General features: G+C 30.3%; 4 protein-coding genes and 1 non-coding gene across 17 annotated transcripts; 2 read left to right on the top strand and 3 right to left on the bottom strand.

Annotated features, from left to right (window-relative positions):
• Positions 1-12103: 12103 nt before the first annotated feature.
• Positions 12104-35298, bottom strand: LOC114163354 (cytosolic purine 5'-nucleotidase-like). 6 transcript variants are annotated; one of them, XR_003599408.1, is made up of 18 exons: positions 32948-33140; positions 31962-32059; positions 30648-30767; positions 29634-29723; positions 29411-29526; positions 25748-25847; positions 23512-23583; positions 23388-23435; positions 23233-23310; positions 23032-23151; positions 22796-22901; positions 18137-18300; positions 17816-17950; positions 16721-16851; positions 15654-15789; positions 15106-15471; positions 14842-14986; positions 12656-12718 (listed from the first exon to the last, which is right to left on the bottom strand). XR_003599408.1 is itself a non-coding variant. In XM_028047617.1 (17 exons), exons 1-17 carry the CDS (start codon positions 32958-32960, stop codon positions 12322-12324), a joined length of 1608 nt encoding a protein of 535 aa, XP_027903418.1. In that variant the 5' UTR covers positions 32961-33140; the 3' UTR covers positions 12104-12321. The 6 variants fall into 6 exon arrangements, 2 of the variants coding, with proteins under 2 accessions (XP_027903418.1, XP_027903419.1); XR_003599411.1 differs by having other exon boundaries at positions 15654-15774; XM_028047617.1 differs by lacking the exons at positions 14842-14986; positions 15106-15471; positions 15654-15789 and adding exons at positions 12104-12396; positions 12494-12572.
• Positions 35299-38004: 2706 nt separating this feature from the next.
• On the bottom strand, positions 38005-38077 carry TRNAE-CUC. The gene has a single exon. It is a non-coding gene; the product is annotated as a tRNA-Glu (tRNA).
• Positions 38078-51863: 13786 nt separating this feature from the next.
• Positions 51864-58081, top strand: LOC114196222. Of its 3 annotated transcripts, none has more exons than XM_028086787.1 (8): positions 51864-51998; positions 55151-55778; positions 55897-56337; positions 56423-56554; positions 56650-56831; positions 57074-57185; positions 57526-57669; positions 57750-58081. In XM_028086787.1, the coding sequence occupies exons 2-8, from the start codon at positions 55161-55163 to the stop codon at positions 57861-57863; spliced, it is 1743 nt and encodes a 580-aa protein (XP_027942588.1). In that variant the 5' UTR covers positions 51864-51998; positions 55151-55160; the 3' UTR covers positions 57864-58081. The 3 variants fall into 3 exon arrangements, with proteins under 3 accessions (XP_027942588.1, XP_027942589.1, XP_027942587.1); XM_028086788.1 differs by lacking the exon at positions 51864-51998 and adding an exon at positions 54620-54963; XM_028086786.1 differs by lacking the exon at positions 51864-51998 and adding an exon at positions 54620-55067.
• Positions 58082-58871: 790 nt separating this feature from the next.
• On the top strand, positions 58872-63023 carry LOC114196007 (cyprosin-like). 6 transcript variants are annotated; one of them, XM_028086479.1, is made up of 14 exons: positions 58872-59121; positions 59699-60053; positions 60155-60215; positions 60355-60449; positions 60533-60645; positions 60722-60890; positions 60970-61009; positions 61363-61427; positions 61502-61615; positions 61705-61769; positions 61861-62017; positions 62122-62241; positions 62476-62564; positions 62684-63023. In XM_028086479.1, exons 2-14 carry the CDS (start codon positions 59712-59714, stop codon positions 62766-62768), a joined length of 1515 nt encoding a protein of 504 aa, XP_027942280.1. In that variant the 5' UTR covers positions 58872-59121; positions 59699-59711; the 3' UTR covers positions 62769-63023. The 6 variants fall into 6 exon arrangements, with proteins under 6 accessions (XP_027942280.1, XP_027942282.1, XP_027942283.1 ...); XM_028086481.1 differs by having other exon boundaries at positions 59696-60053; XM_028086482.1 differs by having other exon boundaries at positions 58872-59197.
• Positions 63024-64803: 1780 nt separating this feature from the next.
• Positions 64804-70031, bottom strand: LOC114162217 (probable WRKY transcription factor 31). The gene is made up of 6 exons (XM_028046032.1): positions 69801-70031; positions 69474-69530; positions 69197-69367; positions 68316-68552; positions 66124-66237; positions 64804-65714 (listed from the first exon to the last, which is right to left on the bottom strand). Exons 1-6 carry the CDS (start codon positions 69873-69875, stop codon positions 65082-65084), a joined length of 1287 nt encoding a protein of 428 aa, XP_027901833.1. The 5' UTR covers positions 69876-70031; the 3' UTR covers positions 64804-65081.
• Positions 70032-72089: the final 2058 nt, after the last annotated feature.

Below are 72089 nucleotides of genomic sequence, written 5' to 3'. Positions count from 1 at the left end.
TCGGTAAAAAAAATACTTAAATATTGATTCATATTTTATATTTTAATCAGATTTAAATAATGAATATTAGAGAGAGAAATCACCAATACTAAATGCAAATTTCATCAAAAGGTCATCCCAATATGCTTCTAAACAATATATTTTTAGTATTTATTGGACTATTTTAATTTTTACTTGATTAAATTTAAAAAAATGAACATTACAATTTGCAAATAATAGAAGTAACCAATGTTTCATTAGTTAATAATATACAAAAATTGAAAATAATAGAATTTGTAAAAAGAAATTTAATGTAAAAATAGTTTAAATGGATAATAAAAAATTGATTTATAAAAAAAAATAAATAATAATAATTAATACTCATTAAATGAATTACTTTAGATAAAATGACTTACTCAAAACAAAACAAAATAATACACAACTTAAAAAAAAAGAAATACAAACATTAAAATTTATAAATTTAATTACTATTTTAGTCCATACATTTACACCATATATGTAGTTATATTAAAAGATTATAATATAATAATCTTATCGGCATAATTTTTTATGTACTAAAAACTTTCCACAAAGTTATATTGAATATTATAAAAATATAAAATATTTAAAAGGTCAAAATCCTCAACCACTCCTATTTATTACTCATTAAATTGAGACTGAAAGTAATTGTTTAAAGATTGGCATCATCCTAATAAAGTTGCGTCTTATTCCTTCGTTCACTTAAAAAGAACAAAACAAAATATTCGTGAAATATTCTTTCAGCTATAACTAGCGAACACACAGCACGATGTCGCGTTTGTGTATGTACTTTTTAATCTTTATAAAATTAATAATATTTATTTTTAAAAAATATATAATAAATTTTAAAATAGTTGTTAAATAAAATAATTGTTTAAAAAATTTTTTAGAATAACGGTAAAAATAAAAAAGATTTAAAAAAATTGATTACAGAAAAAATAATTATAAAATAATTAATTTTTAAAATAGTAATTAAGGATAAAATTGGAAAATGAAAAGTGGACATAAAAAGAGAAATCCCCTTTATATATTGTTATAGATGATGAGTTTCAGTGAAAAAATAAAATAAAATCAGACAATGACTTGTTGCTGACTATATTTAGGAACAGTGAAAAAAAATTGTATTAAAGGAAAATAAAAATATTATGAATTTCAATTTTATACATGTAATTTTTTTTTAATATATGAATCGTTTTGTAAATCTTAATTCAGTGTAGGAATGACAACGCATGGTAGATTATGCAGGTAGACTCGTAGATCTATAAGATAAAACGCATAATATGTGGTGGATGAGTCCAGATTTTTTATTAATTTTAACTGACTGTTATTTTCTGTTGAACATTGAAAATATATTATGTTAATACTTTAAATATCTTTTTAATATATTTTAAAATATTAAATTAGTGATAATTAGTATATTATAAAAATACGATAAAGAAATAAGACAACACAGATCCAGAAAAAATCCAAATTTGTTGGGATAGATACAAATCTCTCTCCTAACCTCAAAATATACATATTAAAATATATTATAATTTCTTCTCAACTTCGTAATCATATTCCATTAAATGTGTTTAGCCTCTCTAGAGTTTGTGTTTGGTATTTATTGACTTTTCATACCCAAAAAAGAAAGATTGAGCAGCAATCATTTAAAATGTGAGGGTAGAGAGGTCCATTCTATCATTCTATGTAACTATGCACAAACCTACCCATAACAACTTTCCAAAATAACAATCAAAGTTTTGGGAGGAATTTTCCTTTTTCTACAATGGAACAAACATTTCTGTTCAGATTAATCCAATATTCATCATAATTAAATATTAATTTTTAATGCTTTTAAAGCACATCATTTTTGACTTAAAATATAAAAATAAATAGACCACAAATTTATATGTTTTTACGTTTCTTGTTTCTGTAATAGACTTAAAAGAAGTAACAAACTTCAATTTATATCTCCACCAATTACTTTAGTCCCATATGAAATGTAAAAAATCTTTTTTGTGTTACTTCTTAAAATGAATTTCTTTCTAGTATATCTTGAGACTTATGTGAGTTTATTTTTTGTTTATTTAAAAAATATTTATGTTTTTTTATCTTATAGGAAATAAATTAGATAATTAAGAGTGATTATGTGTACTTATTATAAGTCAAAAATGACAATAAAAAATACTTGTAATATTTTTTTATCAATGGAACTTTTTACAAACTCTAAAGAAAAATTGAATGTAACGAATGTTGGGTAAACTAGTATAATAGTAAAGTTGCACCATCTCGTCTATTGCACTTTATCAACTATTTTATGTCTCTTATATGTTGTTTTGAAAAATACTTTTGAAACATGTTTTCACTATCAATTATCATCTCCAAATTGTCTAGCCACTATCATATTATAAAAAATGGTTAAATATGTTTTTGTCCCTCAAGTTTCAGTGAATTTTAGAATTAATTCCTCTTCAAAATTTTATATCAATTTAGTCTTTCATATTTAGAAATGCGTGAATTTAATTATCTTTACCATTTTGTTAAGTTTATTTGACATTTTAAACGCATTTTATGATAATATTTAAGTTAATATTGAAACTAAAATGTGTCAAACGGTGTAAACAATTCAAATACTATCATGAGATGTGTTTAACAAAATTTGGTTAAAAGAATTAAATTCACACATTTTTAAAGATGAATGACCAAATTGGTCAAAAATTTAAAAGAAAAATAATTCTAAATTTTACTAAAACTTGAAAGACCAAAAACATATTTAACTTTAAAAAAAATTTGCAAAGCGTTTTGAAGTTCTAGTCAATCGTACTTTTAAAGCCAACATAGATGATTATTGATTATTGCTTTTGACAATGCCTAGACAATATATTATGTTTATCTTCTGAAACATGTAGAAAAAAAAAGTACAGTCTTTTCCTATAAGTAGACAATACGTTGTTTCTAAACTTTTTTTTTTCCTTCTTTAATTTATTATTTTTATTTCTTTTATGTGTAATTTTTGGTCAATGAAAAATTAATTTTATTTCTAAATTTAAATTAGTTGTAAACAAAAAATAGTCTTTTTGTACATAAGAATATACGATTGAATGAGCATATTTTTTTTTACAATATATTTTAACTAAAATTTAAATAAGTATATTTTCAAATATTTTTATTGTAAAAGTTAATCCACTATAGAAATGACGAAAAACTTCTAACTAAAATTTCATTTTAGCTACTGAGATTTATTTAAAAAATAATAACATTCTAAACAAGTGTTTAAGAATATTAATGACGGGAGTGAGTTCGGTTTAAAATTAAATTAAGCTCGCGGAAACAATATTTAATTTAGTTTATATTTAAAAACATGTAAATCCAAGTTGAATTACTTTATGTAAATATGACAAAAAAAGTTATTATTTTTAAGTTTTATTGCTAATTATTACGAAAACTCATATCAAAATTTAATTTTTTTATATATTTAAATACATATTAATTTTATTTTATATATTGTTTTTAATGGCTGTAGTATAGAATACAATGCTAAATATATGTTGTTTACATTTAAAGAGCATGATAGCACCCATCGTTAAAAGAAGACAAATTTTGAAGGCACTGTGAAGATTTTGTGACTCCAACACCATATCTTAATATTAAATTGCAAAAGCGAAGTTTAAGGTTATAAATATAATAATATATCTTAAAAGCTTTAATCTAAAAGTACCTCCTCAATTTTTCAATTTTTGTGTCCAAAGTCCACACTACTTTTATGCAATGTCTTTTGCCATGTTTTCAAGTTTCATTAATCTCAATCTACTAAAAGATGAAACTTGTTTTTTTTTTTTCTTTTTTCGTAAACTCTTTCAACATATTATGTTTCATACTTAAATTAGAATATATATATATATATATATTATTTTTATATTGTACGAAAAATATGTAAAATATTTTTCTTTGTAAATAATATTTAAGGTTCTTTTTTATGTGATAATTACATGTCGATGAGATATTTTATATAATTTTCATAAAATACAAAGATGAAATACATACGTAACTTAATTTATAAATAAAGTACAATTTTTAAAAATAGTTTAAAGATGAAAAAATATAATTAATTTTAGAAATTAAATATGTTTTTAATTTATAAATTTTGACGTAAAATTAAAATTTTTCATTTTTTGAAATCTTAATATATTTTGTTTTTCAAACTTTAAAAATTAATGTTTATAATTCTCTTAATCCAATTGTGTTAAAAAAAAATTAACATGTCAAATGACATTTTAGTATGGGGTTTGAGTTGTTTATATAGTTTGATACTAAAGATGGCTCAAGAGTTTGAGAAACCTAAGTTTTATTTAAAATTTATTTTTTTAGTTTTTTATGTAAAATTATCTATTAAATTGTCATAATTAATTCATTTAATTTTTACATTGTTCTCCAATTCCAACTCGTGTTCACTGCTTATTTCATTATAGATTTTATCTCCATTATTCACCAAAAGACTAAAACCTAACCTAGATGCAATTCAATTAAAGCAAAAATTCTAGTTTCCTATCAAAATATGTGCAAAAAAACTCTTGAAATATATAAATAATAAAGTGTCAAAAAATAAAACCAAACACAAAAAATACTTTTATAATTCTAATACAAATTCAACAAATAAAATGAAAACATCAGCAACACAAATAAAAAGAAAGACGTACTAATAAGAAACAATGATAAAAAAATTGGTAGGCATAAACAGCATGAGATTCAAGGAATGAAATATGAAGAACCCTAAAAAAAATAACTCTAAAATAGAAAAAATGAGACAATAAATGAAATTAATAGACGAGAAAACCATAAACATAAAAATAGAAAATATAACTCAAAATTGACTACAAAAGAATAAAGATAACTAATTTTTTTTCTAAAAAAAATTAACTCATTAAATATTATTTTTAATACCAATAAAATTTAACAACCATCGATAATAATTTAATTAAATTTTATTTTCAACCATAAAGTTATAATTATTTTAATGAAAATATATTAGTACTAATTATTTTTTGTGAGACTTTTTTTTAAAAGTTTAAAATGAAAGTTTTACCTATTCTATAAGTTTACCTTTTTTAACACAAATTTCAAATGTTAACTTGAAAAATTATTGTTTAACAAGTAAAAGAAATATTATATCTATTACCTTTAAAGTTTTAAAACAAAAATATATTAAAGTTGGAGACATGAACAAATTTAAATTTTGAACCCAAATTTAAATCTTGTAAATGTATTTAACCATTAATTTTACATTAAAAATATACTTTTAATATATTTAAGAATATTAAAATTAATAAGTAGATGACAAGTAAAATAAATGAATAGAAAGTCCATCAAATTCGTGTTTCCGCACCCAATGACAATGCAGGCAAAAAACGTGACGTGAACAGGAGTGAGGAATCTCTCTAACAAATTGTGACCACAATGCAATTTGTAAAGTGGCGTTTTCTTGGGTGGATGAATGGTGTTGATTTATTGACAACTCCAACTACCAAACCTATAACCTTGTGATGAAATTAAAGTTATGGGCCAAGAGAGACAGCATGTGAAGGTTACTTCGATTTGCCACATGTCAAACAAACCTATGCTAATGTCTGTTCCTTTTCATACTCTTTAAATCCTCTTCACCTATTGCTTACCATACATTTGTTTAATCGTAAAAAATCACAGATTTTTTGTTTGGATTTGTTAATATGTGTGAATAATTAGGGTCCCATGTGTCAGTCACTTACTCACGTCATGGTCCACACCACTAATTAACCCTATCTCTTTTTTTCTACATATAATCACAATCATATAAATTCAACAAAGATATTGTATTCTCATATTATTTGCTGAATTTACTATTTTTAGTATTCAGAAAAAATAAATCATAGTTAGTAGTTAAAGTCTGATTCTTTTTTGTTTAAATGTCAATTTGAGTGTGACTTAAATCATATATATTATCAACTCACTCCTAACACCACCATCACACTTCTTTATATGGAAAAATTAATATTTTTAACGAATGTTTAGATATTGATGAGTAATTTAAGAGAAATTTATCAAATATAAAAGAACTTTACCATTAAAATTAGGATGACGACGAGTTGGGTTGGATCGGACATGGATAGTGCTACCCTCAATCCGATCCGTAACAAAAAAATCTACCTGCTACTCGTCCTATCCGTTTAAAAAATATCTGCAAGTATTTTAAAATTCGCAAATATCCGTGGATACATACAAATATTTAAAAAATATATTTTATTAATATCTGAAATTAAATTTAAATAAAATTACAAAAAATGTAAAATAAAATATAAATTAAATAAAATATAAATATAAATATAAATTTAATTTAATTTAATCTAATAAAATATAAATTAAATTTTAATTTTAATTTTAATTTTAATTTTAATTTAATTTAATTTAATAAAACATAATTTTAATTTTAATTTTTTACGGGTAACGAATACCCACGAGTACATATAGTGTCAACTACCCGTTGATACGTTTATATGCAAATATTAAAATACCTGTTATCCACTGCTCGCAGATACCAATTATCCGTTATGAATTTTATCCATAAATATCCACGAGTACATGTATTTTTGTCATCCCTGATTGAAACCATAATAATTGGTTAAAATTAACCATATTCGCTCTATTTTGCTATAATAAATTTTTATGTCAAGTATAAGTAGGGGGTAAGAGGTGATTGGATCGGATTGGATTCGGATTCAACATCATCAATCCAACATAATCCATATTTTACATTTTAAAATCTAACCCAACCAAATAGGATTGTGTGGATGTGCCACAATAAAGTTTTTATATTTACTATATTATGTATTTTCTTTTTTTTTTATATTTACATCGTAAATGTTAATACTTCATCAAATCATCAATAAAATTAATTATAGTTAATTTTTTTTTTACTTTATGAATTTGTATATTTTATTTTTTTTATTATTAAAATAATAAATTGTAAATGTAGGTGGATAATTACAAATAAAAAAGGTTTTAAACTTTCACAAAATAATAGTGACCAATAAAAGAGGTTAAAATCTTCCATAAAACAACTTTCACAATATAACTCAGATACCAAAAAATTGTTTGAAACATATGCAAATAACTTGTGATGACTCTAACTATCGAGGTTTAAAAAACTCGCGCAAATTAATTTGCAGAAGGCCGAAATCTTCGCAAATTGAAAAAGAAAAAAACTTCACCAAATAACAATTTGTTTGTAGTGATTAGTTGGATATGAATAGTTTTAAATACAGTTAAATATGGCCAGGTTATTCAGATTTAATTTATTGTAGAGTTAATTATTCCATATCGAAATTTTTTCATTAAATTTAAGAAAATATCTCATAAAAAATAAAATTAATAAAATAATTATATATATATATATATATATATATATATATATATTTAAAGTATAAAATAAAAAAATAAATATAAACATCAAAATGAAGAATTTCTTATATATAAGTATTGATAATCATAAAATTAAAATAATTTTTGTGGCTTTATTATAAATAATTTTTATTTATTTTGTAATTAAATAATTACGTTTAAAAAAATGATTTTAAAAAATATTATAAAATTAATAAAATAATTATCTTAATTTAAAAAATGAATATTTTAATTTTAAATAATTATTTTAATTGATAAAATACTTTTTATATAATGAATCATAGATATTTAATGATATTATTTTTAATTATATATTTTATCATTTTTATTTATCTATTTAAATTTAATTATGATTTGAAGTTAAGATAAATTTTAATATTTTGGAAGTTAGCATCTGCTCTACCCATGCGGCCTATTGGTGGGCATGTGGCACTCTGCCTCTGCCTGCTTCATTCTGTGAACAAGTCAGACCACAACACCCATTATTAAAATAAACTAATATATATTCAATAAAGTAATTTGGGAAAATTACCATATGGTGTAGAACTAATTAAAGTTTATTATATTTGAAAATAAGGAAAACTATTATTGAAAGGGTTAAATATATTTTTGTCTCTCAAGTTTTAGTGAATTTTGAAGTTAATTTCTCTTCGAAATTTTATACTAATTTACTTATTTATCTTTATAAATATGTGAATTTAATTTTTTTTACCAAATTTTGTTAAGTTTATTTGACATTTCAAACGTATTTTATTATAATATTTGAGTTAACATTGAAGCGAAAATGTGTCAAACGGTTTAAACAATTCAAATACTATCATAAAATGTGCTTGAGACGTCAGATAAACTTAACAAAATTTGGTTAAAAGAACTAAATTTACGTATTTTTATAGATGAATGACTAAATTGGTCAAAATTTCTGAAAAAAGATCAATTTTAAATTTCATTGAAACTTGAAGAATAAAAACATATTTAACCCTAAATAAAAATAGTAAAAGGATTCACGTGGATTAACATCTCTTACATGTTTCTGTTTCTACATCTATGTTACTTCACAATATTTTGATTGAAAGATTGAGAAAATAAAAGAACTATATGCAAAAGGTAAAATCTTTCAAATGAAAATTAAATTAATCTATAATATAAAAGTTAAAGGAATAATTAATTTTATATATTAATAATTATATAATATTTATTTGAAAAAATAGCTAAACATAAAATAAATATAATATTTCAAATTAGTTAAACATATAATGTTTTTTTTTAAGTTAACCGCATTATCCAATTGATTTTACAGACAAAAGTTTATTAGATTAATTTCTATTTACGTAAATAGTATCTTTATGTTAATATTTTTATTTTTGTTTTAATTTACTTTTTTTTATCTATATTGTATGAAGTGAAGGGATTTTTTTATGTATATATTTTTTAACTTTTTAAAATTAAAATAATTATCTTATCAAATTTATTTTTTAAGTGAAAATTTTTAAATTTTATTTTTGACTATTTTTTAAATTAAAATAAGTATTTATAATAACAATATTATTTATAAAATAAATAAAAGTATTTATAATAAAATTATAAAAATTATTTATATTTACTTTTATAATAATAATAATTTTATTATTTCTATTATCATAAAAAGATGATAAATTTGGCATATTTCATTAGTATCATATAATACTTTTGATAAATTTCTATTAACAACAAATAAAAATAAGTGACATATTCTTCCTTTGAAGATATTTTATTTTTGATAATTTTTCAGTCATGTTGTTTGTATAAAATTTTATAAATTAAAAAAGTCACAAAAAGTTGTACAGATAAAAGATATCACAACAAAATTATTTGAAATTTGAAAGAAAATAATTAAAAGATAGACAATATGTAAAAACTTAAAAAATAAATAAATTATAAACTGATATTACCGACAGTCAAAATTCGTCGGTAATAGTCAAAATTTGTCGTTAAACCTAAATTATCTACGAATTATCGATTGTAAAAAATCTGTTGGTAAAACTCTTGTCTGTAAAATTTTACCGACAAAAATCATGTTTCGTCAGTAATTATTGACGAAAAAATTCATTGGTAAAATCTGTCGATAATTACCGACCGAAAGATTCATCGGTAATTACCAAAAAATCAGTGGATAAATAACGCACACTGTTCATTTTCTTCCTCCTCCCCCTTTCATTTTTTTTTCGTCTTCTTCTTCTTCCCCATCGTTGTTCCTGTCTTCATCTTTTTCTTCCTACTCCTCCTCCTTCTCCTTTTGTTATTCTCCTTCTTCTCCGTATTCTTCTCCTCCTCCTCATTCTTCTTCTTATTTTTCTCCTTCTTTTCGTCTTCTTTAAGGTGAGCTTGGGGGGGGGGGGGGGGGGAATATTTTATCGACGGATAAATTTGTCGATAAATTCGTTGATAAATTATTTTTATATTATCGACGAATTTATCAATAGATTTTAAATTACGTAAGTAGACGAATTTTACCAATAGAATAATCTTTCAACAATACAAATTTGAATGAGAAATTTTCTGCTCTTTTTATCGATGGATTTATCTGTTGATAAATTCGTTGATAAAAAAATTTTAAATTATCGATAAATTTTACCGACAAATTTTAAGTTATTATATACCACAAAAGATCACATCACCGGTCATCACTTTTTTCCTTTTTTTTATCTGGTATTTGAAATTTCGATTTGCAAACTTCAAGAATCCAAAACGCCCTAATGACTTGAAACTGAAAGGAATTCAATTATATATGACAAATCAGATTCCACTATCATAGAAATTTATATTTTATAACTTGTTTGGTATGAGTCTCATCAAGTCAGTAATTTTTCTATTAAAGTTTATTCTATTGAAGTTGTCTATTTGTAAAATATGTAACTCTCTCAAAATTCGAGAATAAATACATGATTCATGTTCCTTATGTTAGTACAACGAGGAGTTTGATGTAAGCGATGATGTATACTAGATCAAACCTTATTCAAGTAGTCAAGTGATAGGTTATTAGCTTTTTATTATTTTGTTATGTAATTAGTTATGATTATAGCAAATTTATATAAATAAACTTAACCAAATTATAAGAGTAATTTGTGTTGATCATTAGTTTAACTCGTTCTTTCCTATTTGTGATTGCATATTCCAAAACTCTTAATTTACTATGTCTATCCTTGTATATGTTCATTAAAAATATATAGAGATTTTTTTTTTATGTCATAACCTTATTTTGTTTATAAGTTTCTTGATCTCTAATACTTAACAAAAAGATAATCAGGATGACTTTATGCACTTAAAATAATCATGCGTAGTTTGGTATACTCGATTAAGTCAAATTATAATGTATAATATTTATAATAAAAAAATTAATACCAAAACCCTTTTACATGTATGAAAGAGAATTATATGTAAGCTAAATTAGAGTAAACGAATATAAAAATTGAAAGTGTTACATTCTTGCATTTATTACTTATACAAATACTTTTTATTATTTTAAAACATATCTTCTAAACATATTTGTAAATTTTCAAATTAGATTATCCTTATCAAACGTCAAACCAACAACTTCGTACAATTTTTTTCCTAAATGTTTTATAAGGCTTGTTCAACTTACGATATTTCATAAATGTGTTTCCATAATATAAAACCTTAGTCATTACTCCTTTTAGGACATGTAATCTTATAAATGACAAATTCAACTTATGTCAGGTGCTTTTACAAACTTCCCAAATAAGTTATCGAAAATGGTAGTTTCATGACTTCAAAATTTGATGTTCCTAATTATTGCCTACGGGTGAGTTTTTTTTTCTTCTAAATTATTAATTCTGAAACACTCTACCATGTAATTACATATTGGTAAATCAATAGTAATTTATTTTCTTCCAAAATTGACATTTATAATGGCAAAAAATTATATTTAATACAATTTTGGAATAACCTTTTTAGATAGTAGTCTTGGACGGGGTATTCTAGGAGAAGTTTTAAACACGTTTTCAACAAGAATATGCAATAATGAGAAACATTACAAGCCTGACATTGTACCTTTCAACTTACGCACACAGTAAACTAAACGACATTGCACATGTGCTCCTCGCGACCAGTCGCCAACACATTACCACAACATTTAGCATCATACATGTTTTACCGTTTTAATTTTGTACGCTTTAAACTTCTATATGTTGAAAGAATCAACGGATCTGATTTACGGTTCACTATATATATATATATAAAAGATTATCCTCAGGTTTGATATTATGTTAAAAAGAAAAGAAATATCAAAACCAAATAATAACAATTAGACTTTTGCTTCTGCACCCCCACAATTTATTTTCTTACCCCAATGACCATTTTGCATAGAAGGGATTTCCAGATTACCAGTTTGGAAATTTTCTAGAACAAAATTTAAAAAATATAATCTTTAGAATGAGATTTTTGAACAAACTTTCTAAAATAGAATAAGTTTATGAATGTGCTTTCCAGAACACATAAAATATATTATGAAAAGAGTTTTTTTTTTTCTTCTTCCTCTGCAGCGGTGGTGGCGTCAAGGACGACTATGGCGGCAATGGTAGTGTGATAAAGTGAGAGATTATTTTAGTCTTTTTGTTGTTTGTGAAGGTGCATTTAGTAATGATGGGGTTGCAGAAAGCAAAAGCCTAACAATTGATTGAGAAATGGGGTACGTAGACCCCCAACGACTGTTTAAGGCAATTCCTAACAATGGTGTCGGGAAAGTACCTTAACTCGCCATCCTTATTGTTGACCCAAAATACAAATAATCTCAATTTATTCGGGGACTTTTAAAGAATTGCGAAACACGATATCTAGGGTCTTTCATAGACTTGTTACTAATTTAAATAGACTTATTCTATTGCTCCTCTGTTTTTAGTTCAATTTTCCATTGGAAGGAAACTGATCCAGTTGAGAGCTATAGTGTGTGTATGAATCATGTGCAGGTTTCTGCAGAACAAGAAAGAAAAATATCTTAGTTTACAGCCAAATAATAGCATTCAATAATTTGGATGATGAGGTAAGAAAAAGAAGATTATCTGCATACCTGCTCCTGTGAGCGGAAATACATAAAGGGTGTGTAATATAGAAAGTTCGACACCCTAGAGGTATATATATCTGCATACCTGCAATTGAGATAAATTAAAACAGTTCGTTTTCTATAGTCTGGTACAATAGAGATCTGGGGTGTCTAGAAGAAAGAACATACTTCTCAATTTGTCGCATCAAGTGGCTTTTATCCCAAAAATCACCACGTGATAGATAGCCCCACCTAATGTAGGCAGATACAGCAGGTTAACAAATAGCATCTGGTATAAATAACTGAAATGCAACACAAATAGCATATATGTTGATCGCTAAGAGATGAGCTTGTTTTCCTCTCTTGAAACAACGAAAAATAGAAACAAAAAAAATGTTTTACAACATTTAGAGGGCTTAGAATCAGAATTGCTGAGACGATACAAGTTCACATGCGTTAGACATATACTGTATCAGTTGGATTAGCCCTGTACTGTCAGTAAACTGATGAACGGAACACTAGACTGCTAGTTTTGTTAGCTGTGTTGTGACTTAACTGTATCAGTTAAGATAACTATGTCGTAACAGAGTTATATTAGTTGGAAAAACTTCAACAACAAAATGTTTTGTTGACAGAGTTGAGCAAAACTGTGAAAGGGCCTAAAGTTGGTGGAAAGGAGTTGCTGAAGAAGTCATCATAGGACTCTCACTTTGATGAGTAAAAAAGGTGGAATTACCCATGTTTGAATGTGAAGAAGACCTAGTGGCGTAGAGCCAAATCTGATATTCCTACCGTTGCCCACTTGAGTGGAATTCTCAAAAACCAGATCAATGTGATTCTTTACAACAGACCAATACCCCTTTCAGAATATCGTAGATATGAATGCTGCCAACCTACAAAAACAACCTTTTTTCCAACATCACCTGTCCAAACAAAACTGCACAACTAGCTTTCCAACTGTTTTAGCAAGCTGACAAACCAAACCATAAACCTAACATGATGTAGAAGCATGTTTTGAACCACAGACAGTACTATCATTGTCCTTCCCATATATGACAGCAAAGCTCCCTTCCAACTCTAGTTTACTTTTGATTCTATCAACAATGCCTTGCAGAAAAATTCCACTGGGCTTCTCCTCTAAATAATGGAACACCTTATTATTTGAAAGGCAACTTCAGAATAACCAAGAACTTCAGCAGCACTTCTCTTGTTTACAGTCTAATTATCTACATATAACTTGGATTTCAGTGGATTAACCTTTAGACCAGCAATAACTTTATACTTTTAAATATTTTAAACATTTTTTTTCAAATTCATTAAAAAATGTTGCTTGTTCTTCTTTTCACTATGGAAGTTGTACTCTTGCTAAAAGTAATAGAACTCCTTAGCCCTCTCAACCTTATCATCATACATCTAAAGTTTTTAGTGTAGTCCACAGTGATGTATAGGGTTTGTTAGAAGTGGAGTTTAAGCCTAACTCAACCCCACAAAACCGGCTTGTAAGACGAAGTTTGCACCCCACTTATATACTATGAAATGGCCTTATCTCTAGTTGATGTGGGACTTTCAACACACCCCCTCATCCCGAGGGATATTCATCTCGTGCGTGAGACTAGAAATTAGTGGATGGTCCGTTAGCGGCCCGATATCGGGTGGAACAGAACGTCCAAGAAAGCTCGCTAGGATAGGCTCTAACTTGACTCTGATATCATGTTAGAAGTGGAGTTTAAACCTAACTGAACCCCACAAAACCGGCTTGTAAGGTGAGATTTGTGCCCCATTTATATACTATGAAATGACCCTATCTCTAGTCAATGTGGGACTTCTAACACCCTCACAGGGTTCATCAAAAATTGCAATCCAATTTGGAAAAAAAAATTATTTGTTTATATTTATTGATGTTCACACTTAAAACTGTGTTAGATCTACCTACCTTATGGATGAAAATTTGAGGTTCTTAATATATAAATGACACAATTGCCTCTATTTTTGAGAATGGCAACGACACTTAAATCTTTAATAAGAATATAAATGAATTTCTTCAAAATAAAGGTTTTTGTGGAAAAGATAATATACTTATCTGATAGGTAACTGTTACAATCAGAAGGTATAAACAATAATACGACAATAATTTTGTAAACTAATCTGGCCTATCAGAAAAAAATAATTATTCCTATAGCTGTTGTAGCAAAAAAGAGGGAAAGAAGGAAATGCATCATATTCTAATTACATCAAATCCTAATATTAACAGCCTAAATCACATCTCATTAATTCTGATTGATATCCATATATCGATCCCTTGATCAAGACTTCTTTCCTTAATTATCACCAATATCATAGCAACATTAATTCCATATCAGAATTCAACACTCTACCTCAAGTTGGGTCATAGATGTGAATCATGTGCAACTTGGATCTCAAGTTCAAATAGTTTGCTCTAGGCAGAACCTTGGTCAAAATATCAACAGTTTGATGACTAGGAGTTTGCACAAGGTTAATTATCCCATCATCAATCTTCTCCTTTATGAAATGACAATCAGTTACCGCATGTTTTGTTCTATTATTATGCACAAGAATTTTGCAGTGCTAATGACATCTTTATTATCGCATAACAAACTCATGGTATAATTAGTAGGGACCTTAAGCTCCTCAAGCATTCTTCGTATCCATATTCCTTCACAAATTGCGTGGGCCATGGATCTGAACTGAACTTCTGCACAACTCCTAGCAACCACAAGTTATTTTTCAATTCTCCAAGTAACTAGGTTCCCTCAAATAAATGAGCAGTACCCACTAGTTGGTGTCTATCAATCAATAATTGGCCTGGTCTGCATATTAAATATTTACTTGAGTTCTTCTTGAAATACAACGACCTTCAGGAACCATGGAATGCCACATCGAGGATCAATGAATGTCCATTATCTCAAAATTAGGGTCATTTTCTACCATTGATGTGGTATGATCTTGACCATCCTTTAGAATCCTCCGAATATGTTGGCTCCCCACTGTATAATTTCAGCCATCAAATCAATAGGGACCCACCACATTTGGAAGATAATTAGGACTAAATTTCGCCTCAACCATTGAGAAAAAGAAAACATAAATAGCAAATGTTAAAAGAGCAGTTTGCTAAGAGGACAAGAAAACTAAGATCTACTCAAAATTGAGCCAAACCAGATGACAACACCTTTTGGGATGGCACTAGGGATCTCTGCAAGCCTGTCTTCGGTAGCAGCAGCGACAAGTGGGTGTCTCTGGAACAGGGTGTGGGTCATATGTGCTCATGTTGATGGTGGCACATGGCGTTTCTGGAGGTGATGCGACTACAAGCATTGTCATTGCTGGTCACCACTTACAACCAATTATAATATTAATTGATAAGTACCCAAGCACTTGGGCAACCCACCGAAGAAAACTAGTTTAATTATGAGAAAATAATCAAATACTTATATTTTCTATCAAGCATCTTATATTACTCGATGTGGAATTAAGACATCTCATAATAACTAAGCTCCTATCATACACGGATGCAAATTAGGTTGGAAGTATTAATAGACTGAGTATCAACATCAGGCTATAGCAGTCTTGTTGGAAGAAATCTGGTAGTTGGTGAAGAAAAAAAAAACCTGTAATAGCACGAATCAATGCAGAAGCTGATTTAGACAATGACTCATCGAATTTGTCAGGTGTTATGGGTGGAAAAAGTTCTAGAAGAGTTAAACGCTTTAATACCCCACCAATAAAGTTGTATTTATTTTGTTTCCATGAATAGCTAGTAACTATTTTGTTCCTTTTTAGTTTAGCCTTTATTTTTGCAATTCATTGTTGTGATATTTTCTTGCCTTTGTTTAGGATATAGTTTCCCTATTTTACGATATCATCTGATGTAGTTCCCATTTATAAAAAGGAGGACTGACTGCCTGGTATATTCATTGAAAAGAATTCTCCATATTTTCAACTTACAAATATAAATTATATCCTAAGAATTGAGGCAGGCAATGAACGAGCTTCCATTCCAACAATACCCTTGACCAAGAACAGGACCTGCATATGGCATTTCTAGAAAACAGCAACTACTTTAAGGTTTAAGGAACTCAGGTCCATTATCCAACCAAGGGTACAGCTGAGTATACATAAGCTATATAAGCTATATGTGTGTGTGTGTGTGTGTGTATAGATGATCTGTGGCAGAAATAAAAAATAGCTTAGTATATAAAGAATTTGTATATCAACAGGCCTCTTCTTTGAACTTACCTTTTATTGAAGAGAGCTCCATCTGCCTCTAGCATTGGAGCAATTTTTCCATCTAGTTTTTGCATAACGACAAGTAATTTCTTCATGCTTTGACTAAGATTTTCATTGTCCATGTCAGTTGCAGCAATGGTCTTTAAAACATATGAAAAATCTTAATATCAGTATTAATAGAAATATAACTTTGCAGTCTTGAATAAATATTCATATTAAATTTATCTTTGTTCAATTAAGAAAATATAACAAGTAACACAATGCAAATTCAACAACAAAAAATTCAATATGAATTCTCACAGTAGAATTAGAAAAATCAATATGTATACAAATTCTCAGAGCAGATATTAATGAATTACCTCTGACGCAGAATATAATTTTTTTTGTCCTTGACTGATGCTTATTCAAGGTTCAATTAGATTTTTCCTACATAGTCTAAATTTGAAACACTATTTGTACACTATTTGTCTTTAAAACTTTTAAGCCAATCATTGAATTACAGCTCGACTCAAAAATAAAAAATGTGCACTTTGATTGGAGTGGAGAATATTGGTCATTCATTACCGTTTTATCTAATCATGGTATTTCTCACAGCTCATCTGTTCTCATACGCACCATGAGAATGGTATAGTTGAAAGAAAACATAAACAAATTATTGATTTGAACCTCACCTTGTATCATGCTTCTCTTCCTATTTTGGGATATTATGATTTTATCACAGTTTTTCTCGGTGATGTATTTTTGATAAATGAAAAGATTAGAGAAGTACATAGCAAGGAATAGCTACAATCTAACTCTTAATCCCTAGACTGGGTACACCCCAAAAGTAGCTTTACAAAAGCTGGACAACAATATAATTAACTATTAGTTGTTTGTTAGATAGTTGGCCAGATTTCTCACCCTATATAATGGGTATTTTCGTTATCACTCACTAACATTAATAAAAAAAATTCTTTTAGCAAATCTAGTTTCTCTCTACTTCCTATTTTTAGTAGAATGTAATTAAGGATACATGAAAAGTAAATTAAAAAGCACTCCTACTTTCTAGTTTTACAAGATTCTATAACTGAACAGTGCCTTTGAGAAGTAAAGGACGAAACTTACCTGAGCATTAAGCCTTTTACTTCGCCTCTGTAGAGTTAGTTGTAGTTGGTTAAGGATATCACCAACAACTTCCTTTTGATTTATAAGCTCCAACAGTGATTGTCTATAACCTCGACTATGAATTAAGGCATTATACTGAATTTGTAGCATTTGATAAAGCACAAAGAAATTTTCAGTTTTGGAGAGCATTTGAAGCATTATAATTGCTCAATATAGTAGACATGATTCACAACATAAAAAAAAAAACTGTGTAAGGTAACCAAATTTAATTGATCATAAACTACACTAACAAAAGTTGCTGCGTCAACAGATTGTACTCACTTCTTCTTCTAATTCCCGACATATCAATGCTGTTCGCCATTGCAAATTGACTTTGGATTGGTTAACATCAGTGTAAATGTGGTCTCCAATGTAAAGTATGTTATTGCCATGTATATTCAGGGAACTTTCAACCATCTTTGCACTCCCTCCTGAGTACAAACCACCTGCGGAATATGGTAACAAAGTACAACACAAAGTTAAAACATCCTAAAAATAACTCCAAAGTTGCACATTCAAAGTCATTGCATTCTCCATGATACATTCAAAGTCATTGCCTTTTGGAATAAGCAACCTCTATTATGAAGAGATACTTGAATTTTCCAAGACTTTCCATTTCAAATAGGGCAGTCTTTTTTCCTTAGGAAAATTGTTTCTGATCATAGAGGAGAATTTGCTCTTAAATAGAATACATACAGACATAATAACTGAAAATCCTAATTTATTTTTTAAATAAAACTTATGTTAGGCATCATTATGTACTTTGACATTTCAGCTATGCTGACACCTTAAAGGACATATGTTATTTGCCACCACATACAAATTTATTAAACAACAAAAAACGAAGAAACAAAAGACAAGGGGGACCAAACCAAACCCATGTAAAACAGATGAAACAACTTCCCAAAAAGCCTATACAATTCTGAATATGGGAAGAAAAATGAATAAAAAAACAAACTGCCAAGAAAACCCAAACAAATCTGAACATAGGTAGAAGAATCCTATTATGAAAAAAATCTAAACTTATTGAAGGAGGCAAAACCGAGTACCATTTAAAACTTTCTTTGTTTTATAGGCCTAAAGCTGCCAACTTATTTGCAAAGTGATTACCTTCCCAAAAAATATGAGAAACTTTAAAATCCATGGATTTACACAACTGAATTTACACCATCTTCCTTTAAGTTTCCACCAAACAACAGAAAGGGATGTAAAAGCTAAACAGACAAAAGTTGAATCACATTCAATCCAAAGCTCTCTAAAATCTGCATTCCAAGCATATTCCACCGCATGTATGATTCCCATAATTTCAGCATAACAACATTCTGAACTCCTGAAAAAGATGAGAAACTACCAATATATTCTCCTCTACTATTCCTGAAAATGGCAACACAAGCCGCTAAACCTAGACTCCCCCTAGTAGCTCCATTCGTATTGACTTTAATCCAATAACCATTGGAGGTTTCCAAATAACTTGTGTTGGAAGTCCCATATCAACCACAGATAAGACCAAATCACAATAATATAAGTGGGTGCAATCCTCACCTTATAAGCCGGTTTTGTGGAGTAGACTTAAATCCCATTTATAACCCGCTATCGGGCCGCTAACGGACCACCCACTAATTTCTAGTCCCACACACGAGATGAATTTACCTCGGAATGAGGGGGTGTATTGGAAATCTCACATCGACTAGAGATAAGGCCAATTCACAATATATAAGTGGGTGCAATCCTCATCTTACAAGTCGGTTTTGTGAGGGGGTGTATTGGAAATCTCACATCGACTTGAATAATAGATGTCACTTTACTAGGTCGTGAGTTAACATAAAAACACTTAAGCACCTACAAAATTTGTCATACCATTATGCATAGATTTGTTCAAAGTGTTTCCCACTAATCTAACATATTTTCTAATGATGCGTGTAGAAGAGTCAATATGAATCTGCTTCTTAAACCTTGTGAATTCCTCATATGCCAAATCAGTGATATAGTCAATCAAAAAGACCTAGATGTGGTATAGTCCATGTGTGGCCACAATTGACTCTACTCCTAAGGAATTTAAATTGTCTTCCTTATGCTAAGGTCTTGAAATACATAATAAGAAGAAAAAAGGTTACAGACTAGTTCAAATCTTTTGTATGCTTTTGTTGAAAGATAAGACTAGTGGCCTATTATAGGAAATACAAAACATCCTTCAATACAGAAGAATATTCATATTTTAAAATCGCATACAGGAACACTATCACCATTTGTAATTTTAATGAGTTGTTTCCTAGCTATTAAATGCATCTTCATTGGTTATGCATCTAATAAAAAGGGATATCGTTGTTACCATCCTCCAAGTCGAAAGTTTTTCACCTCCACGGATGTTACTTTTGATGAAACTAAATCTTTTTACACGTGTCCTCAGCTTCAGGGGGAGAGTTCTTTTGAAGTTGGGTCTTTTGAATCTCTTGAGTCATGTTTTGTACCTTCCATAGAGGAACTATCTCATTCTGATAATACTCTTGGTTCTCCTAATACTTCTCCAGAAACATCTTCTATGGATGTCTCTAAAATTGCTCCGAACAATACAGAGTCAGGGTCATCTTCAAACTCTAGTCATCTAGAGAGTTTTTTCGGTATACAATACCAAAGGCGACAAAAGCAACCTAACTCTATCCAAGAACAACTTCAATTGTTTAAACCAAGGGTAAGTAGTCCTTCTATTGATACCCGTAAACCTTTGGAAAATTCTTTGAATAGTAACTGTGAAACTGACCTTGATGACTTGCCCATTGCTTTGAGAAAAGGAACTCGGTCTTGTACCAAGTATCCTATCTCTCATTTTGTGACCACTAAACACCTTTCTATGCAGCACCAAAGTTTTCTCTCTGCCATTGATGCAATTAGAGTCCCTACATCAATTCAAGAAGCATTGAAAGACGAGAATTGGATTCAAGCCATGAATGAAGAGATGAGTGCCTTAGAAAAGAACCAAACATGGAAAATTGTTGACAAGCCACTAGATAAAAAGTCAGAGATGCAAATGGGTTTTTAGTCTAAAGTATAAATCAGATGGCACATTAGACTGTTACAAAGCAAGGTTAGTTGCCAAAGGATATACTCAGACTTATAGTGTTGATTATGAGGAAACATTTGCTCCGGTGGCAAAGATGAATACAGTTAGAATCATTCTCTCATTGGCAGCTTATTTTGGTTGGGAATTGCAACAATTTGATGTGAAAAATGCTTTCCTGATTAGAAATTTAGAGGAAGAAATATACATGAAAATTCCTCTAGGTTTTTGATCTACTAAAGGAAGGAATAAAGTGTGCAGGTTGAAGAAAGCTTTATATGGGCTTAAGCAGTCCCCTCGTGCTTGGTTTGGTAGACTCACACAGGCTATGATCTCCAGGGGGTATCGACAAAGTCAAGGTGACCATACCTTGTTCATCAAACATTCCCAAGAAGGTAAACTTACACTACTCTTGGTCTATGTTGATGATATGATTGTTGCAGAAGATGATGAACATGAGAAACAAATCTTGAAAGAAAAGCTTGTTGCCCAATTTGAAATGAAAGATCTAGGAAAATTGAAGTACTTTCTTGGGATAGAAGTATCTTACTCAAAGAAAGGCATATTTATTTCCCAACGAAAGGATGTTATTGATCTTCTCAAAGAAACGGGTATGATTAATTGCAAGACTACTGGAGTTCCTATAGAACAAACCCATAGAATTGAGAGTGATGAAGGCAGTTCTACAGTAAATAAAGGCCAATATCAAAGCCTAGTTGGGAAACTCATCTACTTAGCTCACACCAGACCAGACATAGCCTACGTTGTGAGTGTTGTAAGTCAGTTCATGCATGATCCAAGGGAGAGACATTTACAGGCTATAAACAAGATCCTTGAATATTTGAAGAAAAGTCCAAGAAGGGGATTACTGTTTAAGAGAAATGAAAAATTAATAATGGAAGTGTATACTGATGCGGATTATGTAGGGTCTATCATAGATAGAAAATCCACTTCAGGATACTGCATGTTCTTGGGTGGAAATTTGGTGACTTGAAAAAGTATGAAACAAAATGTTGTTGCAAGGTCTAGTGCAAAAGTTGAATTCCGAACTATGGCACAAGGGGTGTGTGAATTGCTATGCATGAGAATTATCCTAAATGATCTTAAAGTGGCATGTGAAGAACTTATGACCTTTATTGTGATAATAAGTCAACCATTAGCATTGCTCACAACCTAGTTCAACATGATAGGACTAAACACATAGAGATAGATCGACACTTTATTAAAGAGAAACTGGATAGTGGCCTTATCACTACTTCCTACATCCCACCTGGACTTTAGTTAGTAGATTTGTTCACGAAAGGTCTTTCCACTGAGCGATTTCATAATCTCACATGCAAGCTGGGAATGATAGACATCCATTCACCAACTTGAGGGGGAGTGTTGTTAGTTGAATATTAAATGCAATATTAAAAGTTGTTGGTAGTATATTTAAATGTATTATTAGAAGTTATTAGAAGCTCTTAGAAGATTCTAGAGATCTCTTGTAATTATTACTTTAAGGTTTGAGATCTCTATAAATAGAGAAGTTAATGTACTGTTTTAAGTGAATTAAAAAAAAAAAACAGTAAAATCCTCTTTCTTTCAGATTATTCCTTTCAAGTAAATTCATTCATTACTCAATTTGCTCAATTTGCTATTTACAACACTTTCCATATAAAGATAAGTAAATTCATTCATTACTTTTCCAATTTGTTCTTGTTTTTTATTTTAAACAATAGAAGTAAGGAATTGTGTTCTAGATAAAATTCTTGATTAGATATTTTAAACAACAAAAGAAAAGTTTGAAGTCACATGTGATGTACTGCTCTTTATCCAAAAATAAGAACAATGTACACTTTGTGAAAAGGCAATGAAACATACTATGTGGGACAGGGAGAACCTACCAATTTGAACCTTAAAGCATGGACGCATCAAACCCTCATCTGTCACCAGCTCATACATGGGGTGTGATATTTGGAAGAATTCTGGTTTGTTTGCTGAGACAACAATCTACTCATGACCAAGAGTCATATCAATTTATGCAAGGTTTATTTCAAAAGTTAAAAGAAAATGGTATCTTTCATTCCTCCACAATCAAGAGGGTAACTTCATATAGCATTTATAGTCTCCAAGAACTTACAATGTCAAATAAATCTCGCCAACCCATGTCACTAGGAAGGAATCTATTAAAGGAATAACGCATCATTTTGTCTGTATAATGATAATCTGAATTGGTAATGAGGACAAGCTTTTTTCCGGCCTGTTTCATGAAGATAACAAAGTAAGGAGCAGAAGAAGAATATTACCTGCAACACAAAACAATGATTAACATAAGTAATACCTCCTTTTGATCCAAAAGCGTGACGGGCAATTCTGGATCGAGCTCCACAAATTGTTCAGGGTTGGACATAATCTCATTCTAGATAAATACAGTAAGTTAATAGAGTTCACATAAATACGTCATCCTAGATAATGAAAACATGTGTATGTGTTCACCTTGAGGTGACCTTCTAGATGTGCTGTGACAAGGGCTATTCCCATAGCCTGAAAGTCAAGTCAAAGGTGAGGAGAAAACAATATTTGTATTCAATATAGTTTTATCAAGATATGTGCACACTACCTTATAAAGCCCTTTATAATCAAAGTATCCAAGATTGGCTGGTATAATCCCATCATCCAATATGTCAACCATCTAAAAATAATCACATCATATCAATAAAGTCTCATCCCATCCCAGCAAACTTTGAATTAGATTAAAAGTGGAATGCGTAAAATAGATGCTTACAATATAGATAATGTTAGTCACAAGACAAGAATAAACTAGACTAAACCGGCTTAGGCTTAAAAGAGTTGCTTCATGTTAAAACTCACGCTAATATTTCAAAACTCTCATTTGGACCTATCAACTAATCTAAAATAATCATTTAAAATCCCTAGGTGACCAATAAAAAGTAAAAGAAAAGCACTCTGTTCTGCTAAACTACACGGATTCATAATAGGCAGTGTGGGGACAGTAGAGAGAGAAAAGCATATGAGCAAACAGTAACGGGATAGACTACAATATATTTCTAACCTTCCCCTCAAGTTGAGCATAGATGTTGACAATGTCCAACTTGCTACAAATAAAATTACTATAAAATTGTATATGTTTTGAATGTATTATGTGTCTAATGCAGACCACACAGTATGTATTTATACTTATTTTAGAAAATCAATTATAACAAAAACACCTAATAACTAGGAATCAATCATCCTAATTTTCGAGATTATGTAACGGTTGATTTCTTAAAAATTTTTAATAGTTGATTACATTCTAGCAATTAATAACACCATATTTAAAGCTTTGGTAAACACATTTGCTAGTTGGTCCCTAATCTTGATATATGTTTTGTCCTTTCATAGAAAACCGCGTATAACGTACTAAAGCATGGTTGACACATTGTAGTTTCATAGGACAAGTATTCATCAATCACCCATATGTTTCTCTTATCCAAATGCAAAAGCCAATTCAATAGATTCACCAAACAACGATATAAGTGGTTGCTATTATGACTTTTGATAACGTCCATTTCTACCTATTTTTGTGTGTTTGTTGTCATTAATAAATCAACTCTTTCCTAGCTTTTATCTTGTTTTATCCTCAAGTTTATTGTGTTTTGTATTATTTTGTATTTTAGTTGTTGAATACTTATTTTACCTCTAATATCTTTGTTTAAGTGTGTGAAATAAATGAATAGGGAGCAATTCTAGTGGAAGAAAACAAACAAGAACTCAAGGGAGCATGTTTTGGACAAGAAAATATCAATTTGAAGCAAATACCCACATCAGGCGCCACTAGGACTGTCACGAAATAGGCCTACTCTTTTCATTGCCCTTCACTCCTCTATTCATCTCCTTAAATAATACATAGCATTTACCACTATTAATGATAATTGATCCTAAGTCCTGATTTTTACAACCTAAATTAGGAATCCTAATATTTGCAATTATTATAAACATATAACAGAGCAGCAGATTTTTAGGAAAATAACAATAATGGTCCAACAGACTCATTGCCTAACATTCCCCCTCAAATTGATGTGGATGGTCAAGGAACATCAATTTGTTAATAAGAAACTAGTGTCGAGGACGGGGAACAACCTTGGTAAATATATCGGCAAGCTAAAGTTGCAAGGAAATGTGGGGAAGAGAGACAATACGAGTATCAAAAGCCTCACAAATGGAATGACAATCCACTTCAATATGTTTAGCGCCATCATGGAAGACGGGATTGGCTGCAATTTGAATGGCATTAGTATTATCAACATAGAGAGGTGTAGCCGCGTTTTGAGGGAAGCCAGGCACTAGTCTTGCAAGAACCCCCAACCCTAAAGAAATTATCTCCCTTCAGTAAAATTTGAATAATGTTCAAACCACTAAAAACCTATTCAACACCCCAATAGTCTTGGTTGGCCTCCTTTATGACTATTGGTGGTAGCTTGTTTTTTAGGACAACGGAGAGAAATTGTTGACAATTGCTCTAACCACTACTCAATTCTAGATACCATTTAGATATAGAGAGAGAGAGAGAGAAGAAGAAGATAGAGAAATATATGAGTAAACTGTAATTGGATAGACTACAATGTGTAGTGGCTCATTTTTATTACTAGGGGCATATGGGCCAAGCTTATATGCATACTAAAACCTTTTTCCTCTTAACAAGTAATAGCTGTCAATTTTAAGAAACTAATACATATCACCCTTTGTTAGAATTTGAAAAGAATAAATAAACTAAGATCAAAATGTTACTACACAATTTGTAGTTGAATACAAATACAACAAAAATTAAGTGGTTTTCAATAGCAATTGACTTGTACCTGCATGTAAGCCACAGCTTCCGACACGGAGAAGAATGTGCTCAAAAACACCCATCGACCCTCTATCCGCAAGTCCACCAGCTCACTCCCATATATCTCCCTTCCACACATAAAATAAGGTAAAAATAGAGGGAAAACTTAAACTATTAAATTGATTTCAAATATAAGAACGAATAAGGTTATATAATCTAAATGATCAATAAAAAATAAATAAGATTTGAATTAGTAATAAATATTTAATATGAATAATTATATAGGATATTCTCTGATAAACTAGAGTCTATGATACTTTAACTCAAATAGGAGAATGGATGTCCTATAATAGTAGGCGGGTAGAGACTAAAAGCTCTTAGTTTCTTGAGTGTTTATTCATTTTTCTCTCTTTTACTAGTTGGTTCTATCAAATGGTATCTCTTAGAAAGTGGAATCCAAACCTCACAAAAATGATGTGTAAGGAGAAGTTTGCACTCACGTATATTATATAATTTTGACATATTTCAAGATATCTCGAGTGTGAGACTAGATATTCAAGGGTGGTACAATAGCGGTTTGATAATGGTTGACATCATAGGCCCAACAAGCGCTATTAGGATAGACTCTAATACCATCTTAGAAAGTAAACTTTAACTATAACTCAATCATATAAAATTGACTTGTAAGATGAGGTTTTTACTCATTTATATACTATAATTTGGTCATATTTCAAATCGATGTGAGATTTTCAACAACATCAAAGCTTCAGTCTTAGGAGTTGTGGGGTATTGAAAGTGATTCCATAATTTGATGGAAGCATGATTTCCAACATTTGATGTGGTGGTGAATGCCTATTGGTGGTTGATCAATTTAGATAAGTTCTTTGATGGTTTTAGGAGTATGAGTTGGAAGATTTATCTTTGGTTTGGATGGCATTGACAGGAGGCAATCTCAATTGGTGGTTTTCTTGAAAGAAAAGCAACCAAAATGCCACACTTCTTTTTTTCCTTTGAGAAGGTTTCTTCAAGTTCTTACAACCAAAGGTTGGGGGTATCTTCAAGATTAAATACCGTAGAGCAAGACTGTAAGATGTATTTTCAATATATAGACCTAGGCCAATCTCAATGTAATGTATTGTACAATCAATATATAATATGTTCCTTTGATGTGCTCATGACACACAAGGATTCATTTGTATGAATATCTATCTTATATTTCTACAAAGTTGTTACAACCGAAGTTTGGGGGGTATCTTCAAGATTAAAAACCTAAAGAGCAAGAAACAATGGCAAAGATGAAGCTCAAGAGAAGAGTCAATGTTAAGGTCCCTACACTATTTAACTTCATTAGACCATCTAGTAGAAGATGTATATCTTCTTGTACCAAAGTGGATAGTCTTAGTATAACATCTAGTCTTTTAGCTTCTATTGAGACTAGTATCATCTAGAGCAACTGCCTACACGACACTTCAACTTAGTAGTAAAAGGCACTATTCACGTGTATTCTCTGCTCATTTATGCATGTTTTACGAAAATTAGTTACAGTAGTTATGTTTTATAAATAGAAACCCGCAACAAAAGTTATTGTTAACTAAGTTGTTGTTCAACAGTAAACCAAAAAATTGTGAGTTCATTGAGAGAGAAACTTAAAGTTGTAACACTATTCATAGTGAATTATGTCATGGATGTGGATTGAAGTTCGTTAGCACTTTAATAGAACCAAGGTATTTTCTATGTGTAGTTCTTTCTTGTTCTTCCTTAGTTTACACTATATCAGTTTTGTTTGCGGATTTCTTTCTCTATTATTGGATTATCATTGTGTGGTGAATGCTTCTGCAATGAGCCTGATAGAGCTATTCCACTATAGGCAGAACCAATGGTGCATACAACAAAAACGGATGAAAGGAAGCAAGAAAAAATAACTAGACATAAAGCTGATGACTAAGGACAGCAAGGAGAGAAACATGGCATCAGAGAAGAATTAAAAGTGATGGATGGATCGAGAACAACAGAAGAAGAATAAATGAAAAAAAAGAAAAAGAGACTAAAGATGGAGTATCTTTAGGTTTAGAGACAACCAAAATTTAAAGCTTTTTAGTATGGGAGAAACCTGATACCAAGCACTAAAATAGAATCTCTAAAGAACAAGGATTGGATCCAAGAAAACAAAGAACATTGCAGGAGAAAATGGAGGGGGGAATCAAATAAACCACAAAGAACACAACAAAAAAGGTTCTTTTTTCTAGGGTAGCCTTAGCAAAAGTGGCCATTGTGTTGATGACGGCATCCATACATTGCTGATGTTGAAAAGGGAAGAAATCACCTGCAACTAGGAAAGATACCACCACCTGAACCACCAGACTCAAACTTGGCAACATAGGGAAATGAGACCCCACCATCAAACACAATTAAGTTTACAAAGAAGCTGCAACCGAGCTACGTTGATGAAGAGTTGCAATACTGCTACATTTAGAGCTAATTAATTTTTTTTTTGTATTGTCCCCTGAACTACTTGTGCCCCATCTTGGGTGACTGGATTTAGTTCAAATAAAATCTAAATCTAATTCAAAGTTAATGCAATTAAAAATTTACCTTGTGAGTTGTCAGCCACAACAACACCATTCAATTAAAAATTAATACAATTAAAATTCACCTTTTTTGACAGCTGCAAATACACGTTCTCTTTCCTGATGGATGAGGGTTTCAATTAAAACAAAAAATTCAAACCCAAATAAAAATTAAGGGTGTTTTCTGCTGCACTGTTTACCTTCTTGACTGAACGAGTTTCAATTAAAACAAAACTGAATTAAGGCACTCGCAACTTACAGACATCTCTTCATGCAACTTGCATTGCTTGCGTGAATGTGCATATCTTCACCCAAATTCAATTAAATGTACAATTAAGATATTCATTAGAGGCACTGCTTCACCTCACATGCATCTCTTCTCCTCCTTATGAAGTTCAAAAACTACAGCCACATACCTAAGTCATCAGAGTGGCACTCGCAGACTGAAGACATCAACAGATTTTCTTCCACTTCGTTGTTGGTCGAAAATGTTCACACTCACAGATTGATTTTATTTTAATAATTTATGTCATTTTCACAGATGTGTGTGCATATACATACATATGTATATGTGTGTGTGATATTTTTGTAGAAAGTAAAATCTATAATTTGTGTCACGGACCCAAGATTTACAATTTTGTGAACCCACCACAATTCGAACAATAATCTTGATTTTAACTACCTTGGTGGAAACTGAGTGGAAGAAAGTTAGTTACTTGGCAGAGACAATAAAAGATCTTTGTTTCATTGTGTTTTTCATTATATCTTTACCAGTTGGTTCTATGATTTTCTAGCGGAAAAAGTAGTTGATTCATAGAATTATTTAAGATGCACAAGTAGTGCTTTAATTCAGTTTAAAGAATGAGACACGGAACCAGTAAGCCCGGAGGTATACCTTGACTTCAATAAGACTGAATACATGATAGCATCATAAAAGCTTCCATATTTCATCATTAACTTCCATATATAATAAAAATGAATTACCACAGAATCATTATCTCCTAAAGAGGCATCTACTTTAAGAAGTTGTTACTTGTTGCAGGCTTCGTTCATATAACAAATTGGCGAGAAGACTCTATGAATTTCTATAATAAAAATTCAGAGTCAAGATGCTCAGCACTTACCTCACAGCTTGAGTAGACAACATCTTGGTTCCATGCATGGCTCTTTTTATACAACCAAATCGATCGGCTTTAACCAAATTACCTCTCTCTCTATCTATGACAAGACCTCTAATAACCTGAACAATTTAATGGAATGTAAATGTCACATGGAAAAACCAGAGATAATATTAATTCAATCCAATGAATCACAAAATGCTTAAGCTTGCCAAAGATGACATGTTACCAGGTCTGGATCAAATGTAAGTCCATCCACAGGGAAACCCATTTTCTTGAGGTTTTCCATACAGTAGTCATAGGCCAGCCCTTCCCAAGCCTATTAAGAGACACATTCATATAGTAGAAGTTCAACTAAAAAGATACTTAAACTAAATAACCTATAGTTTCAAAAAACAACACTGAATAACCTCTTGCATACTTATTATTTGATGTACAAAGCAAAATGATATTAACATAAATAAGAAAAAAACAACTTTAAGCCCCATGAGGAGAAAATAATTTGTACCACTACTCATGTGGTAAATTGTCAAAATTAATAATACGTGATATACCCAAAGAGTTCTGCCTTTGGTGACTGGCCCAATATTCAAATGCGTAATGCATTGAGGTGCTTAATCAAAGAGAGCTAATCACTCAATAAAGTAGGATTAACACACACAATGACCTAGAGGTAAGGCCCAAGGACGACCCATGCCCAATAAAACTTGGTTAAGATTTCCAGGTAATTATACTGTTCATTTGGTATTTATTACCGAGAGGCACGCTGCTAACTTGAGCTTTTTGGATAACTCCATCCAAATATCTCATATTCCAAACACCAGACAGAAAGAGCTTGGAGACTTGGGGTATTATAGAGAAAATTACCACAGTACTAATGAACAGGTACATTAACAAATGCCAAAGAGAACATTCATTAAAAACATCGTGATGCCACAGTCAGTCCGTATAACCTAATTCTTAAACTACAGAGTTTACTTGTAATTGTTTTTATTTATATGCATGACATGTAGTACAAGTGAACATTACATTATATGTGTAAGCATAGTAGTTAAAATATAATGGTTCACAAACTTATATAACATAGTGGAGATCTCACATGGTCAATATTCTTTTGGCGCTTAAGGAGTCTTCATCTTACAAATTAGCTTTGTAAAATTAAGTAATGCCTTAAACTCAAATTCTAAAAAACATTAACTTTAAGTACTTTTAGATTATCAAGAAACTATAATTTCATCATTACCTTCACATTATAATGCACCAAGGTATAGTCCATGTCATATCCAATGGCACTAATTGACCTTAGATTGAGGGACCGGGAGCAAAATATTCCACGAGCTGAATTTCTTGACAAAGGAGGACTCTGCATGAGGACAATAAAGAACGTTATTTTACTTTATGTACATTATAGAATGTTCAAGTCAAACCCAAACAGAGTACAGTGTGAGGGTAAAAAATATAGACAGTGTGCCAATCAGCAACAATTAATGAAGAAAATACATGAGGTAAAAGATATATAGTAGCCTAGTAGGCCAATATCTTGAGGTAAAATAAAAATATTAGAAAACTTGTACCCACTACCCAGTTCATTAATTGAAAAGGAAGAAAATAAAAATTTCAAATTGTACAATAACATAAATTAATTTCCTATCAAAAGTCCCACTATATATACTTCCTCAGATTGGCACCCCTTTGGAAAAGGTTACTGTCCCATTAGGAGGTTTTAGTCCCACAGTATTCTTTTGTTCCAATCAAGTCTTTTATTTTTTCTACTTACACAACTAAGTCATTCAATTACAAGATTTTAAAATGCCAAAAATCTTATCATTGGTCATTTGAAAGACCTCTATGATATATAGAACTAAAATTGCTTAACTGGTATAAAAAAACGAAACAAGAAAAATCATTGCATGGTGCTTTTAATCCTACACATCACAGTAGTCTTTTTAAATGTCCAATTAAACAATTTCTTTGGTACATCCAAAAATCATGTGCCATTGTTCTTAAATATCAGATGTCAGACTAACAGAAGGATATTGAAGAACAAACATTACAGGTCATAAAGGAGGAACCAAATAAAAATTAATCCCATAAGTAGGGAGTTTAATTTTGATATCTATCGGTATAAATGTTTTGCACAGTCAACCAATTACAAATCTTCCTAGACGTGATTTTTAAAGTAGTTACAACAGAAGGACTCAATTTTCGATTATTTGGAAATCCATGATTGCACATCAGTGTAACCCTTACACAGTTAATGTACTGCAATTAAATTCTTAGTAAATTACATCAAAGTCTCAAGTTTGTGAACCCTGTGACAACACCTCCTCTGGTTTCATATTACACTAAGCCCTGCATTTAGTTGTTTATTAAGGGTGTCAGAAAAAGTTATGCAATGAGTATTACACGATATGAAAAAAGTTTACACAAATTCCAAAACTAGATAATGTGTTTGCAATTTACATAGGCTTCATAAACTGCCTAAGGGGAGGTGTGTAGCATACTCTATATCTATTTACTTGACTCCAAAAACATAAATCTAGTAGGGATAACCCACCAGAATATCCAATTTTTTCAATAAATCTTCAGCTTCTCTAGTCTCTGTTCTGACCACCTGCTCAATTGGACCTTCACATACAGCATGTCCATCAATTCCTACAAGTTAAATAATGATTGTTTCAACCACAATCAATATAATGAATGGTGTTGGATATTTGAAACAGAACAAAGATAAATATTTGTAATTAAATATTTCAAAATTTTAGGAAGAAAAAGGAAGGAGGAGGCGCTGAAATCCTTCCACTCCAAATTAGACAACAAAATACATTTAACCCCTTAAATTATATCCATTTCTGATCTTACCTTAATGAAATTTAGTTTAAGTGAACACATTACTTTAGTTAAATCTAGTATAACTTAAGCACGAGATACTGAAAATCAAACTAAGCCCTGCATTAAACAAAATTTTAGGACTGTTAACAGATAAAAAAATATGTAGGGTTAACTTAAGAAATAGACAATATATTTACCCTAAATTACATAAGGGAAACAATCAAGGACTCTGTGGCTTCCTCCAGTGGAAATGTTTTCTTCAAGAAAAAATTACTGATTCTAAATGCAATTTTTGCAAGGCTAGGATATTTTGAACTTGGACCCCCAATCAATAGTATTGTTCTCTTTGGTTGGCTGCCTTATCAAAATTGTCTAGCTCTTTCCTTCAAATTATCTCCCGTTAGTTTAACTATAACACTCAAGCATGTGGAAATGACTGCAACATATCCTCCCTTCCTTTCTTCTAAATAAAGATTTTGAGCAATAGCTATACTTGAATAAGGGAAATAATTTCTCTTCAATTCATTTTAACTTTGAAACAAAAGGAAAGAAAACTCGCCATGTTTTCCTTAGTTGAACATTCAAACAAGAGAAAGTGACTTCTTTAGTTCTGTTTTACACTAAATTCCCTTACATTTCACTATAAACTGTCAAACATAGCATATAACTACAACATCAGATACAGAGCAGTTTACTGCAAATCATACATACCTCTTAAAGCCATTACTAGAGATTAAAACCTTCTTGAAGATTCACAAAAATTGTAGAAGACCTAACCAAGGTTTCCTCCACTTAACCATATATCACTTCATTGTTTAGACAAGTTACATATGTAAGGAAGAGGAATTTTTTCCCTTTAAATACTTATTTTGAAGTACTTCATGGGCCTCAATAGAATGGGCCAAACACCAAACCCAGTAACATGCTTTTAATGAAGCCTAAGCTTATAGATAAGACACAAGACCCACATTCAATATGACAAACACACAAATATGGCAATTTCTATAAAACACAAGACATGACTTCTATTATACAATATACAAGATTGGTATCCAACTTCCTATGTATAGGGGTGTTTAACTTCCTTTGAAAGTTGTCTTCTATTTTCTGATCATGGTTTTGGTCTATTCCACTCATGATTCATTATTCCTTTATTTTTTTCTTTTAATAATATTTTTTCATGTGATGGCAAATGATAGATGTACTTTGGGATGTCAGCACAGCTGAGATATCAAAGTGCATAGTCATGTCTAACATGAGTTTCTTTATTAAAAAATAATACAAGATTGGTATACATTAACAAAAGACAAAAATCCTAAACCAATAGAGGACCGACAATTTAGAAGTCATTATACACATAATAATAAATTGCTATTATGCACTTAAGGAAGTTTTTTATTTTATCCTTACTATATTTTTTTTCTTTATTACATATGTATATTGCCATAAATATTAGAATTATGTATTTAAAAATCATCCCATAACTACAGTGATTTGTTTCCTTAGAGAATTAGCTCTCTATATTTCCAAAAACCCTAAACCTTGAATCCTAAACAATCTCAAAGGCTCTTCAATTTTATACCATCTCAAAATACTCCAATGAATAGGTCTTATAAGATCCAAGTCTAAACTTATGACTATGATGACCCCTACAAAGAAGATGCCCTTGAACCCACACTTTAGTTAATGTTTTTTATTTTATTGTTGATGTTTTCAAAACAATTTTTTTTTATTCTTATGACTCAAGGTCTTAAATTTATGTCATATCAACGTTTTAATGGGAAAGACTTATATATCTTAAACTTAAGATCATAGATATGATCCAGCACTGGAAATGCACTTATATATCTTCCTAAAATGTTATAAAGAAAATATTAACTACAATAATAAATGCACTTAGTTTAAGAATCATAAAAATAATAAATGCTTACCATACAAAGCAAGTAGAGTTATGTAAGAGAATTTAAAATTATTCTCAAAGAAAATGCAGCACTAAAAATTGGCAACATACAAAACTTTCGTATTCATTAAATACTTTCCCTTGTTCCCACGGGGCTCATTAGCATTTGCCAAATTCAAAAGTTTCAATTAACTAACCACAAATGTCAAGAAGAAGGAGAAGGAAGACCCATATTTGGTAGCTAGTATCAAGCAAAGAAAAATTGTTAGCGACAACTTCACCATCTCGTGACAAAACAAACGAAATGCAATGCATCTAAGCCAGTTCTATTCAATACATTATTAAAGGAGCAAAGTAAAACAACGGCTCAAACTTGAAATCCCCACAGCATCTTCGGTTCAAATTTCAAAGTCCTCCCTCTTCTTTCATCTTTTTCCCTTTTTAACCAAACATAGCATAAAGAAGAGAAGACGAATCAATCTGTTAAACGCAACACAACACAAACCCATGTATTGACGCAACTCCAACCAACCACTATCAGAAAACAACACAAAACCACACCAAGCAAGCACGAAACTAAAGCACACACAAATCAGAAACAACAAAACAAAACAGTAACAGAAAAAGTTACGAGCATTTACCGAAAGACGAGACGAAGAATCCATCACAGTGCAATACAGCACAAAACCTCTCCACATGAACACAAAACCAAAGCGCGCCCAAAACGGAAACAGCGTAACGGTAACGGACAAAACATATGGGACGGTTCACTTGAATCCTCGAGACATTCCACCTTAACGCTCAAGTTTCCACCAATCTCTCCCCTAGTTATCCACGTCGCAATCGGTGGACTGCGTGATGGAGAAAACGCCACCATCATCATTAACGTGGTTGGCGTCAACGGAACAGAGACACGCAAAGTTAAAGCGCGGGTTCCGCAACTCAGAAGAAGCCGTAACGGAAAGTGACTCCGTTCTATAGCGGCTAATTGGAGGCGCATGAGGGAGACGAGGAAGTTTGCGAATGTCTTCGCCACGACCATCGCCGTCGGATGGCGGTGGTTCCCGCGGCGGAAACGGCAAGATGAGAGGAGGAATCGGTTGAAACTGAATGTGTTTCCCGGGAACTTTTAGTGTGTGACAGCTTGGGAAAAATTTTATTACCAGTTTCGTGTCATAGACGGTGTAATTTTAGCCTACAATTCACATCGGATTATTTTTTTTAAATTATCATTTTACTTAAATTTAGCTGATTTTTTTTTCAAATTTAACTATTTTTTTAAAATAAAATAAAATAAAATTATCTATTAAATAAAAAATAATAATTTATAAAATAAATAAAGTTATTTATAACTGTAAAAAATTATTTACTTTTTATAATTATAGGTTTATTATTTTTTGTTATCACAAAAAATTGTGAAAACACAGGTAATCGTATGTGTTTTCAATAATAATAATAATAATAATAATAATAGATATTTTTGGAATGGTATTTTTGTAAATGAGAGATGGTATATTAAGAGTTTTTATAAATAACATTCTTGTATATCAATAAAAATAGTAAGGGTATTTCAGTCAATTGAATGGTAGTTTGTATGTAAAATAACTAAAAAAAATCAATGAAATAGACATGCGCCAAAATTTTAAGTGAGGATGAGTTAGTACTCTTGCTGACTATTCTTTTTTTTATATTGTTAGTAGATTAGTAGATTTTCTGACTATGGTGTAATTCTAGCGTAATTTAAATAGCTAAAATTCACATGAGATTCTGGAAATGTTAATTTAATTTATATTTATAGGATTTTTTTTTCTTTTGATATCCATTTTTTTTCAGTTTTATCTTTCTATTTATTGTTTTATTTAAATTTAAGTAATTTTTAAATTTAGTCATTTAACAATAATAATTGTAGATATTTTTTAAGTGGCATTTTTGTATATTAGGAACGATAGTATGATTTTTATAAGTGACATTTTCGTATATTAATAAAAATAGTTGAGGTATTTTAGTCAATTGAGTTGTAATTAGTATGCAAAATGACTGAAAAAATCAATGAAATAAACATGTGTTAAAATTTTAAGTGAGGATGAATTAGTATTGGCTATTTGTTTTCTTATATTGTTAGTACATTAGTAGATTTTGGAGATCAATAAAAGTAGTAGTTGTATTTTATGGATTGAATAGTAGTTCGGATGAAAAATGGAATGTGTCAAAATTTTAAATGAGAGTAAATTAATATATTTGTTTTTCTTATATAGTTAGTAGTAGATGATTAAAAACTCAATGGAATTGACATGTGTCAATATTTTAAGCAAGATTAGTACAAATTTTGAGGGAGGGTAAATTAGTACTTTTGTTGAATATTTGGTTTTTATACTCGTAGTATAGATTTTAATTGAGGGTAAATTAGTACCTTTATGTAATATTTGTTTTCTTATATTGTTAGTATGTAGAATTTTCTTAAATCAAATGATTTGGTAATGGAATTAAATAAAATAAAACTTATTATTATTTTTAATTATTGTTCTGTTACACTTAATAGTTTCACACCTTTTATAATTCATGAATCGAGGTTAAATACAGTTTAAATATTTTTTTTTTATATGTCTTAAAAATAACATTTTGACAAAGCTTTATACTGAAAGCAGACAAAATCTCAGGAATATGCAACTACTCTTCTTACTCTCCACTAAGGAGCTTCTTCCTATGCAGTTTAACATATTTCTTCCTTTCTTTACTTTGTGAGACACCTTGATTTATAAACTGTCGAAATATTTATAACTAATGTTTTACTATATTATTTTATTTTAACAATTTAATATTTATATTAATTTTGTATGTCTGATTTTTTATTTTAATAAGTTGAACTTAATAAACAATCTGTTGAGAGAGATTACCATTAAATAGTAAGAAAAGGAAAAAAGTAATTTTGTTACAGACAGTGATGTATATGACCATTTTAAATATAATGGTTATTTTAAGTTGATGAACAGTTTATTTTCACTATTTATTTTTCTTTATTATTTTATAATAATAGAATAATTAATAAACATATATTATTTTATAATTTGCTTGAATTTGTACTTACAATTTATTTATATCAAAACAATATAGCATATTTTTCTAGTAATTTTTATTTTAAGATCATTTAATTTATTTATAAATATGAAATAAAATAAATTTAAAACCATAAATATAATATTTTTCTCTGTTTAATAATTTGTTATAAAAAATTTACAATAAAATTCGTGAAGTTCATTTAAAAAAAACAAGATAGCATCTTTTTCCATTTGTATTATGAGACCATTTAATTTATTTGTAAATATAAAATAAATTAAAATAAATTTTAAACCATAAATATAATATTTTTGTCTGTTTAATAGTTTGTTATAAAAAAATGTACAATAAAATTCGCAAAGTTCATTTAGAAAACAAAAACAAGATAGGCTATTTTTTCAGTAATTTGCATTTTATGACCATTTAATTAATTTATAAATATAAAATCAAGTGAAGTTAAAATTATAAATATAATATTTTTATCTGTTTAATAAATTTTTTATAAAAAAGTTTACAAAAAAAATTTGAACATTTAATTTATTTATAAATATAAAATAAAATAAAGTTAATACCATAAATATAATATTTTTCTCTCCTTAATAATTTGTTATAAAAAAAGTTACAATAAAATTCACGAAGTTCTTTTACAAAACAAGAACAAGATAGCATATTTTTCCAGTAATTTTTATTTTATGACCATTTAATTTATTTATAAATATAAAATAAAGTAAAGTTAAAACCATAAATATAATTTTATTATAAAAAGAACTTACAACAAAATTCGAAAAATTAATTTCCAAAATTGTGAAGATGATTCCGTTGCCGGGACTTGAACCCGGGTCTTTCGGGTGAGAGCCAAATATCCTAACCAACTAGACTACAACGGATTGCTGATTTTTTATTGTTATACGTTTTAATTTGACTTAAGATTTCAGATGCAAAATAATAAATCAATGTATATGTTAATAGTTATCCTCCCAAACTAATCAGCCAAAATAAAATTTTAATATCTACTTTTATTCTATATTTATTTTATTTAATTACATCATTCTCTTCTTCTCAAATATACAATTATTAAGGAATTTGTGAACTGTTCATGTTATCTTCTTTTCTAAATTTAGAATGTAAATTTTGTAAAAACAACTTTATGAACTGAATGACTTATTCTTAAATTGTAGGACTAAAAATAATATTTAAATTTAAGTGGACTAGAATATCACTTTTAAATTTTTGGACGACTAAAATATATCTTAATTTTTTGGGACTAAACATTCTCTTTTTTCAATTATACAGACATAAAATTAATTTTAAATTTAAGAACTAAACTAAAATTTAAACTAAATTAAATAAATTAAAAATGTGTGAACCTAAAATATGGTATTTTAAATATGATAGTAATTTAAAAATAATGAGACTCGATTATTTTAATATTAAAAATATTTATATAAATAAAAAATTTAATAAATAAATTTCATTACTTTAAAATACATCATTTCTTTAAAACTCATCTTTATAGAGATTTATGTCTTTCTTTGGGAGTTCTCACCATTTATTTTTGAAGATATGAGACTCTATCCATGAAAGCTCTTCAATTTGAATCAATCAATTTCTTCGATCAATTAAGTCTTTGTTTTTCCTTTTTGTGTGACTAATATGTTCTTGTTGTGTTAAGAGTTTTTCTTGTTTATATTTTCTCTTTAAATATTAGTATGAGTTTCTTTTTATCGGTGATCATAATGATATGTTTGATTATTTTTGTGATATTTTTATGTGTAAATAGAATATTTTATGGAGTTAGAACTATTGAGAATGTAAAGTCCATTTATTTTCTGTCCTAATAACTAAGGGACTGCCCAATCTGTTGGGCCTAAGGCCAGCCCAAGAGGTGTCCAAAACCACCTAAACCAACCCTAACACCTCATTTCTGCTAATTTTCTAACAGAATATGTGGAAATATCACCTTGTTTATTCATGTATCTCAAATTGGTATATATACAGATGTATGAATATATTTTCATTAATTCCTACCTACAAATCTGCATAAGAATATTGACTCCATAAATAGATTACATGATTCGTGGCCAATCTCATAATCACATAATTGCCTAATATATCAGCAATCAATGATAAGAATAATCAGCCCAAGATATTAGCTAACACCCTCCCTCAAGTTGGTGCATGCAAATTTTGAATGCCCAACTTGGGAAGAAAAAAATCAATCTGTCGTTTTCCAAGAGCTTTGGTGAAAATATCAGCAAGTTGGCTAGATGTGTTAACATAACGAGTGGTAATAGTACCATTCAAAATTGCATCGCGGATGAAATGACAATCAATATCTATGTGTTTGGTACGCTCATGAAAGACTGGATTGGCAGCAATATGCAGTGCGACTTGACTATCACAATAAAGCAACATAGGACGAAGGTGACCAATTCCTAAAGAGTGTAAAAGACCTTTTAACCACTTAAGTTCACACATGGTGGTGGCCATTGAGCGATATTCAGCTTCAGCAGAAGAGCGGGAAACAGTGTGTTGCTTTTTAGTTTTCCAAGAAATGGGGGAATTTCCAAGAAAAACAATCCAACCCGTAAGAGAACGTCGTGTGAGGGGGCATGTAGCCCAATCTGCATCACACCAACCGTAGAGTTGAAGATCACAATCTACGCGGAGTATGATCCCTTGACTGGGAGTACCCTTTAGATAACGAACCACTCGAAGAGCAGCATCCCAATGTTCTTGAACACGAGTTTGTATAAATTGGGCGAGCATATGGACACTGTAAGAAATATCAGGCCGAGTCACAGAAAGATAGATCAAACGCCCAACGAGTCTCTGGTATTGAGTTGAATCAGATAGAGGAATCCCGGTGACCAAAGGAAGATGATGATTTGGATCAAGGGGAGAGCTAGCGGGCTTGGCACCCAAAAGACCAGCTTCTGTAATAATATCAAGAGTGTATTTTCGTTGGCACAAGAAAATACCAGTAGGACTTCGAGCCACTTCAATACCTAAAAAATACTTTAAGGTTCCCAAATCCTTCATGTGAAAACAATGACTCAAGTATTCTTTAAAAGACACAATAGCGTCGTCATTATTACCAGAGATAACAAGATCATTATTACCAAAAATATCTAGCACCACAAAAAGTTGGAGTTCGGTAGGGTCCCCATAAGTCACAATGAATTAACTGGAAAATGTCAAATGTTTTGGTTTTACTAATGGGAAAGCTTTCCCATGGATGTTTTGCACAAAGACAAATATCACACACTTGGTTGTATGATTTATTTATTCTATCAGAATCACTATTAAACATCATATCAATAACTTTATTGGAAAGGTGTCCTAGCCTTTTATGCCACACTTCATGCGAAATTGATGTTGATGATGTCTACATAGCTGTTGCTGTGACCATTTTACCAAGATAATATAACCCCTCTCGCTGTTCACCCATTCCAATCAGCGTCCTCGTAGTGTGGTCCTGAATAACACAGAATTTATCACTAAAGGCAATAACTCGATTTGATTCATTAACCAATTGAGATACTGAAACAAGATTGCAATTTAAGGATGGCACATAAAGAACATTAGTCAATGTTAGAGTGTCACTAAGTAACACATTGTCTTCCTTTGTAGTTGTGGTGTGTTGACCATTAGGAAGACCCACTGAACACCCCATAATATCCTTAATATTAGTAAGGCACGCTAATGTGCCAGTCATATGATGCGAGGCTCCTGTATCAAGAATCCATGGTAAAGAAGTGCACTTACCACTCAGTTTGTCAGTTGCTCCTACTTTGATATTGTTCAAGAGACTCACCAATGTGTCCCATTGCGCAGTAGTTATACCTTTGACATCAGATGGACCATAATCTAGAATCCCAGTAGATGAATTTGCTTGCGCCGCATGAGCCTTGACAATTCCACGTCCTTTGCCAAGTTGTGTGCTTTTTTCGCGTCCAATTCCCTTTCCTATTCCACGAGGGCACTCTCCCCACCAATTCGGATAGCCTATGATCTGGAAACAACTATTTGAGTAATGTCCAGAGCGATGACAATGAGTGGATGAAACATTTTTATCCTTTGTTGAATTTCGAATTCCTGCCTGCACTGCATAAGCCAACACATCTCCACATTCCTCCTTGTTGTGAGAGATAGCACGCACCCGTTCTTCCTGCACTAATATCGAATATTTTATTCAAAGGAGGCAGTGGATCTTGTGCAAGAAGATTGGATCAAACCGTTCCGTAGGCCATATCGTCCAATCCCATGAGAAATTGATGTACCTTTTCTTCTTCACGCTTCTTTTCCATTTCGGAACTGAGATTACATTTGCAAAGCCCACACTTACAAATGGGTATGGTTTCATAGTTACCCAGTTTTTCCCACAACTTTTTCAGTTTGCCATAATAGGAAATAATGGTCATACCTCTCTATTTGCATTCAACAAGTTCAGCTTTGAGTTGTTGGATTCGTGGTCCGTTCACTATAGAGAAACGCTCTCGAATATCCTGCCAAATATCTTGTACCACCTCCATATGCGAAATACTCGTTTGCAACGAAGGTTCAATCGTGTTCATGATCCAAGAGACCAACAAGGAGTTAGTAGTCCACCAATCTTCAAGGTCACCGGACTCTATTGTAGGTTGGCTGATTGTTCCATCAACAAAGCCAAATTTCTTTCGTGCTCGCAACGCTGTTTTGACAAATCGAGCCCATTCATCATAGTTTTCTCCCCTCAGTTGTACCTGAGTTATGAGAATTCCTGGATTGTCATTGGAGGTGATATCGTAAGGAGAAATCGTTCTTCTTACGGAACTTCCAGCGCTTTGGTTGCTGCCTGCTTCTGCCATGATGACAGACAACAAAACCTTTAGGTTTGTTTTGTTATAGCTCTGATACCATAACAGAATATGTGGAAATATCACCTTGTTTATTCATGTATCTCAAACTGGTATATATACAGATGTATGAATATATTTTCATTAATTCCTACCTACAAATCTGCATAAGAATATTGACTCCATAAATAGATTACATGATTCGTGGCCAATCCCATAATCACATAATTGCCTAATATATCAGCAATCAATGATAAGAATAATCAGCCCAAGATATTAGCTAACATTTTCAGAGAAGATTGTTCCCCTACCCCCTTGTAGCTGAATGTAGAGCTCTGCTAGGGCATCCTCTGAGCAACCGCTGTTTCACTCTAAGGTCTCATCCGGGTGAGTTGAACTTAGACCTTGCCCTTCCCTTTCCATTCCAGTGCCTTAGTCTCTATTTAAGTCGAATCTAAAATAGTATGCTTAGTAATACATCTGTTTTCCAGTTTTATTGAACTGGTTCGAGTCGTCGTATTTCCCCTCTTCTCAGTGAACTTCTGTGCTCCCCACTCAAGGTAAGGGAAGCTAGCGTTTTCTGTTCTTTTAGTACTTTGTTGCTTGTCTTACTCCTGTTTCATGAGTTGTATGTTTGTACACTGTTTGGGTTCGCATGGGAATGGATTGAATAATGTATTGGTTGGGTGTGCTACCATGTATGTGTGAACAGGGCGAAAGCTGATATTTTTGCCCAAGCGAGCTCATCTCACCTAGGCGAGAATAGCAGAAACTCACCCAAACTTTTCTGCTCGAACCTTCGCCCAAGCGAGGGGCTGCATTTTGAGCGACGGACTGAATCGCTCAAGCGAGACAGCCTCGCCTAAGCGAGAATCCGCGAAATTGCCCAGAGTCACTGTCGCAGTCTCGCCTAAGCGAGAGTCTGCAGCTTAAGCGAGAGTACTCCTCTCGCCTGAGCGAGGACTCCCAGCTTGAGCGAGACCTAGCTTGGGTTTTGCTATACTTTGTTTCATGAATGTTGTTGGTTGTTTGATTGGCTGGTTCATTGATTTATTATATAAAGGGGATGAATATGCATGTGTTATGTATGTTATAGGTGGGAGCTAATGAATTGGTGATGAGCTTGACATGATATATGATTGATGGTTGGTCATGTATACTAAATGACATGTTAATGGTATGCATAGGAACTTCATGATTGGTTGATAATGTATAAGTAAGGTTTGTGTAGGACGTAATCCCATAACCCTTGTAGTGGGGCTTGTGGTGATGCCTCATCATATGGACATAATTTTGTGGGCCCTTCTAGGGGAGTTCACGGTGGTGCCTCAGCTATTGGACCTAATTTTATGAACCTCAAGGTGAGAGTTCACGGTGCCGTGCCTCGAGATCAGGACGTAATTCCACGAGGGTAACGTGGTGGTGCCTTAGGGCCATGACGTAATTCCACGAAGGCCACGTGGTGGTGCCCCTTGTAAGGGTGTAATTCCGCGAAGGCCTCGTGATGACGCCTCACTGCTAAGACATAATTCCACTGTCTCGTGGTGATGTCTCATTAAGCGTATCCGGATAGTCAAGTCTTGGTGTCTTATATGGTTTGATACCTCATATGTGGATGTTTGTTACTTATGCTTGAATATGAAATCATATGTTGAGTGTATGATATGAGGATTTTTTTCACTAGCTTACCCTTTGCTTGTTTGTATGATTGTGTGTGGTTTCCTCCCTTGCGATGATCATCGATTTTATTAATGTGAGCAAATGTGAGAACTTCTGGTAGTATTAATAATAATAGAGATGTTGTGGTTTGATGAATCTTGGACGACTATTCGGCTCACTTTGGGGGCCTCAACTTTTGGAGCTTAGTAGTAATAGTTTCTCTCGCCTTTGACGAGATTCTGTACTTCGTTTAGGTCATGTGGAGTCTTTTCTTTTTGTTATGAATATGTTGGTGTACTGTGTACGTCATATTTCAAATTTTCGCACTCTTTAGATATTTTTGTATATGACATTTTATTTAAATTGATTTTATCTATTTAATTTGGACGTCAGAGAATATATAATTGGTGTGGCTCAAAGCATGAATTATGAATTATTATTGATTGTGACATGTAATGTTTGATTTATTGAATCTATCATTATTTGGGATGTTTGTCTTTGATTTATGAGAAATATGTGGTATGTAAAATTTTGTTTTGTATGTTGAACTCTTTAATTTATCTCGATCCTTTAAAATTAGTGTAATATCAGTATTTTCGATGAGTTTTGCAAATAAAATACTAAATTTTAATAATTTTTTCCTTACTCCTCAGTATCTCTCCATACTACTGTCACTGCATCCACAGTACCTTATCATCCTGCAAAAGGTAAGTTTTATTTTCTTTGGGTTTACATTTATGAATTAGTGGTAAGAGACTCCAAATTGAATTATTGGCATAGTCTTTTTGGAAATACATTCCAAATCAATTAATTGGGAGGTTTAAAAATTACATTTCATATCCTGGATAGATGATTATGGAAAGTTTTTAAGAATTACTTGATTTAGAAAATTACTTTAATCGAACATTCCATAAATTTATATAAGATTCCAATTGTTGAAATGGCTATTATACTAAATTAGACCTCAGTGGATAATCTGATTTTTTTTTTCTAAATTAAATATTTTTACTATAGAAGTATAATTTCTTTTCGCGAAGAAGTAAATTCTATTATTTTTTTTTTAGTTTTGCAAATCATTTGAGGCTGAAATTATGTTTTATGAGAAACGAATTTTTAGCAATAATTTTTTTAATTTTATATATTTATATATATATTTATTATAAATTACTTTATTAAAAATCTATAAGTATGAATAAAATTTTAAAATATATTTAATTTAATATTTACAAATTAATTGAGGATAAATAGTTTAAACTGTGATTATAATAAATAAGATAATTTAAATATATTATAATTATGATAATAGAAAAATTATCATAATAAAATATTGTAATTATAGTTGTTTTTTATAAAATTTATTTTGATAAATGTATATTTGTTTGGTTAAAATAATTTATGTAATAATTATTTTTTGTGTAATAAGTTGAAAAAACAAAATAAAATTTTAACTACATAAATAAACATTTTCCAAATTTAATTCAAAACAATTTTCTTCATCTTATTCTTTAATTTTTGTTCACTAGACATCTATTACTGACTTTTTTTCAAAACTAAAATTTTTAGTACTAACTAATCTATTTTCTATAATTATTAACTTTAATTTAAATAACTAATAACTTCAACAAATAATTATTTAATTTAAATTTTAAATTTTAAATTTTACACCCTTTTTATTTTAAGTTTTTATAAAATTCTGTTATATTTTAAATTCCTATATTTTTTGTAAATAAAAATGTAAAATAATATTCTATACTTTTGTAATATTTTCTTTAAATGATTTTTTTATAAATAAATCTAAATATTTTACATTCATATTACTAATTTTTAACTTTACATTAAATTTCTTTTCAATTTAATTTTATTTTTGTACTTATTACACACACAAAATATTACATAAATTATTTTAACCAAATAAATATACATTTATCAAAATTAATTTTACAAAAAACAACCATAAATACAATGTTTTATTATGATAATTTTTTATTCTCGATTAATTTATAGATATAAATGTACAAAATCTATAAAACTAGAAAAGAAAAATGTTGTTAAGAATTTGTACCTCGACAAGTAGGATTCTAGCAATAAACAACTTGAAAAATTAGAAAAATATTATGAAAATTTAATTTTTCACAAAAATAAATTGTGCTTGAACAATGAAAGGGGCCGGTTTGGGAAGAAAAATTTCTAAGGATTTATTAAGGTCAATAAAGTTCAAAATGATCTATAACAGTAAAAAAGTCGAATTGGGATGATTAAATATATGGGTTCTTCTAGTTCAATAAGTTATTTTTGAAGTTCTCCTTGAATAAAGATGGGATTATAATTGTTCTTAGCCTTATTGACAAAGTGTTGAGGCAAGTATCAAATAAGAAAACTCGAAGTGGATTATGAAGGAAGGTCAAAAGCTTTTATGTGATTAAATCTCTACTTAATCGTTTGTGTCCAAAGTAAATGTTATACTCATGCAAGATAAGTAGTAGAAAGACAATTAATGAATACTTTGGATGGAATGAATAAATTGATTTTTTACGTGGAAAACATAGACATTCAAAATGATAATGAGAATTAGGTGTTGTGGTTGTTTTGTTTTGTTGTATAATACACATGTTGATTTCAAATAAACTTTATTATAGAAAATACGAACTATTTTTTTAGAGATTCAAATGGTGGTGAGTTCAAAAGATTTAAATGATAAGTTTGACATTAAGGCATCCAAGTGTTAAAGATGACCTTGTAGCAAGGAAAAGATCGTTTACCAATGATAGCAAAGTTGGTTGAAAGAGGTCAAAGTCTAAGTCTCCCAACAATGGAGGTACATTAAATGTCACGTGTTGCAAGAAGAAATGTCATACCAAAAGGTTTGGTCTTGAGAGGCAAAAGAAGGCTAACAATCTTGACATATCATTTGGATCTCATGGATTGTCTAATATTAATAAAACATCTACATTTGGTGAAACATCTCTAGTCGGAGACAAGTATGAGTAATTAGAGGTTTTTATGGTGTTAAGTAGTATTGTGAGTGGATAATATATTATAGTTGTTCATTCCACATGACACCTAACCATTTAGATTTTCATAAGCTTACTTACAAAACTCGAAGGAGATTTAGTTCTCCTTAGCGATAACAAGTCTCGTAAGATAACTAAAGTTGAAACAATTGAGTTTCTCCTACACGATGAAACTAAGAAAGTGCTTAAACAATGTAGATTTGTACCTAGCTTGAAGCAAGACTTGATATTCTTCGATGAACTTGAAAAGAAAGACTCCTCTATTATTGAGAAGTCTTTTGTGGGTTACCCATTCTTCATTCTTCTCCATTTGTTCATAACACAAATATATTGGCTTGGGTTATGGGTTATCCATTACTCAACTTATATAAGACTGAGTTTGTTTGGATTAAATCGGGTTTAATGTTATCATAAATCCTAGTGAGTGATAGAAGATAAACTTTGTCTAATCTTGCAAGTAAAAATAAGTCTAAGTCATGAGAAGTAACGAGGAGATAAAATTATTTTTATCTAAAAAATACCTGAACTCCAATTTGTTCACATGTGGATTTTAAGTTTATATTTTATATATTTTTAAGTTAATATCAATTAATAATTTAATATTTATTTTAGAAAAATAAATTAAATTATAAAAAACTGAGATAACAAAATATTACGCATGTCTTTTAAATTTATTATAAAACCCTTTTTAATACAGTTGAGAGTTTACCCTTATTTTTTCATCTACCAATTACACGGACAAATAATTATGCTTTTGCTTCCTACACCACACCTTGTGACAAAAGAAGAAAAATAGAGGAAAAATACTGTAGAGGAAGAAGAAGAAAGAGAACACGTTGGAAAAAAAAATAAATAAAAAAACTCGTATCAAAAAGATTTTTCCAGAATGCGTTTGTTCTTAAATGTATTTTATGTGTTCTAGAAAACTTGTTTGAAAATATATGTATTTCAGAAATCCCGTTCAGAAAAGCTTATTTTGGAATGCATTTTATGCTTTTCTTGAAATCCCTTCATGAAAATTTGTAGGGTTAAATATGTTTTTGTCCCTCAAGTTTCAGCGAAATTTGGATTTAGTCCCTCATCAAAACTTTTGACCAATTTAGTCCTTCATCTTTCAAAATGCGTGAATTTAGTCCTTTTAACCAAATTTTGTTAATTTTATCTGATGTTTGAAGCGTATTTCATGATAGTATTTAAATTATTTACACTGTTTGACATATTTTTGCTTCAATGTTAACTTAAATACTATCATGAAATGCGCTTGAAACGTCAGATAAACTTAACAAAATTTGGTTAAAAGGACTAAATTCACGCATTTTGAAAGATGAAGGACTAAATTGATCAAAAGTTTTGATGAGGGACTAATTTCAAATTTCGCTGAAACTTGAGGGACCAAAAACATATTTAACCCAAATTTGTATGCAAAATCTTATTCCAAAAATTTCATTCTAAAAGTTTCATTCAAGAAATCATTTTTCAAAAGTTAAAAAAACTTGTTCTAGAAAAATTTTGAAAAAAATAATCTGAAAATTACCTTTTAAAGAGTAAGATTAGTTTAAAACTTATGGCGTACACCAATAAATTAGAAGGGTGCAGGAAGAAAAAAGCCGATAATTATAATCCTAAAACATCTCATCACCTTAGGAATAGTTTTGAAGAGTGCATGGGTTTTTGACAACAGCATCTGTATTGGACCCAATTTTCTGAACATATAATTACGGGGTGCTTCTTCCTCCACCTCCCTGTTTTTCTTCCCAAACCTCATAAAAATTGTACTTCCCAAAATACCCTTCACCAGAAATATAATAAAAATCCCAATACACCTCCTTATTTTAGATATTTTCAAGAATGAATGTTGGGGTTTCTCCCTGCATCCCCAATGGTTTCTCCTATAGTTTCAAAAAGTTTTTTAATTTCTTCTTTGTCCTCTACAGTAAAAATAAAAGTAATTTTTTTCTCTTTTCTATTTAATACAGTAGTTCAGTCATGCACCCCCAATATTCAATTTGACCTAGCCCCTGCAACAGTAGCCCTTTTTTTTTCACATTTGGCCATATCTTGTTTCTTCTCTTTGCATTGCAGCAGCCACAATTTGTATGTTTTATCTATGGTAGAAAAGAGAGAAAAGGAAAATGATGGATGTGGGAGAGAAAAGGAGTTGTTGCTGAACAAAAAGAGGCTTAAATCAAATTGAAAAAAAAAGTTATCTTGACACCATTATTTCTAAATAACTATTATTTGACACTATTTATTTTTAATAAAATATTATTATTTAAATAAAATATTAATTCATATGAGTATCACGTGGTAGTATCGAAGTCAAATTACTATCTAACTAAAAATTGAAAGTGCATGAGTGGACTGGTGTATTAAATATAGGAGAGAGAAAATTTACGCTTTACCTTTTTACTTAGAATGGCAAAATAAAAATTAAATTAGTTTTTGAAAATATAAGAGAAAGGATTAGGAGTACACGAAGAAGTCCCCATGAATTTTTGAGAAGGTATTTTTGGATCTAGACAATGCCTTCCAAAAAATCTAATCTGAAATGTTCAAAATGTATGAAAAATAATTTTTGCAATAGGTGTTTCAGATGTTTTTGGATTCAGATATACTTTTCGAAGTATTTGTCTAGATTATTTTTTTATATTTTGGAACATCCAATTCAGAACAAAAAAAAAATGGAATAGGTGTTCCGAAAGTCATTTATGGATTAAAAATAATTTCAGAAGACATGTTTTAGAATTTTTTATTTTTTGTATTTTTGAGTTTGAAATGTATTTTCAAATTCATAAATACCATTCAAAACATCCCATCCGGAAAAGAAAAATATTTTTTCAAAATGGATGTTCCAAAAAGTATTTTTAAAACTAAAATAATTTGAGTATTTTGGTGAAATGATTTGATGTATAAATTAAAATAATTATTGTCACATTGTATATATAAGTTGTAATTAAGCTTATTTACTAAGTTGGTCTTAAATTGGAGAGGTCAAAATTTGATCATTTTAAAAAATAGGATTACTAAATTAAACAAAAAATTTTAAACATTTAAATAAATGACTAAATTGAAAACAACTATTACTGCTACCATCACATGTTATGACTATAAATTGACTCGTGACACGACTGTTACGTGACACGTAGCAAATGATAAATTAAAAAAAAATTAAAAAAAAATTAAAAAAATTAAAAATTTTATGACTTGACAATGACTTGTATTCCAACTTAACGAAGATGATGAAATTGAACCTTTTTAAATAATTGGGAAACTAAATTGAACCAACCAACAACAAAAAAATCAAATTAAACTAAACCAAAAAAATTAAGGGACTAAATTAGTAATTATACCTTTATATTATTAACTCAACATGATAGAATGGACATTTAAAAATTTAGGGGAGTGCAGAAAGAAAGAAAATGGGATGCAAAAAGTTCCAGCCATAATTATGTTACATAAACTTAAATAATAAAAATACCGAACTTCTTTCTAAATCAAAATTAAATTTATAAAAGTTTCACTTTAAAAGTTATATAAATATACTTTTACAAATTAGTTTATGCATAAAATAGTTTTAGTCTATGAAAAAATGAATTTATTTTTTCTTTTAGAAGTGTTTGTATAGGTTTGCTTTTTATTTTGAAATAGTATTTTAAAATATGAATATTATATTTTAAATTATCCTTTCGAAAATTTTAAAAAAATGATGTAAATATCAATTCCACTCACTAATTTTTATAAAAATGATTTTGAAACTACTTTATGCACTACCTTTTACTTACAAATACACCGCTTTTTGTTTTTCAAAATTTATATATATATATATATATATATATATATATATATATATATATATATATATATATATATATATATATATATATATATATATATACACACGTAACGAATGCTGGAATTTAATATATTTTCCAAACTATACATTCTGAAACTAAACAAACATTAATCCTTTTTTTTCAGGATATGTATGAAATTATAAAAGCACAACAGCCTCATAAAATTATGTAAATAATTTTCAAACCAGCTTAGTAAGGTTTCTCTGTATTTTAAACACTTTAGTTTTTTATATATAAATATGCTTAAATATTCTATAATAGAACTTTATTCTTTTTAACCACTGTAACAAAAATATTGAATTTGAATAGTGTAGTTTTTGTGTGATTCAAGAATCAAATTACATAATTTTTTAAACCATACAAGTTTTAAATGGGAAGCTAATTTATATAAGAGATTCAATAAATTTAATCTAAATTTAAAACTTTAAAGTTTATGTATGTGTCTTATATAATTGTTCGTCTACTTTTTCTGCACTTTGGACTCTACCTTTAAATATTTAAAAAGGGTTAATACAAAAGAAATGAATAAAAAAATTTTAATTCGGATAAGTCGTGCTATGTTGCACAAGAAAGAAATGATATTGGTCTAAAATTTTGATTTTATGGAAAAAATGTCATTGACATGACTTCAAGTCAAATTTAATGAAATATTTCAAGACATTTTTTCATACCGAGGTATAATGGATGGTATGAATGGTTCGTTTGTAGTTTGATAGTGATTTTTAAACAATGATTCTAATACCATGTTAGAAATGAACTTTAAGTCTAATTTAATCTTATAAAACTAACTTGTAATGTGAGGTTTGCACTTCACTTATATATTATGAAATTGTCTTATTTCTAATCGATATAAAACTTCCAACAAAAATTATATCATCTTCGGAAAGTAAAAAAAAAGCAAAAAAGAAGAGATAATTTGTAGTTGGGTTAAGATATTAATAAAATGAATGTGACGAAGACACGGTGGTGTCTCCCATCTTAAGATAGTTTTAATTAAACCCCGGTGGCCACCAGAAGTGGGATGAAGTTTTTGTGTTCACACCTCTTTATATATATATATATATATATATATATATATATATATATATATATATATATATATATATATATATATATATATATATATATATATATATATATATGCAACAGACATGAAATGTTAGGCACCTGAATTCATCCAACACATATAATGACACTTCTTAGTCACAACCGCAGTAACAAATGGCACCTTGTATGATGTGAAATCACAACTATTTTCTAAAGTACTTCAAGTATTCCTTCAAAGGGAATCACCTTCTCAACCCCCCAACACTCCTTCTCTCTCGTTACCTTTCTCTTCTCCATCCCATATTTTCAACTTTTCACATTCCCAATAACCTTCAAGGGATCATTCAAGGAGAGTTAATATTCAAAGCTCCACAATATCTCTGAAATTCACCAAAACAGGTACTTTATTGTCTATCATGCAATTCTTACCTTTTCTGATCAAACACTGAAAACTGCAATATCCTCTATGACAAAACCATTTTCAAGTTATGGAACCAACAACTAAGGCATGCATGCACAATATTCACTATCAAGTAATACACCATAATTTATTTTCTGCACACCAATGATTTAGCAACACAAGTGACTACTTTGTTTTTTCTGAGAAATATTCGTTGTGTTATATATATTTTTCATATGAGTTAGAGAGTGTGGTTCTATATGATTATATGATATTAGTCTTACACACATAAGACATTTGACATCACTTTAACCTCAAGACCTTAAGACAATGATGTTATGGATCATTATTCTTATATAGTGTTTAACTTTATCTTTTCTATCTAATATAGAACTTTTTAACTCACATTTAGACTATTTTCAATAATATTTTCACATTACATGTATAAAAAAAGGGTAAAACTATATGTCTAAACAAAGATTTTCATCCATATCATCAAATTAAATCTTTTCTACAAAAGATATTGCATATTTGCTACATTATTTTGCAAAATAACGATAAAATAGTAGTTTTTTACTATAATAATGACGTAGATGTTTTTTAAATTAAAATAATATTTGAGAGAAAAGCTTGACCATAATTTTTAATTACTCTGACAGTTTTTTTAAATAATTTAAAATTTTAAAACCAAAATAATGCTTTTTATGTTAATTAACGAGTGAAAATAATTTATCTATATTATATAAAGGAATTTACGTACATAATTATTTACCAATTTTATCTTTAGGTAATTTTTTTTAAATTTAACTATTTTTATTTTGATCATTTTTTTAAACTAAAATAATTATTTATAACAAAATAAATTACCTACAAAATAAATTTAATATTTCACATCACAGACACGAGTACCAACAATATATTAAGGGTGAATATTTCCATGGCCGTAATAATAATAATAATAATAATAATAATAATAATATTATTATTATTATTATTATTATTATTATTATTATTATTAACATCATTTCTGATTAAAATACAATATTATCAGCTAAAATATTAAATAAATCAAATTCACTTCACATCTATGAAACAATCTTCCAGTCAGATAAAGTGCACAGTTACATTCAGCAATGTTTTTAGTTTTTAAATTCCATCAATTCATTCCTTTTAAATTTTACTTGGCTGATCCCATTAAGGTTTTAAATATTGACTTCCCAAGATGGAATACTAATAGTTTTCCTTCTGATATATATATATATATATATATCATGTCAAGGATAAATGAAGAATCTGATAAGTAATAAAAAGGATAGATGAACACTCGAAGCCAAAGTCTATAAAGGCCTAAAACACATCTAGGTTTGTCCATATATTCTTGATGAATCTTTCTTGTAGAAAGTGAAAAAGAACTTACTGTATATTTTTTTATTGCTTTTAGGGCATCAAGTAAAGAATTGATGGTTAAAGCTAATGATACTCACCCACACTTTTTGTGTTTTAGTTTAGTAGTTTATGGAATTGTTGGGTTTGAGACATGAGAGTTTTGAACCAATATTCTTTATGCCTTAGATTTTTTCTGTTTGATGCATTCATTGCCTTCTGATTTACTTTCATTATCTTTCAATTCCTCTGTAATGATATTTTTTTTTTCACAATCTGTGGTCCCTAATGCAAAGACTTTGTAATTATCCGTGGAAGACAAGGTAAAGAGTGTGACCTCTACGAGTTTGATTTTGACATTTAAGGCAGAGGAATCCATATCCTTAAAACATGTTTCCATGCTTGCAAGTGACATTTTGTTCCCTTCAGCTAAAATCAAAGCATTGTTTAACCACATGGTTAGAGAGAAAAAAAAAGTGGGTTTAGTTTAGTGCTTAAGTTGTTAAGTCAATTGAAAACGCATTATTGATCGATGAACCAATGAATCTGCTAAAACTTGTAGTTCAAGCCACAATGAAAGAGAATATGCCACCAAACATGTACTTGAAATCAAGTATACTCTTATTTTTTTCAAGTTCTACCCACTTCAGAAACCTCAACAACCAAATCTACTTAGAATGCAGTTTTATGTTGGCCTCACAAAAATAAATAACACCCAACAACTGGTAATTTCAACTTTGAAGACACGACTCTCTCCATATATATAATGTGTTGATTTAGTGTGCAACAGTACTATTGTACTTTACTAAATAATGACTAAGTTTCATGTCTTCAACTTGTTTGGAACATTGAATTAAGGATGTTGACACTCTCTATAGTACACGACAAAGTCTTCTATGGAATTATTCCATGACACTATAACTCTCTTCCCAAGAGGTTTTTTTACTATGATAATAACGGTTTAGTCCTTTTATGGAAAAATCGTCATCGACACATGCATGTGATTGTCTGTATGTATGTATAATTAGCAATACATGTTTTAGTTTACAATGTGTACATGGGATTAATTTGAACACAGATTAAACTTGTTTAGCAATGAATATTCAATTTTAAAACAAATGGGTTTACGCTGTATAAGATATAATCTATTGATAATCTGATATTTGATAAAGTATTTTATATTCTGATATTGGAGCATTGTTGCAGATATAGGTTAGTGCCTATTGAGGAAAACTAGTCCTAGGCATTCAAGCAGCATATATTCCATCTAAAGTGGAAGAACTAGGACTTGATTTTGCCTAGCAAAAGACAAAGAATCAATGGGATTTCTGTTCCTTTTTCTATTAGAATCTCACTGTACCTTAAGAGTCATAGTGTCCTCACCCTTTGGATGAGGGTCACTTTCTTTTTTGGTGGCCAAGTTAAGCACCAAGTTTTTGAGCTTTTCCATTCCATGTCAAACAAGTTTTTGTGCAACTCTACTCTCTTCATTGCAATGTGCACTTTATATGAGAATAAGAAAGAATAGAAAAATCAGTGATTGTGCTGTGTTGTGTTGTGTCTAATCTTCCACACAGAAAGGTGTTGCATAAATCTTCTGTCTTTTCTAGGTGGCAAGTTCCTGCTTCAACCACCACTTGTATTATTGACATTCACAAAAACACCACCATTCCACTGACACAGATGTATGTTTTTTTAATTTCTCTTTTGTTCTTTTTCTGGTGCCATTCTTTGAGCTATCTCTCTCTTTTTGAGACCACATTTTCAGAACAGGAGCAATGAAACAAGGGTCACCAGCATCACCACCGCCACCACCACCATCACCACCACAACCACCACCACCAACAAAAAATGTGATCAGGCTTCAGAGCAGTTTAACGCCATCAAGGTTAAGACTTCCTTCCAAGTACAGAGAGCCTCCAAGGACTCCACCAGAGGTTGTCAATGGGGTGACAAGGAGAGCCAAGTCTGTGACTCCAGAGTTGAAGCACACTTCCAGGATCAAAAGGGGTGTAGTGCCGAACAAGACCAAACCCAATGAAGAGGTTGTGGGAAGCCACAGGGGTAGGGAAGCCGAAGAGGCTAAGGTTGTGTCTCGTTTCGTGAGGCCTCATATTGTGGAACAGTTTGTTAGGCCAAGGAGTGTGGTTGGGGATTTTGCTATGAAGAGGGATAAGGAGGACCCTGATGGGAAGAGTAAGAAGGAACTGATGGAGAAGCTTGAGGTGAGTGAGAGTTTGATCAAGAATCTGCAGTCTGAAGTGCTGGCTTTGAAGGCTGAGTTGGAAAAAGTTAAGGGCTTGAATGTGGAGCTGGAATCTCACAACAGAAAACTCACTGAGGATGTTGCTGCTGCTGAATCGAAGGTGATGATGTCTTTGGGTGGAAGTGAAAAGGTGAGAGTTCAAATGTTAATGGGTTTGTGTTTTGTTATCATAATAAGCTTCAATTGTTTTTCTTTTCTACTGTTCATGTTTTCTACTGCTTTGAAAGTGAGTCTGGTTTTGATTTTAGATGAAGGAGCCAAATGCAGAACATCAGAGCCCCAAATTTAAACACATTCAGAAACTCATTGCTGACAAATTAGAAAGGTCCATAGTGAAAAAGGAAGCCATTACTGATGGATGCTTTGTTAAAGCATCAACTCCAGCACCAACAGCAATTCCTACCATTCCTGAAGCTGCTACAACTCTAAGAACAGGAAGAAAGCCTGCACTAAAAGCATGTCTTCCACCACCTCCACCACCGATGCCACCATCAATCCCTTCTAGGCCTGTAGCAAAAGTAAATAACACACAAAGGGCACCTGCATTTGTGAAAATACTTCACTCATTGAAGAATCATGAAGAAATGAAGAACACAACAGGATCAGTTAAACAGCAGAAACCAGTTGCTGTGAATGTACACAGCAGCATTGTTGGAGAAATTCAAAACCGTTCTGCTCATCTATTAGCAGTAAGCACTGTGTTTTCAAATTGAACTGGTGTCATTTTCAAAATTGAATATACAGCATTGGTGACAGATCAATCGTGCTTTCCAGATAAGGGCAGACATTGAAACAAAAGGAAATTTTATCAATGACCTCATAAAAAAGGTGGTAGAAGCGGCCTACACTGACATTGAAGATGTCTTAAGTTTTGTTAATTGGCTTGATGGTGAACTCTCATCACTGGTGAGTGTGTAGAAAAACTATTAATCTATTCAGTTTTCTACAGAATAGATTGATGTTGGTTTCTTTCTTATTGCTACATATTCTGTTTTCTACAGGCTGATGAGCGTGCAGTGTTGAAGCATTTTAATTGGCCTGAGAGAAAAGCTGATGCCATGCGTGAAGCTGCAGTTGAGTATCGTGAACTTAAATTGTTAGAACAAGAGATTTCCTCCTTCAAGGATGACCCTGAAATTCCATGTGGAGCTTCCTTGAGAAAGATGGCCACCCTATTAGACAAGTAAGAAACTAAATCTATATCATATATTATGTACTAATTTTAAAGAGTTCAATGGTTATGCAGAGCACAGATAATGTCAACAGTTTTACATTAAATATACTTGGTGATACAACTTTTGACGTACCATATATGATAATTTGTATGATAGTGTAAAATTTATATGATAGTTTACCTCAATTTTAAATATGCCAGGTTTATAGTTTGAATGATACTTACACTGTCCTTTTCTCTCATTGTGATAGGTCTGAGAGCAGCATACAGAGACTAATCAAGCTGAGAAATTCTGTGATGCGTTCATATCAAGATTACAAAATTCCAACCGCTTGGATGCTTGACTCGGGAATCATGGAAAAGGTATCATTTTTATGTTTTCTTTGTGAATGTGATGATAACAATAATGACACTATGTAAACCTTGTCTTTCTAATAAGAATTAGAAGTTATGGTTTAATAAGAATTAGAAGTTATGCAGAATTTCATTTCATTTATTCAATGAAAATGAAATGAAAGAACACAACTAACTGGATGAAGAACGTGCTTCAGTTTAGGATTTATTAATCCAAGTCTGTTGTAATTAATTGGTTACTGAATACTACTTACATATGATATTTATCTTTTGACAGTTGATAGCAAAAGTTTACAATTTTTCACTGTAAAACTTGATTAGAAGAATAATAAATATGCCGTATGTGCAGATTAAGCAGGCTTCTATGATTCTGGTAAAAATGTACATGAAAAGAGTGACAATGGAGCTTGGATCTGCTAGGAATTCAGACAGACAATCTAGTCAAGAATCCCTTCTGCTTCAGGGCGTGCATTTTGCATATAGGGCCCATCAGGTATTTGCAGTGACAATAGGAAAGATTAGAATTTTCATCATTTATGAGGCTGATTCACATATTTTGGTGTGTGTTTGTAGTTTGCTGGAGGTCTGGATGCAGAAACTCTGTGTGCTTTTGAAGAGATAAGGCAACATGTACCAGGACACTTAGCAGGGTCTCGAGAACTTTTGGCTGGCATAGCATCATCGTGAGAGGCCATTGATATATTTTATGCTTTCTTTTACCTTGTCCCCAATGTTCAACACTATTCACGATCATTCAGAAGAAATAAGAAGAAAAATGCAGAGATTTTGAAGAAAGAACTTTCCACAGGGTGGTTGAAGATGTTTAGAAGCTAAGTCTGGTACAGTTCAATTGTTACAAGTTCTATGGATAAAATCTTCAGTCATTGAGCTTAAACAGTTTTTGAGAAAAAAAAAAAAGAGAGGATATGCTAGCTATATGCACTTACAATGTAAAGTACTTTTGATCCAGACACAGATTTACCATTTATGATATAAGTTTGTTAACTTTGATAATAACCAACAAAATCGTGCTCAATTTATCAACTGAAGCATTTTTTTTTCAATCTGGTATACAATGTGATCTTCTCCAAGAAGCTAACATTTTTTTTTTCAATCCTATCACCACATTGGAGGATAATATGAAAGTTGTGAGTGTTGATAAAAAAAAAAAATGGAGGTGAGATGGATGTTTTTGAAAGATTAAGATGGTGTGTTAAGGGTACGAGTGATGAAGACTACGAAGGCTGTTGATGATAGTAGAGGAGAAAGGTACAAGTGCAGGAAGAAAAAATGAGGGTGCAAAAAGAAATGATCAATATGAAGAAAACTAGATTAGAAAAGAAATGGACTTGGATTGTTGGTCCGATATGCATAACGGGAGTGTAGAATAAAAATCAATGGTAATGAGTGGAGCCGCAAACAATGTAAAAAAAAACTATTTATTTATTTATTTATTTTTTAAAATAATCTACAAAAGTGATGTTGAATACTCCTACATCAATATTTGAACTTCAAGTAAAAAAGGAGAACTAACTTCAATTTTCTTAACTGAATCAAATATCAATTTTATATTTTCTTCCTAAAGGAGAGTAAGCATATAACTATTGAAACTAAATTTGTGATTAAAATATATGGATAGATTAAAACTAAAATTTGAAAAATAAAATTTGTAAGAATTTAAGCATCTTGCCGTGAAAATGTCCACGCGTAACTCGTTCTAGAATAGCATATTGCCGTGAGGCCCTGAACACGACCAACAACGGTTCCGTCGTTATGATTAGTACAAACTCCAGTGTGGTCTGGATTCTGGGAATATACCAAGAAGATTGATCGTTCTACGACGCATGTGTTACATCGTATTCTGAAAACTGCTGCAGTTATTTCCACTCCTATTACCGTGCGGGAAACAACATCATCTTAAGCGAAACTACGCAGTGCTTTCCATGTAAGGTTGAATTGTTCCTTATCAGCACAAAAAACAACTTAAACAGAAAATAAACAAGTAAAGCTTCGATTTTGAGGTAAAGGGGAAGCTGTAAATTGTTCAAACTTCATACCCAGTAGCTCTATTAGGTGTATAAAATTGCAAGACCCGTATGATTGTTTAGTTCTATATACGAAACACATGTTACTCTCCTTTATAGTGTAGGCATATACCTTTTTCATCAGGTGTGAAATTTTCATGTTTATCTTTGATGTTGTCAATCACTATTGATTTTAGATTTCTAGCATATTTCCTTGACTTCAATCTGTGAACCTTGAAATTCTTGTGGTTTGCTTCTGATGCTAATTCAAAGGATATTATCATGATTTTCTTTTTCTTCTTTTGTTTAGAAATGTCTTTGTTTCGTATATGGCTGGCATTTAAATGAACTCGAGGATTTTCAACATTCTGCTGTTCACTTTAGTCAAACTATTGAAATTTATTCAGAACTGAAAAGGGAAAGGATTATCTGATTGTTGTGATTAATATGTTGCTTTTATATTGCTTCTGCTGAAGTTTATTGAACATGTTGAAGCAGATGAGTCGTAAGAATGGGTTTGAAGTGTCTGCTGGTTGTTATGTGTGTTTGGGCTTGGTTAGGATCGTTGACTTTTGCAACTTCTGATGATGGGTTGATGAGGGTTGGTCTAAAAAGGAGGAATTTAGACCTTCAGAGTCTTAAAGATGCAAGAATCAAAGATTTCGTTCGTCCTACTGATTTAGGGGATGATCAAAAAAATTGTTGTGATGAAGACATAATATATCTTAAGAATTATCTTGATGCACAATATTTTGGGGAGATTAGTATTGGTTCACCCCCTCAATACTTCAATGTTGTGTTTGACACTGGCAGCTCAAATCTTTGGGTTCCATCTTCCAAATGCATCTTCTCTGTAAGTTACCCAATGATCTGATTCTGATGCAAGTTCTTACTCATTAGTATTTGTTTTATTTTTGAATGAACATGTTTTAAAAACATACATGGCATGTGCAGATCGCTTGCTATTTTCATTCCAAGTATAGGTCGAAGATATCTAGCACCTATACCGAAATTGGTAACTTTGGATTATCATAGCATATGATTGAAAAGATAAATTGATTGTTTTCTTTTTAGATGCCTTCATTTGTTTATATATGCAGAAACATAAATGTTGTTTCAATGAACATACTCAAAGTTGCATTTTTTATATGCAGGGACACCTTGCAGTATCCCTTATGGCCAAGGATCTATTTATGGATTCTTCAGCCAAGATAATGTACAAATTGGAGATGTCATCATCAAAGATCAAGTCAGTGTATTGATCTCTGTTAGTTTTCATTCAGATTATGCTGTTTTAGTTTTGCTGATGATTTGTAACTTCCTATCCTTAAGGAATTTGCGGAGATTACAAGAGAGGGATCATTGGCACTTTCTGCACTTCCATTTGATGGCATACTTGGACTCGGATTCCTTGATGCTTCAGTTGGAAAAGTCACACCAGTTTGGTACACACAAGAACTTTATTAATTCATTCTTGAGTTTTGTATGCTTCAGATGCAATGATTAGTTTGGTGAATGCAGGTATAATATGATAGAACAAGGGCAAATATGCCACCAAATTTTCTCTCTTTGGCTAAATCAAGATCCAACAGAAGAAATGGGTGGTGAGATAGTCTTTGGTGGTATTGACTACAGGCATTTTAGAGGTGAACACACATATGTTCCCCTTTCTCAAAAGGGTTATTGGCAGGTACAGCATATTTGTAATTTCATCCATGGCTATTATCATCTACCATGTCATTATTGACTTTTGGAGTTTGCACCTGCAGATTGATGTAGGAGATGTTCTCCTTGCAACTAACTCAACAGGTGATCCTACATTGTTATTCCTCATGATGCTTAAATCTGCATTGTTTTTCATTGTTTGTTATAGCTGTGACTGAATACTATGTACGTTTTCTTAGATTAAGGTTGCTAAATGTTGCATTATGCTAAAAGGCAACAAATTGGTGCATTTTCCAGAAATGACATTTAAATTTCCACAGCCATATGAGAAGTAAAAGGTCTTTTGTATAAACTGTGTTTCTTTTTAATTCAAGTGGTCCTTTTGATTCATTTTTCCACCTTAAATTTTTACTGCAGTCATGCATTATTTCCAAATTTGCCATGCTAGGTACTTTTCTTAATTACCTTTGACCTCATATCAGAAAATCATTTGACAGGGTTGTGTGAGGGTGGCTGTGCTGCAATTATAGACTCAGGGACATCTCTAATTGCTGGTCCAACTGTATAATCTTGAACATTATTCTCTTTGTTCACTTCCTCTTTGGGGGATTTTTTCTTACTATTTTCTATTTGCAGAGTGTTGTGACTCAAATTAATCATGCCATTGGAGCAGAAGGGTATGTTAGTTTCGAGTGTAAAAGCATTCTCCATAACTATGGGGATTCAATATGGTCATCCTTGATTGCTGGGGTTTGTTCCTTTGTGATTTTACACTTAATAATCATCTACAGACTACTGTTATTAAAATTTTAATCATACTTTACCTACTATATCTGCAGTTAAATCCAGACCTTGTATGCAGTGACATTGGATTCTGTTCAAACAATGGATTTAACACAATGAAGTACACTTTTTTCATTTTCCCAATCTTGATTACTTAGAGACACTTTCCTTCCTTCCTGTTCTTTTAACATAAGTCTAACTTTAACCTGCAGTGATGTTATTGAAACAGTGGTGCATAATGAAAGTTGGAATGGATCACCAACAAGGGAGAGCCCCTTTTGTTCCTTTTGCAATATGATCGTCCTTTGGATCCAAGTTCAGATTAAGCAAAGCAATGTGAAAGAAAAAGTATTTAAATATGTGGATGAGGTAGTTGTTTACAATCTTACAAAACTCTTAGATATGCTTCAAATCACATAAGTCCCCAATTAATCACTCACAAGCTTTTTCTGTGTCACTTTCCTTCTCTAAAGCTGTGTGAGAAGCTCCCAAATCCACCGGGACATTCATTTATAAACTGCAATAGTATTTCATCCATGCCACACATCACATTCACAATTGGAAACAAATCCTTTCCCATCTCTCCAGAACAGGTTTGTTGTTTAACATGAATTATGTGTTGCTTCTATACATCACTGTCTTTTTGTTTGTAGAAAAGGGCTAATGCATAATGTATGTATCTGATACTTTTCATATTTGCTTCTTCTACTCCTTTCCATTAAAAATATTTGACAAATAACCTACCAAAACTGGTACTTTTTGATGCAATCTTTAGTTTGTTCCCATTTCATAATGTTTCATAAGTTTAATCTCTCCTTTGTCCTCAGTATGTACTTCAATTTGAAGAAGGCTGTTCTACTGTCTGCTATGGTGGTTTTATTGCTATAGATGTGCCTCCTCCGCAGGGTCCTCTCTGGTAATCTATTCTAGTCATGCTAATGTAAATTATTTATGCTACTAAATCACTTCAGCAATTAGCAAGTGCTTGGTTTTCTTTATATTATGTGTGACATGACAGAAGTGGTATGTTTGCAGGGTTCTTGGAAATATATTCTTGGGGGCATATCATACAGTATTTGACTACGGCAATCTCCGTATAGGATTTGCAGAAGCTGCATAGTTACAGCTTGGTGATATTACAATGCCAAATTCTTTTTGAATAATAAAAATGGAGGTCTGCATGATCCACTACGGCAAATAATAATTGCAGTTCTTGAGAATTTGTCTCAAGGTCTCTATTCTGTTGTAAATGGTGATTGGAATATTCTATGAATAAAATTTGTGATATTTGTTCAGGAGCGTTCAAATGAGAGAACAACAAGAGAGAAAGAATATATATATATAAGGCAGCAAAACTTTCCTGAGAGATGTTTAATTAACTTTGCATTTATTTTACAGTATTAAATACATCTTATAAAATGTCAAAACACTATGGCAATAAAAACCTTTACTCATCAGTGAGTGAGAAGGGGATTGTAATAACAATAGGTGTGAAAAAAAGAATCTGGATTCCTTCCCAAGATTAAGTTGTTTTCATCTTGTTTACCGAAACAACTACAACTACTGTACCAGGAACTGAACCTCTACTCTACCACTAATCACTTGTTCTGAGAACATTTTTTGTTTAAGTTATGTATGAATTAATCACTTGAATTGGGATTCTAATTTAGTAAAATAAAGCACTTGCATTGAATATTCAGCTACGCCCTTTTATGAAAGAAAGGAGGCATTGAAACGGAACTTTAACATGGAAATCTTTGACGAAATGCTAAGTCAAAATAAATACAAATTTTCAATCAGAACTTTAATCAAACGTATTATGAGCATAACCTGACCGGCAAATTTGTAAGAGACTATACAACTTTTGAGATAGGGATGTTACACGAACTTTCCATCTGCCACTAGAATCAACTTATCAGGAAAAATATATACGTCGACCTTAAATTTGTGAAAATGTTACTGATCAATGATTCTTCTCTGAATAAATCCTGAAGTGTTTTTCTTATAACATACCTATATGATCGAATCAAGCCCGATAAATATGAAATGAGTAATTTTTTTTTAATAAGAGAAAATTAGTTTGTACACAAGTAAAAAAAATTGAGAGAAATTCTACTACAACTTTTATAAATTAGTTTATAATTTATAAAAAATTATTTAAAATTTGTTTTTATTTTTCAATTTTATAAGTCTTTATGAAGAAATTAATTTATTTGACACTCAATAAATTTTTTACACAGTCTTTACATTTACTATTTTAACATTCAATCTCTAATTGTCTTTATAAATACAAAACTTTATTTTGGTAATGATAAAAATATTAGTAAATTGTCATGAATGGTATTAAAAAAAACATTTTCCTTTCGTTTAAACAAATCCTTCTTTCCTTGGAAAGAGAGATAAAGAATAGAAAATTCACTTCACCGATCACCCCATATAAAATCCAAAAGGAAAATGATAGGAACATATAAAATCCAACCTTGGTTAGAGATTATTCTTTTTGTGATTTTCTTGATATACTTCCTTTAACTAAAATCATATAATTATTATTTACACTTGTCAATTACATTCAACACATCACGTTTATTATTAAATGATTTATTATATGTTTACGAAATGATGTGATTTAATGATAAAATGAAATGCTAGAAAAGGATATAGAGTGAGGTTCAACTCTCCTAACTTAACATTTGAGAAATATAAGATAAATTTAATATGGGTCTGGGAAATAGATTAAGTGGCTTGTGTAATTTAGAAATTAGTAAAAAACATTATTTTTCATTAGCTAATTATTATGTAACAATTGCATACCTTAAATATATGATATAAAAATACCAATTTTTGATTCAACTACTTCTTTTTTTATTTGAATTATATTATGTAACAATTGCATACCTTAAATATATGATACAAAAATATCAATATTTAACTCAACTATTTTTTTGTTTATTTTTTGAATCTTTTACATTTAATCAATTAAACAAATGAAGAGAAATTCTTCCACTTCATTTTTCATATCTATCTATGTTAATAACATATTCCTATCTCTTTTTTCTTCGCTTCGCTTGCCCTCTCTAAGTAAAACATAAAATACTTATTATCCATACAATTTATGTATGAAATTACAACCTTTAGGTTTACTATTTCTTAATATATACACATAACACTAGGCGGATATATATTAATTACAAGACCAAAAGCCAAAACTTCAATATGTTCATTAATTTATTTTACAAAGTATAAAGACTAAGGAAAGCCAATGTTGAGATGGCTGTGACCTAGATTTCTCATAAAACTTACCTCTCTTCTCTCTCTCTCTCTCTCTCTCTCTCTCACAAACACACATATCATGCTCACCTCTTTCTGCTGAAAAAGAAGCCACATTTGGTATTTGTTTTATTATTTTGACAACTATATATTCTTAGATATAACTCTATATCAACTCAGTAGTGTAAGGCTGGTGAGGTGGTATTGCAGGCATCTTAGAACAAGGGTCATAACCACTGCTACTTTTACTGTGTTGGCTGAGGTTATTGCTGTTCTTCTGAGGATCTGCAGTGAGTGAGGAAATGGCTGAAAAAAGTGCTGCCTTCAGAGAAGGGTCTTTGGTTATGGCCTCACTAACAACATCCACCAATGCAAGGTTTTTGTCCAGAAAGGTTGGGACTTTGGAACACAATAAGGGCAACCCTTCATGAGGGTGGCCATGCAGTGGGAGAGGGAACAAAGGGTGTGAAGTGGTGGTGGTGGTGGCCCTTTGGAAGTGGAGATAGTTATTGGTGTTGTTGTTGGGGTGAGTCAGATCCAGTGTTACTGTGGGACATGTTGCACTGTGGGAGAAGGTGGCTACTGCAGTTGGGGAAATAGAAGACAGTGATGAAGAGAAGAGGGGTGAGTTTGGTAGAGTGGTGCTGCCACCTGAACTTGTGAGTGAACCAGAAAGGAACATGTTCAATGCTGCTGATGTTGAGCTTGCGAAAGATCTGGCTGCTACTGGGAGTGGGTGGTTGTGGCTCCCTTCGTAGGTAGTGATCAGAACAGTCTCGTCCTTGAAACATCTCTGCACCTGTTTCAAATGTAATAATGTTAGAAGTGAGGTATATTTATTTGGTGTATGGAACAAGAAATTAGTGAATAGTTTATTAACGATCAGATATCGGTGGAATAGAATGTCCAAAAAAGTTCATTAGGATAGACTCTAACCTGGTTCTGATATCATATTATGAGATAGTTTTAAGTCTAACTCAAAATCATAAAACCGATTTGTAAAGTAAAATTTGCACCTCAGTTATATATTGTGAATTGACCTTATCTCTAGTCGACATAGACTTTCAACGAATAATGTTCTGAACCGGTCTTTTTTAAATAGATAAACTGGTAAATGTGAGGTAGATTTTCTTAAAATTTTGGTCGGTTTTCCTTGAACATGGATTTTTGTGAAAAATTAAGGTTTTTGAAGATTTAAGGAAAGAAACCTGTTTACGAACTGGACATGCAGTGCCCATGCTACAACGGTAGTAGGCTCTGGGACAAGGATTGCCTTTGGCGGTCTTTTGTCCATACTTTCTCCATTGACACCCATCTCCCATCTGAATGCATAACAACACCATTAATTCTACTCAAATATACATTAAAGTGATTACAATTATCCAACCTAACTCACACTTCATAATGGGTTCAGATAAAATTGAACCATCCTAACTCACTTTTTAAAATGTAACAAATTTTAGAATTTAATTTGAATCACCAATATTAATAGGTAAGATAAGTTAGTTTACTTAACCATAATTTATTTTTCAAACTTGTTAATTATAATGCAATCAAAAATATAATTATTTGACTCATCTAGAATCAAAATATTCACTTGTAATATAATTACTTATAATTAGACAATTCTTTTTAACGTTAAATAAATAAAGCAGGATATTTGAGAAGTTTTAACTCATATACAAAGTTGCAACACAATATTATATATTACTCACGAAGTTAAACTTCTAGATACAGTAGTACTGTTCAAGGTATAGATTACATAAAACATTTAAATGAATAAGAAATAGCTTATTGCTAATTAATCTCTATTTAGAATATATCTCACATAAACTCGTAACTCATATATTGTTGATACCTCATATATCCCTTAATTCAAAATCACATACTTATAATTAGACAAATATGAGGTGATAGATAGCATAAGAAAATCAAAATATCATATATATATATATATATATACAAAAACTTTTTGCATACAAGTAAATCAAATATTTAAATTATTGAAACATTATTGAATAATATTCTAATATTAAAAGAAATTAAAATGTCTACTTATATCATTAAAAAGTGATAAATAATAAATAAAAATAACAAAAAATTGTAAATTTCTTCAATTATGTTGGAACTTGTTTAACCTCACATATTAATTATTTAACTTACATATTAGTGAAATAAATTTAGTTTAATTCACATTACAAACAAAAATTAAATTATTTTCTAACTTAGTTATACTCAAATTTGTAATTAGTCAAAATTAACTTACGAATACATATAAATTTTATTTTATAAACCAATTTTACGAATATAATTTATACTTAAATTAAAAAATTATCAATATAAAATAACAAATTTAGTAAAAAAAGTCTAGTTAATAATTTTTTTTCTCCTTTGATGATTTCCAAGTCAGACATTAATTCTAAGTACAAAAGTGTATTAGGGTTACTTCTTTTTGACAAATGTCTATCTCTACACACCGTCCAATTAATATTTTTTTAACTAAGTTTTCAGAGGCATGATAATTTCACGCGTCTTTTTGTTATACCTAATTTACACCCTTTTGTTTTCTCCCTTCGCACATGTGATATGCTTTTTATAATACAAAAACACACGTTATTTTATTTTTTTCACATTTAAGGAGAGATTTGAAGAGAATGTAGAAATATTTCACTGTCTATGACACAATTTGTAATCACTGCAAGCATGCATATATAAATACACACACATTAAGATTTTTGTTTGTTAAGACAACTACTTATTAATAAAATTTAATTAATATTATAAGTTTGTTGAAGATGAAATTATAATTAACTAAAAAATGACTGCTATCTAATGTAAAATTTAAATTGCAGTCAGAGTAGAGTATTTTTTTTTTTAATTTGCATTTACAGTGAGAAGAATTAAGAAATGTATGTTTTGAGTTGAAAAAAGGAAGTTTAATACAAAAAATCAATCTTATTAAGAAGGGTTTATCTTTTTAATTGAAAAGGGAGGTTTAAACACACTGATATAAAGGAAAATAAGTAATTTTTTCTTTCAATTAATTAAAAAATAATACAATGACCTATTGGTAGATTTACACAGGTGTCAGCCGGCCAGGTATATATGATTATCAGACAAATCTTATTCTATTTTCTTGCTATAATCAGTCAATTATTATGTGTAAAAGTAACATATATTATAACCTAGAAAGAAAAAAAAATGTTTTGCACCCCTTCGATTTCATATCTAGTTTTTATCAAAAAAATATTATATGACTTTAAAAAATTAAGGAGAATCAAAGTTTAAGGATGATGTTGTTCCGTGTGGAATAATTTTTTGTAATATAAAATTTCCAAGTCCTACTACAGAAAAGCCATATAATAACACAATAGTTACGAAATGAGATACAAATTCTTACCAAAGAAAAATCTGATCGTGCTCTTATGGATACTTTAGCTCTTCTGCAAGTAACCTCAGATGCTTGATCTTCTATGCATTTTGCTTCATGCAATGCTATTTTTGTGTTCATTTCACCTTCACCGAATATTTTCTTTTCAACGTTTTCTGTGTAACCCTCTGAAACTGAAGAACAATCACCAATATTCAAAAACTGCCGAGTGTGTAGCACTGGTTTCTCCAAACCTTGTATTTTTCCCTTCAAAATTCATATAACTTCTTTAGTTATCTTCTTATCATAATCATAAAACATAATTATAATACAAAAATCATTAGCACTCATCAACATTTATTATTGATAAAATAAAAGTCAGAAACTACAACTCAATTACAATGTCAAGATTTATAAATTTTATTTCTAATTAATTACATTGCAATTGCATATATGTCATAATTTTGACAACATTTAATGATCTCAACGAAATAGCATATCTCCGAGTCTCCAATTCAAAATCTTAAAATTATTTAATATTTCCTGTGAAAATTCCTAATTTATTACAGTTTTTCCCTCAATCATCTTACTCTTTCTACTTATATATATTTTTCTGTCAAATGTATATACGTCACGAAAGTTACAAGAACAACAAAAAATAATGTTTTTTTCTTTTGTTTTGGTCATATATAGTTGTTGTTTATCTGTTTGTCTTCAATTCCCGGTATATAGCTAGAAGATAGAGACCTTCTGGGCCTGATATTATTGCTGGCACTGAATATACATGCTGAGTTGTTGACCAAGTAAAACTAGCTACATTAATTGCTTAATTTTCAGGAAATTATTCTAAAATTTTGAATCAAAAGTAATTACAAAACGAAGGTCAAACTTATTATTATTATTATTATTACCTGCGACTGATGATTATTGTTTTTATTTGATGAAGAGAGTTGATGTTGCTGCATCTCAAAAAGTATTCGATTCTGAAGAACAGTGCAGTGTTCATTAACCTGAGTTAGCATCGCCTTCAAGATTTCATTCTCTTTCTTAGCTTCTTCAAGTTTGATTCTCAGCATGCCCATCTAAACCACAAACACCACAAAATTAAAATACATGTTAATTAATCATGCATGTTCACTAAGGGACTATCAAAATTTATAGGGTACCCCAGAAATTAATATCACTCACTTGGTTCAAGGGCTGTCCAGAGTTATTCAGGCTCAAGGAGAGAACACTGGATCCCATCTGCATAATTTTTTATTTATTTTTTCATAAGCAGTGATCCAAAATCAGTTAATAGCTCAAAATCATGTTATCGTGTGAAAAACTCTGCTAAAAATTGTATGATGTAAAAAATGGAATTAAGCAACAAGGAGATCTCGAGAGACCAAGGTCAACCTCAAGAATGGTCTCATGGATCATATTTTTCTGCAATATTTTAAGGTTTTGAAAGAATCTGATCAGAACCAGATGAGTTTACTAAACTGATAGAAATTAAAGAGTAAGAAAACTTACAGTGTTGTGATCGGTTCCGTTCCCTGGTCTTTCTTCTTCTTTCAGCAAATTTTTTAACGAAGATTTTTCTTCCATTTTTCTAACCCTTTTATGATGGTTGGTTACTACTACTGAGAGATGGTGATAACAGATTTTTCTTCCATATATATATATATATAAGTGGTTTTTCCAGAGACTTTAATCTCTTCACCAAACTTTTGAGGCTTAACTATATAGTGGGTGTAGTCTGCAGCGTTTATGGACGAAATTTCTGCACTGTCCTTGCTAAGTCTATTTTTCTAATACCTTGTTTTTTTTTTTCCATCTAAAATATTTAATTAATTCCCTTTGTTAAATTATAAAATATAAAAATGACATCAAGTAAAGGATCGAGAAAGGAAATATACTTTTCTACACAAAATATGAAAATGACCTCATTAAGGGTGGAGAAAAGAGATAGACTTCTTGTTGCTTTCTTTTCAATAAGATATATTAAGGTATATGTATGAAGAAATCTATATAAAAAAGACTAATATTTCTTTAATTTAAAATTTCAAGATAATAAATAAATTTGTGAGTATTTTATTTTATGTAATAATTATCTTTATGTGAAACTTTCCATTAATAATCTTATTTGAGAGAAGAAAAAAATATGAAAAAAAAGATTTTTTTTATTATTTTATCCATAATAGAGGCTCCAAGACATGGTTGAATTGGATATGGAAGACTAAACCCTAGGGTTAAGACAATTATGATAAGGGACTTGCTAACTAATTAAGGAGTCCTTTATTGGACTAAATTAAGGTATATCAATTATCCTAAAGTGATGAACACTCATTTCCAAAGACTTAAAAGTAAAGTAGTTTTAATTATCATACAACCTAATGATTAAATGGTTGATTGAGTGATATACAAACCAATTTTCTAAAATAAGATATTAAAATTGTAAATAAAAAGATATAATTTAAGAGAAACTTCTTATTAAAGTCGACCAAATAAGTTTTTCTTTACATAAGATTAATAAGTATTTTGTATATATTAATATTGATAGCAATTAATAAAAACGATACATTCTTGTCATTTTTTAATAGATACATTTTTGCACAACTTTTTTCTATAATAATATTCTTAATATGATAATTATTTTTGTAATTGTGTTATCTATTTTTTATTACCAAAGAATGTGGACATACAAAATTAACAAGACAATCTACTAAAAAAAATCATATTTCATACTATTTTTGTTTTAAATATTTTTTTAGGAAATACTTATAAATTTTGTTATAAAAAAAATTGTAGGAAATTGTTACCAATTTTTTTGCAAAATATTTTGTTTAAAACACTTTTCACAACAAATTTTTTAGGAAATATCTGTGAATTTTATAATTTTGTAAAAAATAATTACCCACAAAAAAGTTACCTGCCAATCAAGATTCTTAGAAAAAATAGCAGAAAAAAGTCTTTTCTTGCAAGTTTTTTTAAAAAGTTTATAAAAAAAATTCTCATCTAATATAAAAAATTTTAGTAATAAAGATCGATACTTCTATTAGTTGTTGTAAAAAAAAATTCAATCATAATCAATATATATATATATATATATATATATATATATATATATATATTTTGAAATATTAATGATTGATTTCTTGTTATCTATAACTATATATAAAAATGATTCCTTCTTTTGTGTCCACATTTCATAATTCCAACTTTACCCTTTACAATTTAATTATTTATTAAATTTTTAAAAATTAACGTTAATTTTACAAGTTTTTATAAAACTATTTACTTATTTCCTTCTTTTTTCTCCTACTATTCATCAACAGTTATTTTTCTCATATTTTCTCCATACATTTTACTTTAATTTTTATAAATATACTTTTATTATGTTCATTATAACATTACAATATCATCAATTATAAATATAATTTAAAAAAAAATGCGTTCACACAAACGCCATAGCGTCTGTTATCACGCCTGTGTTTACCCTAGTTAATTATAGAGACGGTTACTTTTTTCTTAAATGATCACTCTAATCAATCACATTCTTAACAATAAAACCATTAAATAGCGTTGTGAGATTTTTGTAACTCTTTTTTTAGTTTTTTATTTTCTTTCCGTCAATTGTTATTCATTTATTATCACTTTTGCAGTTACAAGTTGTAAGTTTGTCTTTTCTTCTCATCTATTGCTTTTTAATTGTTTTGTTCATTAATTTTGATAAAGATTTCAACATTTGTGAACAAATGTCCAATGAGAGCGTATATGGGTCCTATCTAATTTAAAAAGTGGGTATCATGAGCTGTATTT

Source organism: Vigna unguiculata, chromosome 9 (genome assembly GCF_004118075.2).
Source record: "Vigna unguiculata cultivar IT97K-499-35 chromosome 9, ASM411807v1, whole genome shotgun sequence".
NCBI lineage: Eukaryota > Viridiplantae > Streptophyta > Magnoliopsida > Fabales > Fabaceae > Vigna > Vigna unguiculata.
Note: the sequence above shows the minus strand (reverse complement) of the source record. Positions and strands in the feature narration are given on the sequence as shown.

Coding starts and splice junctions, on each gene's coding strand:
- LOC114196007 (XM_028086479.1), top strand. CDS start 59,712: ATGGGTTTGAAGTGTCTGCTGGTTGTTATGTGTGTTTGGGCTTGGTTA. Junction 60,216..60,354: donor TAGCACCTATACCGAAATTG/GTAACTTTGGAT, acceptor TTTTATATGCAG/GGACACCTTGCAGTATCCCT. Junction 60,450..60,532: donor ATGTCATCATCAAAGATCAA/GTCAGTGTATTG, acceptor CCTATCCTTAAG/GAATTTGCGGAGATTACAAG.
- LOC114196222 (XM_028086787.1), top strand. CDS start 55,161: ATGAAACAAGGGTCACCAGCATCACCACCGCCACCACCACCATCACCA. Junction 56,555..56,649: donor ATGGTGAACTCTCATCACTG/GTGAGTGTGTAG, acceptor TGTTTTCTACAG/GCTGATGAGCGTGCAGTGTT. Junction 56,832..57,073: donor ATGGCCACCCTATTAGACAA/GTAAGAAACTAA, acceptor TCATTGTGATAG/GTCTGAGAGCAGCATACAGA.
- LOC114162217 (XM_028046032.1), bottom strand. CDS start 69,875: ATGGAAGAAAAATCTTCGTTAAAAAATTTGCTGAAAGAAGAAGAAAGA. Junction 69,368..69,473: donor CTGGACAGCCCTTGAACCAA/GTGAGTGATATT, acceptor TTTGTGGTTTAG/ATGGGCATGCTGAGAATCAA. Junction 66,238..68,315: donor CACGATCAGATTTTTCTTTG/GTAAGAATTTGT, acceptor TTATGCATTCAG/ATGGGAGATGGGTGTCAATG.
- LOC114163354 (XM_028047617.1), bottom strand. Junction 25,848..29,410: donor TTGTCTACTCAAGCTGTGAG/GTAAGTGCTGAG, acceptor TATGTGTGGAAG/GGAGATATATGGGAGTGAGC. Junction 12,719..16,720: donor GGAGCTCTCTTCAATAAAAG/GTAAGTTCAAAG, acceptor TGCCTACATTAG/GTGGGGCTATCTATCACGTG.